The sequence below is a fragment of the Schistocerca gregaria genome, chromosome 1, assembly GCF_023897955.1.
Source record: "Schistocerca gregaria isolate iqSchGreg1 chromosome 1, iqSchGreg1.2, whole genome shotgun sequence".
Taxonomy (NCBI): Eukaryota; Metazoa; Arthropoda; class Insecta; order Orthoptera; family Acrididae; genus Schistocerca; species Schistocerca gregaria.
In genome coordinates, this window is record NC_064920.1 from 295,519,934 (window position 1) to 295,592,022 (window position 72,089).

A 72,089-nucleotide genomic window follows, 5' to 3' on the forward strand; every position below is an offset into this window, starting at 1 on the left:
CCTCTTTTACAGATAACGCTTCTCTTGAGTTCTCTCAATAAACCTAGGTCGACCGTTCACCTTCTTTAGAACTACAATTATGTGTTAATTCCGTTTTGAGTCGCTTTGCAACGTCACGACTAGATGTTTCATCAACGTGACTGTATCGAGTGGCACACCTCAAGCACTGTATTCGAACGTTGCAGGACTGTATTTTCTGATCATTTGCATGGACATGCATTTTCCACGTATGCAACAAACTGCCTTTCACCATAGAAAATACAAATTTTATTCAGATCATTCTGAGCCCTCCTGCCACTCAGAGACCGCAGTGTCCCATACACTAAAGCATCATCAGCGAACGGGCGCAGATTGTTGTTGTTGTTGTCTTGAGTCCTGAGACTGGTTTGATGCAGCTGTCCGTGCCACTCTATCCTGTGCAAGCTTCTTCATCTCCCAGTACTTACTGCAACCTACATCCTTCTGAATCTGCTTAGTGTATTCATCTCCTGGTCTCCTTCTACGATTTTTACCATCCACACTGCCTTCCAATGCTAAATTTGTGATCCCTTGATGCATCAGAACATGTCCTAACAACCGATCCCTTCTTCTAGTCAAGTTGTGCCACAAACTGCTCTTCTCCCCAATCCTATTCAATACCTCCTCATTAGTTACGTGATCTATCCACCTTATCTTCAGTATTCTTCTGTAGCACCACATTTCAAAAGCTTCTATTCTCTTCTGGTCTAAACTATTAATCGTCCATGTTTCACTTCCAAACATGGCTACACTCCATAAAGATACTTTCAGAAAAGATTTCCTGACACTTAAATCTGCCCTCGATGTTAACAAATTTCTCTTCTTCAGAAACGCTTTCCTTGCCATTGCCAGTCCACATTTTATATCCTCTCTACTTCGACCATCATCAGTTATTTTGCTCCTGAAATAGCAAAACTCGTTTACTACTTTAAGTGTCTCATTCCCTAATCTAATTCCCTCAGCTTCACCCGACTTAATTCGACTACATTAGATTATCCTTGTTTTGCTTTTGTTGATGTTCACCTTATACCCTCCTTTCAAGACACCGTCCATTCCGTTCAACTGCTCTTCCAAGTCCTTTGCTGTCTCTGACAGAATTACAATGTCATCGGCGAACCTCAACGTTTTTATTTCTTCTCCATGGATTTTAATACCTGCTCATCAAATCTGCTAGATCACCGTGGCTGGTGTCGCGGTTCTAGGCGCGCAGTCCGGAACCGTGCGACTGCTACGGTCGCAGTTTAGCCGGCCGCGGTGGTCTAGCGGTTCCAGGCGCGCAGTCCGGAACCGCGTGACTGCTACGGTCGCAGGTTCGAATCCTGCCTCGGGCATGGATGTGTGTGATGTCCTTAGGTTAGTTAGGTTTAAGTAGTTCTAAGTTCTAGGGGACTGACGACCACAGCTGTAAGTCCCATAGTGCTCAGAGCCATCACCGTGGCGAGAAACAAAACTGCCTATGTAAATGAGTTAATCCAGTTCGTTGCGCTGACTGACTGAAAGGGTTAAATATTAAATAGTTTTGTGGATCTGTTTGGAGCCCCCGACGAAGACCTATCGACCACCAGACCACGCAGGGTCGAGGTGCCGAAATGCAATGCAAAGTTGGTTTTCTGAAATGTTTAACTGAAAGCAGGAGTTAGTGCTCCTTCGTGATCATAAATGCTTCTTTTCAAATATAGAAAGACTACAAGAACCGAAACTGCGTTGTCGTGTTCTATCTTGGGATTTTATTTACTGCTTGTCTAGTTACCCGGGCAACCGTTGCCTTTGAGTCAACTTGGAGGTGCTCGAGAGGAAGCAGCATCGTATAAGAGTATGAATCTTTTATCTAGGTATAGATAACGTCACTAAGCGCAGCGGAATTAGTGAAATTTAATTAATTCAAATAAATTCAATTTTTGTGAAATTTCAAATCTTGTGGTTTTTTATGTCTTTTGACGTATTGTCGTCTTGTTTGGAGATTATCGGTTGAGTCTATTGAGAGCCAATTGGAGGCGGCATATTAATTACTAATGGTTTGAGTGTTCCATTACAATGGTCGGATTTGGGAATCTTTCTGAAAGAGTAGTGAAAAGTTTAACGCTGTGTCGTTGGCGAAACCGACGAAGGCGATCTTTATTGATAGTGTGGTAGCGCAGAGAATTAATCCAGGTCAGCCAATAAGCACCTGCAATTAAATCTGCCTAGCAGTAGCCGCGAAATTTGTCTCGAGCGCCGCACGTCGCCATAGTGTGCAGATTCTGGCCGCAGCAACTACTGGGACGTCTCCCGATGTCACTGCAGCACCGAGGCACTCACGGAAAGAATACATCGCCCCTTGTCCGTTTTGTACGAGGATCAGGTATGAAGCGTCTCTTTTGAGAGTAAGGGGCTGCAGGGGGCAGGTGTATAGTGTGGTGTTTCACGTCTGTGAGAGCGACAGTATGGAGTGACACGTGGCGCCGTCACATAGCGTGTACCTCTCAAATAGTATCACAATAACCTCCAAATTTAACATTCGACATACCGATCACCGTCAACAGTGACTCCATGAGACTCTACTATAAGCTTCGAAATTTAATTAAAGCATTGTCACAATGTATGGTGATCAGGAACTTAACCCCAACACTTCCCCTCCACTTGTCGCCCAAACGATGACAGTTGTGGTAAAAGCTTTTTCCACCATCAGGATTCAAGCTGGTTACCTAACAGCCTAACGGCTTTGCAAAGGACTGCGCTTCTGATCTGAGCTACGTATTTTTAGCCTCCAGGACTCCCTGCACCCCATTGTTGCGCTCATGAGTTTCACCTTCATTGACGTAGAATATTTAATACATGAGATTAAGAACTTGTCTTTTGAAATAAAGGTTCATCGCCCCATGGAACTATTATTACAGGTCTCTGCCGTTTAAAAGTAGAAAATTCTTCGACCATGAAAATAAAATAATTTACTTCACTATTGAGTACTGAAAGTAAGATTCTTCCCACAGTAGTTCCGATGCTAATTAACACATATGATCAAAATTGGTACCCTGCCCCACGGTTTATGTTTAAAATCTGATAGCAGGAGTATGTTATTCTGTCGTATATACGTAATGAATCAGTGTATGTCGTGGCCACCACAACATCTTGACAGCTAATTAATATAACTCGAGACGACACGTCGTTCCTGTTAACACAAAAAGCTTCCAACCAGAGCGAATGTATTTATTCAAATATCTAGCAGCTAGCTTTCCTCTTTACGCCGGACTGCTATGATCAAGTGACACACGGACAAACCCACAGTTCATCATACAAAATACAAAATACAATGGAACACAGAAATACAAAAAAACGAACAAAATATTGTATTGCTGCTACAGTGAAAATCCCTGTCAGTTAGTTGTAAGGTACGAAAAGCAGATGTGTGGGTGAGTTTTTAAAATACGTTTTCTTGAATGTTAATGGACGGAATAAGTGAACACAATACATTTGACGACGTGTTGAAGATCGTAAGTTTCACCAAATTAGAATCGTCTTTAAATTAGTTTAAGAATTAATTCAAGAAAACAGTTCCATAATTGATAGCGCTGTGTTGTAATTAAAAGTGATAGGACAGTTTTCATAAACTTTAATGTTAGTATCTCTGCTCTGTGTCAACAGAATGCAAATTTCTGATACCAATTGAAATCTATTGGGTTGTTTGGGTTGTAATTTTCTTGCGCGGCAATGTAACACAGAAGGCGGAAGATCGTTGGTAGCTGAATTCGGAGATGTGGCGTCTTTCCTACATAGTGTTGACTGCATCGTTATCACCCTGCTATCCTTGAATGTCACTGATATGAAGCAAAATGAGAATGGCGATTTCGTTGATTTAGGAAAATGAATTACCAAAAATCCACCTTAAAGTTTACAGAGGCCCGGCACGCAATTTGGTAGCAAAATAATACTAACGGTTTTTAACTGGGTATGGGACTGCATTTATCGAGTTAGTAATAGAGACATTGATGTTGCACTTTTCGAGAGAGGATAGTTCAATAATGCGTTTCAATTATCTGGCTGTCGGATTGTTATTCCTTTCAAAATGAAAAAGTGGTTTCTTAGGAAGAAATATATCACTATTCTGGCGCCTTCGCCATAGAGCGGGATGATTCGTAGGAAGATTGCGAGCTTGCCCCTCTCAATTTTAAACACAGCCCTTGCGAATCAAACAGCAGTTCATTGTATATAACACGCTCAGTCAAACTCCTCTCCAAGTAAATGAAACAGCGAAGTTCAAATTTTTCTAGTTTGTCTTGCAGAGGCCGTAAATTCATCTCGTTGGCTTCTTGGAAGATTTCATAATACACTGGCACACTTGTGACTCAATTGTTGCTAATTCTAGAAGTTTCTATGGCTCAACGGTATCCGTTTCTTCTTGGCGTCCACAGCGATGATCTTCTAAATGTTCGTACTTGTAGTTTCTTGTCAGATCCCTTAATGGGGTCGGTACGTTAAAAATTAGTAGACTAATGGAAAACGAATTCTATAGCAGGATAAGGAAGAGTAGGAAAAATAGTAGGTGAATATGGAATGGGGGTAAGGAATGAAAGAGGAAGCCTGCTGATAGATGGTTGCACAGAGCATAACTAAATCATAGCTAACACTTGGTTCAAGAATCGTAAAATAAGGTTGTATACATGAAAGAAGCCTGGAGACACTGGAAGGTTTCAGGTATTATGTAAAGGTAAGACAGATATTAAGGAATCAGGTTTTAAATTGTAAAACATTTCCAGGGACAGATGTAGACTCTGACTATAATACACTCCTGGAAATGGAAAAAAGAACACATTGACACCGGTGTGTCAGACCCACCATACTTGCTCCGGACACTGCGAGAGGGCTGTACAAGCAATGATCACACACACGGCACAGCGGACACACAAGGAACCGCGGTGTTGGCCGTCGAATGGCGCTAGCTGCGCAGCATTTGTGCACCGCCGCCGTCAGTGTCAGCCAGTTTGCCGTGGCATACGGAGCTCCATCGCAGTCTTTAACACTGGTAGCATGCCGCGACAGCGTGGACGTGAACCGTATGTGCAGTTGACGGACTTTGAGCGAGGGCGTATAGTGGGCATGCGGGAGGCTGGGTGGATGTACCGCCGAATTACTCAACACGTGGGGCGTGAGGTCTCCACAGTACATCTATGTTGTCGCCAGTGGTCGGCGGAAGGTGCACGTTCCCGTCGACCTGGGACCGGACTGCAGCGACGCACGGATGCACGCCAAGACCGTAGGATCCTACGCAGTGCCGTAGGGGACCGCACCGCCACTTCCCAGCAAATTAGTGACACTGTTGCTCCTGGGGTATCGGCGAGGACCATTCGCAACCGTCTCCATGAAGCTGGGCTACGGTCCCGCACACCGTTAGGCCGTCTTCCGCTCACGCCCCAACATCGTGCAGCCCGCCTCCAGTGGTGTCGCGACAGGCGTGAATGGAGGGACGAATGGAGACGTGTCGTCTTCAGCGATGAGAGTAGCTTCTGCCTTGGTGCCAATGATGGTCGTATGCTTGTTTGGCGCCGTGCAGGTGAGCGCCACAATCAGGACTGCATACGACCAAGGCACACAGGGCCAACACCCGGCATCATGGTGTGGGGAGCGATCTCCTACACTGGCCGTACACCTCTGGTAATCGTCGAGGGGACACTGAATAGTGCACTGTACATCCAAATAGTCATCGAACCCATCGTTCTACCATTCCTAGACCGGCAAGGGAACTTGCTGTTCCAACAGTACAATGCACGTCCGCATGTATCCCGTGCCACCCAACGTGCTCTAGAAGGTGTACGTCAACTACCCTGGCCAGCAAGATCTCCGGATCTGTCCCCCATTGAGCATGTTTGGGACTGTATGAAGCGTCGTCTCACGCGGTCTGCACGTCCAGCACGAACCCTGATCCAACTGAGGCGCCAGGTGGAAATGGCATGGCAAGCCGTTCCACAGGACTACATCCAGAATCTCTACGATCGTCTCGATGGGAGAATAGCAGCCTGCATTGCTGCGAAAGGTGGATATACACTGTACTAGTGCCGACATTGTGCATGCTGTGTTGCCTGTGTCTATGTGCCTGTGGTTCTGTCAGTGTGATCATGTGATGTATCTGACCCCAGAAATGTGTCAATAAAGTTTCCCGTTCCTGGGACAATGAATTCACTGTGTTCTTATTTCAATTTCCAGGAGTGTATGTTGGTTAAGACCTGTAGATGAAAACTAGATAAACTGCAAAAGGTGAGAGTTTAAGGATATGGGAGCTGGATAAACTGAAAGAACCAGAGGTTTTAGGGAGTTTCAGAGGGAGCATTAGGAAACGATTGACAAGAACGGGAGAAAGAAATGCAGTAGAAAGAGAATGGGTAACTCTGAGGGATGAAATGGTGAAGGTAGCAGAGGATCAAGTAGGTAAAAAGACGAGTGCTAATAGAAATCCTTGGGTAACAGAAAATATATTGAATTTACTTGATGAAAGGAGAGAATATAATAAATGCAGTAAATGAAGCAGGGGAAAAGAAACACAAACGTCTCAAAAATGAGATAGACAGGAAGTGCAAAATGGCTAAGCAAGGATGGCTAGAGGACAAATGTGAGGATGTAGAGGCATACATCATAAGATAAATACTGCCTACAGGAAAACTAAAGACACCTTTGGAAAAAAGAGAAGATCTTGTATGAATATCAAGAGCTCAGATGCGAAACCAATTCTAACCAAAGAAGGGAAAGCAGGAAGGTGGAAATAGTATGTAGAGGGTCTATACAAGGCGATGTACTCGAGGACAATATTATGGAAATGGAAGCGGCCGAAGATGAAAATGAAATGGGACATATGATACGGCGTGAAGAATTTGACAGAGCACTGAACAACCTAAGTCAAAACAATGCCCCTGGAGTAGACAACATTCGATTAGAACTACTAATAGCTTTTGGGTATCCACCCTGACAAAACTCCACCATCTGGTGAGCAAAACGTATGAGAAAGGCGAAGTAGCCTCAGACTTCAAGAAGAATATAATAATTCCAATCCCAAAGAAAGTAGGAGTTGATATGTATGAAAATTACCGAACTATCTGTTTAATAAGTCACAGCTGCAAAGTATTAACACGAATTCTTTACAGACGAATGTAAAAACTGGTAGAATCCAACCTCGGGAAGATCAGTTTGAATTCCGTAGAAATGTTGGAATATGTGAAGCTACACTGATCCTACGAATGATCATAGAAGATAGATTAAGGAAAGGAAAACCTACGTTTCTAGCATTTGTAGACTTAGAAAGCTTTCGACAACGTAGACTGTAGTACTCTCTTTCGGATTATGAAGGTGGCAGGGGTAAAATACTGGGAGCCATAGGCTATTTACAATTTGCACAGAAACCAGATGGCAGTAATAAGAATCGAGAGTCATGAAAGGGAAGCAGGGACTGAGACAGAGCTGTAGCCTATCCCCGATGCTATTCAATCTGCATATTGAGCAAGCAGTAAAAGGAACAAAATAAAAATCTGGAGTAGGAATTAATATCCATGGAGAAGAAACAAAAACATTGAGGTCGGAGACAGGAAAGGAGCTGTAAGAGTGTTGAACCGAGTGGACAGTTTCTTGAAAGAAAGGTATAAGATGAACATCAACCAAAGCAAAATGAGGATAATGGAATGTATTGAGATTGAATAAGGTTATGGTGAAGGAAAGAGATTAGGAAATGAGACACTTAAAGAAGTGAATGAGTTTTGCTATTTTGGGAGCAAATTAACTGATGATGGTCGAAGTAGAAAGGATATAAAATGTAGACTGGCAGTGGCAAGGAAAGTGTTTCTAACCAAAAGAAATTTGTTATCATCGAGTACAGATTTAAGTGTCAGTAAGTCTTTTCTGAAAGTATTTGTGTGGAGTGCAGCCATGTATGGAAGTGATACATGAACGATATATAGTTTAGACAAGAAGAGAATAGAAGCTTTCGAAAAGTGGTGCTACAGAAGAATGCTGAAGGTTAGATGAGTAGATCACGTAACTAATGAGGAGGTACTGAACAGAATTGGGAAGAAGAGGAATTTGGTACACAACTTTACTAGAAGGAAGGATCGGTTCTTTGGGCACGTTCTGAGACATAAAGGCAGCAACAATTTAGTATTGGAGTCCAATTACCTGACCAAGTTCGAAGTCCTTTAGTTCCGCGGAGCGCCCCAGTGTGATCTCTCACGATATTTAATCACTGATATGGATCTCCTGGTAGTAGTAATTAATATGAAAAAGTATGTTTTTGGGGGTGTTCGGATACTTTTAATCACGTACTATGTATACTGGTCAAATCCATCGTCGAGTGATACTGTGATATTGATAGTGGTATACATAGTCAAAGAATGTCCATGACAGATACAACATTTATATTAGCAAAACCAGAAACTGATATAGAAATATCGATACAGACACAAAGTAGGTCAAAACCAGGTGTTACAGACTTTGATACAGTTCATTCATTCACGGTTCGGTGACTACTACATGGCAATCTCGATCCTTCAGAACGGCTGCATTCAGTTTCTGCAGCGATACGTTGCCTGGCGCGCCAGGGTAGTGGTGCAGATATATGTCAAAGAGGGTCGGACGCAATCGCAACTACTGACGATTGGTAATAAGCTCGCGCGGGTTTATGCAGGGTGTCGCAGCTATCTTGTCCACCCAAAATATCCCTGTAACAATAACAGCTATTGGAAAACGACTTTCACCGGTATCAATATAGGGCTGGGGCGCATGAATGTAAATATGTGTTTTTTGACAAAAACTTATGTTTTTTTAAATGGACCTCCTATATTTTTTCTTCAGAAATCCATAGCATGACAAAGCACATACATAATGGCGTTGATTGGATCGCAATATTCCCATTACATCCCGAGATATTGAGACGCGAAGTTGACGCTTGAAACACCAGGCATGCGCTGCTAGCGCACGTCCTGAGGCTCAGGCGTGAACCCCATGCTGCCCGTAATCAAGATGTGATTGACATGCGTAATCACACTTCCATACTTGTCAAGAGGACCGAAACGAATAATACGGTCTGCTGCCATCCTGCATTAACATCGTACATTCCAGCAGGTATTTATCCCATAGGCTAGGGGTGATGCGGTTCTGTAACATATCTGTGTACCGCAACGTTAGTCACAAAGTTAACTTCGCTTATCGTTAATCCGTTACTAAAAAGGTAATGCCGTTCAACGTTAGAACTTTTCTTTATTGTAGATCTAGCGCAAGTGACAGTTAATCATTCACTCGTAATAGTAAAATTCATGTTGATGGTTTTAGTGAAACGAGCAAGTGGACTAAAAGCTTTACCGTTGTTTAGGTAAAAGTGTTTTGATTTGGGAAGTTCAGGTAGAACATAGAAGATGAATGTAAACATGTTTAACTAATTAGTTTTATTGTCACATAATTATCAATGTTATGTTTATCTAATGCGTTAAATGACAAATTGTTGCAAATAAATGTTTCTTAACATCACTGGGTAAAATGGCCCTTTGTATGAACTTCCACTGTGATACCAGTACTACATTCTAAACATAGCGTTCACATCTCATGCTCAAAGTGATGCCCATTGGCTTGCATACATAGGGTCACTCTGCAGATGAAGGATGCCCTACTTCGTGCTACTGTTTCCTCTTTGATGGCTGTACAAGCATCAATAATGCGTTGCTTCATGTCCTCTGGTGTTGTTGGTTCATGTTGGCAAACAGCATCCTTCACTGCTCCCCAAAGAAAATAATCCAGCGGTATAAGGTCCGGAGATCGGGCAGGCCACCTAACTGGGCCACCTCGTCCAATCCACCTACCAGGGAACGTACGGTTCAGAAGTCGTCGTGCTCGTAAGGCGTTATGTGCAGGGCATCCGTCATGACTGGTATCACATGACCATTCTCCGGTTCAGAGGTACGGTGTCCAAGAGAACAGGAAGATTGTGTCGTATAAATCTGGAGTATTGTCTGCCATTTTGGATGCCACACCAAACATTAACTTTCCACGGACGTTGATGCTCTACCTGACGGAGCCATTTTGGATTGTCTGCTGACCAATAATGCAAATTCTTCATATTGACAATTCCTTTGTTGGAGAATGATACTCGTCGGTAAAGAGAACATCTGCAAAAAATTTTGGATTAGAAGTTTTTGCTGAGCCCACCGACAAAATGTTACCCTATTGCGGAAGTCATTTCCGTGAAGACCCTGGTGTAAAAGAGCATGGTAAGGTTGAAATTTATGACGTTTAAGAATACGCTGTGCACTTCATTTCGACACAGCAACTTTACGTTCAATTTGACGTGTGCCGATTAGAGTATTCACAGCTATGGTAGCATCCACAGCAACTTCAACACGTTCATTTGTGCATGTTCTAGGACGATGTCGAGGTCTTGAATTTAAGCTTCCCATTTCACGTAGACGAGATGTGAAACGACCAAACATCTGGCGCGAAGGCGATGGCTGGTCAGGGAATCGTCTTCTGTACAGTCGTTCTGCCTGAAGAGCATTTCGTCCCCCTACAACATGGTACAGTACAGGTAGGGCAGAAACAGACATATTAACTTAATAATCATAATGTTCGCTAACAGTACTATCAACAAACAAGCAATCTCATAACGTACATTCTGCATAGATCAGCAGCATTTCTACCATATCTTCATGTTTGTACATTATACTATACAGTATAAGTTCCACAACACAAAGTTTATTCACAATGTGTATTAACTCCGTGCCGTCACTAGATTACTCTGATGCACGACTACACTGGCAAGCGGTGTACTGCACGCCAAAGCAACAACAAATGGGAAGCTCGGAGGGTAGTAGAGTACAGGAGATTGCATGGGTCGCAAATCATAAACAATGCGAAGTGGTATCTGTGGCAGTAGTGGGAACTACGTTGGACACTTGACTAGGTAGAGCCAGGCCTTGCGCGACACGCACAATGGGTCATATAACGCATTAGATAAACCTTATTTTGGGTGTGCAGGATAAATAAGACAACCTGACGGGTGTACACCGATCGGTACTGGTTCATAATGTGTACGTAGATACATAAAACGTGCAAGAAGGAAACCATTATGTGCTTATGAGAGTTGATGGCAGAAGACCGTATTATTCGTTTCGGACCTCTTGATAAGTATAGAGGTGTGATTACACATGTCAATCACATTAGATTTCTTGGATCAAACTCATCTAGGGGTTGAACCGCACGTGTCGCAGTAAACATCCTAAATTAGACCGCTTGTGACCCTTTGGTTACATTGTTTGGCTAATGGCAAGCTTGCAAAATACAAATTTAATATAACATATAATAACAGTAATAGTAATATCGGGAACTAAATTAACGACCCATAAATTATGTAGGCAATACAGTTGTGATTTCTTTACAATAATGTTTTTTCAGAAAGCAAACTAATAGTGAAAGTGGTCGTATTTAGAGTTACTGCCACACTCTAGCGCATATCCATCTACATCTTCATCTACATTTATACTCAGCAAGCCACCCAACGATGTGTGGCGGAGGGCACTTTACGTGCCACTGTCATTACCTCCCTTTTCTCTTCCAGTCGCGTATGGTTCGCGGGAAGAACGACTGTCTGAAAGCCTCCGTGCGCGCTCGAATCCCTCTAATTTTACATTCGTGACCTCTTCGGGAGGTATAAGTAGGGGGAAGCAATATATTCGATACCTCATCCAGAAACGCACCCTCTCGAAACCTGGCGAGCAACCTACACCGCGATGCAGAGCGCCTCTCTTGCAGAGTCTGCCACTTGAGTTTGCTAAACATCTCCGTAACGCTATCATGGTTACCAAATAACCCTGTGACGAAATGCGCCGCTCTTCTTTGGATCTTCTCTATCTCCTCCGTCAACGCGATCTGGTACGAATCCCACACTGATGAGCAATACTCAAGTATAGGTCGAACGACTGGTTTGTAAGCCACCTCCTTTGATGATTGACTACATTTTCTAAGGACTCTCCCAATGAATCTCAGCCTGGTACCCGCCTTACCAACAATTAATTTTATATGATAATTCCACTTCAAATCGTTCCGCACGCATACTCCCATATATTTAACAGAAGTAACTGCTACCAGTGTTTGTTCCGCTATCATATAATCATACAATAAAGGATCCTTCTTCCTATGTATTCGCAATACACTACATTTGTCTATGTTAAGGGTCAGTTGCCACTCCCTGCACCAAGTGCCTATCCGCTGCAGATCTTCCTGAGTTTCGCTATAATTTTCTAATGCTGCAACTTCTCTGTATACTACAGCATCTGACACAGTTCGATCATTCAAAAACTCATAACGAAACACAAGTCGGATACTCCACCACGTCATTTACACGAAGAGTTAGAATTCACACCAGGCGCGCGTCTGCTCACCGCTCAGAATATGTCCCACGTTACCACGGATGCGAAATTTTCTACATTGTTTCTTTTCTTAGCTGCCTAAAGACCGATTGTCCGCTTTCTGGTCTCAATCCGAACTGTACCCTTTGGTTTCTCCAGCGGAACTGTCCGGTTTCACATCTGCACCGGCATCATCCCTCTGCCCTCACCGGCCGCGTTTTGCGTGCGCCGAATCTCCTCGCTGAACTGACTAGTGCAGTTCTCTTTCCTGAAGCCGTTCATCTCATTGGCTACAGTTTATTCTACGTTATTTTACATCTTAACATATTTAAATAATGAAAGCGTGACCACTTTCACGTTCTAAATAAAGTAAGAATGATATCCATTACATAATAAAAGTTAAATCCTTTTACATAAAACCAATACAATTTCCGTCTTCACTTTGAGTGACACGTCCAGTAGCCTTGTACCAGTGTGCTTTCCCATAAATAAATAAAGAACAAAATCAACTATTATGTACTAAATTTTACAACAAATATTCTGTTACCTAACGATTCAATAAGGTGGCATGCTATCATCGTTCAGTGGGTTTTGTGTGCAGGAAATGATGATCTGATGCTTGACTGAAAACACTAATAACTGAAATTTACTATACCTTTTAAACAATTAAAGTTACAGAGTTGATATTTACAACGTTTGTCATTTTAATGATGCGCTCCTATACGAAATGTCGATCGTTAAGATTGACTAAAGCGTTGGGATGTTAGCATTCGAGTCTTTGTTACAAAACTTGTTAATTTCGCTTTAACTGTAAATCCTAAACTATTATAGATCTGAACACTATTCAAGTTTAATTTGGAGTACCATGAAAATTTATAAATGATGGTAGATTAAAATTACTGTGGCATCGTTGCCTGAAGTGCTACAGACTTAAATAGCTTCTATAATTATTTTCCCCTTCAGGCTCATCTTAGGTATATCATTATTAACACTGCTACCTCTCCCCTGCCACAAACGCCTTCTACTGGGTTTCCCTAGGACGTAGGTTCTCGTCTGTCTCACTCGCACACTACAACGCTTAGGCCTCAATAGACAATAGATGCCTTTATGTTTCGCCATCCCCTTTGTAGCACACGATCCTGGACGACAGTGTTCGTTTCACAATTCCTGTAGGTTGACTCTTTTGGCCATATATTTGAATGAAAGCGCAATGCTCGTTGACTTCAAAGAGCACGACTGAGAATTATCGAATGGTCATTGCTGCATGGGGACGGGCTGCATTACGTCTCTCCACCCTATACCAAACGCACTCGATTGGACGAAGCGACCAGCAAACTACGGGCAGATATCGACTGGGAATTATAGGTCAGATAGGGGTTGTTTTGGAAAGGCGTATGGACCTTGCGAGGTTGATTGAAGTAGTTTACTATAGATGAAGGGCACGTTCGGGTAAGTAAAAAATTGAGTACACTTGATTAGGAGAGAAACGGTTTTTTAAGAGATGATGAATTTGAAGAGAAAGAGGAATCTGATTAGTCGCTGAAAGAGAGAAGACAGGAAAAGAAACGAAAATGAATGCAGGGCTTTAGAGGAACACAGATCCAAGTTACACTGGTGAATCTGTAGTAGATGATGAAATGACCAGATACCAGTATTAGACTTGAAGTGATTTTGGTATCTTTGATCGTTTTGTAGGACTGTTCGTAGACTGGTTCACCACTACAGTTTTCTCTCCAACTGCTACATATTTATGATCGTAGTCCCTACTGGATGGTGGAGAAACAAATCTCTGATACACGGTATTTGTTCTTATTTGATTACATTTTCAAACGATCACGTAATGTTTTACACAGCAAATGGTGTTCGTAACATGGCGACTACTGAAGAGCTGTGTGAAACATAATTTTTTGGTTACTTTCTCTGTTCAATAGGAACTCCTTAGTCGCAAATGAAAATGTTAACTGCGTGTTTAAAACTGCGCCTTCAACTCTCATCCTTGATATTATTGTCTTACATGCTCCATACCTCTGTAAATCAGACATAAAACCATGGAAACTATAGGACTGTGTAAGATAGCGTATGTTTTCGTAGTTAATCTTACAGCAATAGGAAGACTGCAGAGGGAAATATTGTTATGTAGTTAGTGAAAACTAATACCGTGCATTACTGCCTGTATGGTTTCACATATCATCTAGTCTTATCCACTGAAGGTAATGGAATGAAAAAATTCTAAATATGTCTCATAGTGCACAGCATAATTCTAAATTCACGTAGTACTACTGTGGTATAAGGAAATCTTGCATCTGTGTCTGGACGATACTGACAACTAAGGAAATTATTTCGTTTCTGGCAACAACGGAAATGTTTTAACTGTCTCAGGGCAATTTAGACGGTTAAAAAATCATCTCCATTGGCCTGAAACGCTTGCAATATTTGCACTTTAGTCGAAAAATAGTTACCGCACGATACTAGCTGTATGAACGGCCTACACTGTTTTGGTACCTCTTGCGGCGTGTTACAATACAGGGACGCGAGGTTCTGAAAGCGTGTCAGGACCGCGTAAATGTACTTACGAATTAAAGTTCGAAACGTAAAAGTTATTTTTCATGCTGATAATTCAAAATGAACGATCATCCCTCGCGGTGACCATAGGTGCTTAATTTACTTACGATAAATGAAGGAAACATTTTAACCGCCGTGGGCTGTAAATTTTATTCCTTTAACGCAGTACTATATAAATTCCATTACTGATCAGTTTCGGCCTTAGGCTAAGTAATAAGAAAACATTTCAGTGTGTAACATTACACTTCCACGCTACAATCGTTGTTTAAATTGCGTACATGTTATTGGTGATGTGAGTTTCACATTGAAAAATATTTGTTTCGTGCGATGTGGTGACAAACACGTTCCTAGACAATTCTGCATGAATGGCTACCGACGAACTGTGGCCAATAAACAGGTGGACAACACAATTGCTGAGCACGCTGCCCAACACAATATACTTCATTTTAATGACTGCTACATAGTCAGTGCCATTTGGATCCTTCCTACTAAAGACCGATTTTCTGAACTGCACAGGTGAGCACGCTGCCTGCAATGTACCCTACCCTCCTGTAACATTCCTGGTCTCAACCTTCGTCAGTGACCCACCTATACCCTTCTTCATTCCACAAGTACGCTCACAGCCTTTATATTCGTTTTCTGCTTCCCACCCCCCTCTCCGCGCCTATACTCCCACAAACAGAACTGTACCGTCCCCCGCCCGTGGCCTGCTCTCACTACCCCTCCCTGCACCAACCTCCTCCTTACACTCCAACACCCACATCGCTTTTCCCGTCATGCACGGCCGCCTGCTCGCAGTCTGGCTTCGGCAGCCAGAGACAGTGGTCATGTGCGTGTGAGCTGGATTTCATGAATGTGGGCATGTCGTCTATTTCAGAAGAGCACCTGCTGATAGAAAGCGTATATGTTTAGTAGTATTTTTGGTGAGTCTGTGTGATACTCAACGTCTCCGCTATATAACGAGTGGGAGTCTATGCTCTTCGTAATACTGGAGTTGGCCATGACTTATAATCATTATGGGCATGGTTAAATTATCGTTATTGCTGCAATGTTTCTGTGTGTCCTACTAACACCTTTTCTTAAAAATAAGCTTTCACATGCCATTTCAGAGAATAGCCTCTGGATTTGTTGTCATTACACAAATTATAAAGTGACACATTCCTTGCCATTGGTGTGGTGGCTGTGTAGTCTGTGTACAGATAGCCCCACTGTAGGTACAACCACAATGGAGGAATATCTGTTGAGAAGCTAGACAAATGTGTGGTTCCTGTAGAGGGGCAGCTGCCTTTTCAGTAGTTGGAGTGGCTACAGTCTGGATGATGTTTTTTTCCTTTATTGAGTTTTGATTCCTCCCGAAGGCGGCCGGCTGGCAGCACCTTAATATGCCGCTCTTCACCCTGCAGAATTTGTTTCAAAAAAGATGAAGATAATAAAGAATAAAAACAGGTGTTTAATAGGAGACTTAAGTGGTAACATGGTGGAAAATTGTCGAAATTAAAGGGATGATAATGCTAATAAAATACATATGAAGCAGACAGGTAAAATAATAGACAATTAAAAACACGGCGACAGTCTGGTTTCTGTTCGCAAGCGGCATAAAATTCACACCCAGCGACAGCAAGATTCCTGTTTGCACACTTCAGAAAGACGAACAACACTGAAATTCACTTGAACACTGCACTAAAAAGTTGGCAAATATGACATAGCACATCCGAGGGCAGACAGGGGTAATTTGGACAGATGATGGGAAAGAAAAAGGGGGAAGGAGAGGAAAAACGAAAGGGAGGGGGGTGCTGGATGATTGACTGGTCTGGCCTTATAACATCAAACCCACAACTTTTCTCGAGCGTCAGCTGCTCTACTGTGGGTTAACTGATGATTGCATCCTCTGGGTATAATAGAAAGTGTCCCACTCAAACCTCCCTGATTTCAAGGACCCAAGAGAGAAAACGTACAGTAGATACGACAATGGAAGTTGCACCACATTGTAGAGTATCTCAAAAAATTTATATCCTTGCGTTAGAAGTGCCAAGTATTGTCGCCAGAGTGCAGCATGGACGCATGAAGTGAAAATGGCGACTCCACAGGAGCGCGAGCAGGCAGTAGTGTCATTTGTAGAAATAAAATCGCCGATTACTGTGCAAAACAACTATCATCATGTGTATTCATGTTATCCACCTGATGTGAAAAGAATTAAGAAATGGTATAGAAAGTTTCTGGCAACAGGAAGTGTTCTGAAACATTATGGTGGTGCATATTACGGAGCTTCAGAAGAGGCAGTGGAGGACAACAGACAAACGTTTCACAGAATCCCATGTAAGTCAATTCTTCAGGCATATAGGCAACTTGACGTACCTCGATCAACACTGCATCGTGTAGTTCACCAGTGGCTTCTTATGTGTGCTTACGAAATGCAACACCAGACGCCTAACGACAAACCACGCTGACAACAATTTGCTGCAGATGTGCCGCAGCGTATTGATAAGGATGTCAGCTTCGTGGAAAGATGAGGCAACCTTTCATCTATCAGGAAGGTTTACTAGGCATAATGTTCGGATTTGGGATTCGCAAAATCCGCACATTGTCACTGAACATGTTCGTGATAGCCCTAAACTAAATGTCTGGTGAAGACTAATGCACGACAGGATTGTTGGACCGTTCTTCTTTGCAGAACAAACGGTGACTGGGTGAGTGTATATGGACTTGTTGGAGCAGTTGGTCTACCCTCAGATACAAGACTTGCAAACCAACATAATTTTTCAACAAGATGTAGCTCTGCTACATTAGTCAACGGCTGTTTACAAGTTCCTGGATTGGGAATTCCCCAGTCGTTGGATCGGACGCTGAGGACCCATAGCCTCGCCACCATGTACACCCGACATTACGCCGCTTGATTTCTTCATGTGGGGATTCGTGCAGGACTGCTTGTAAGTGACCAAAGTGGACGATATTCATAAGTTGCTACATCGTATCACTAATGCGACTGCAAAAGTAGCAGAGGAAAAGTTATACAAAGAACTTGGCGAGAAATTGAATATAGACTCGATATTCCTCATGCTACTAATGATTCTCATATAGAGATGTACTGATAATATATAAGTAAATTCTTTGAGATGCCCTACAATGTGGTGCATTTTTTATTGTATCTACTGTGTTTTTTTTTTTCTCCTGCGTCTTTCAAATCACGGAGGTTCCAGTGGGACACCCTCTGTTCCAGATGTAAAATAGACCTCCATTCAGATCTTCAGGTGGGAACTTTATCAGGCAGGTACGTTAGAAAATTTAAAAAGGAAAATGGATAGGTTAAAGTCAGGTATAGTGGGAAGTAGTGAAGTTCGGTGGCATGAGGAAGAGGAATCTTGGTCTCGTGAACACAGGGATATAAATACAAAATTAAACAGGTGTAATGGTGGAGTGCCGGCCGGTGTGGCCCAGCGGTTCTAGGCGCTTCAGTCTGGAACCGCGTCACCGCTACGGTCGCAGGTTCGAATCCTGCCTCGGGCATGGATATGTGTTATGTCCTTAGGTTAGTTAGGTTTAAGTAGTTCTACGTTCTACGGGGACTGATGACCTCATATGTTGTCCCATAGTGCTCACAGGCATTTGAACCATTTTAATGGTGGAGTAGGTTTAACGGAGAACAAGAAAACAGGAACGCAAGTAAGCTACCATGAACAGTATAGTGAATGCATTATTGTACCCAAAATGTGTATTCTTACCACAATTAATTGGTTATGAAAAGTATATTAAAACTGAACTAACTGCAAAGCCAATACTCACAAGAGTAGTTCAAGTTTATATCCAGTTAGTTCGGCAGATGATAAAAGGAATGAAGAAATATATGATGGGATAGAAGACATATATCAGATATTTAAGGGGGACGAAAATTTAGTTGTGATGGGGGACTGGAATTAGATAATAGGCAACGGAAGACAAGGAAAGATAGTAAGTGAATGTGAAGTGGGAGAAGGAATGAAAGAGGAAGCTCCCTGCTAAAATTTTACACAGAGCATAATTTAATAGTCGCTAATATTTGGTTTAAGGACCCTGAAAGAAGGCTATATACATGTCAGAGACCTGGAGAAAACAAAATATTTCAGGTTGATTATAAAGTGGGAAGGCGGATTTCACAACCAGATTTTAAAATGCAGATGTGTATTCATTCCACAATTAATGGGTTATGAACTGTATATTAAAACTTAATTAACTGAAAAAGTGTAGAAAATTAAACAGATGGGACTTTATAAACTGAATGAGCCAGAGGATGTTGAGAGTTTCAAAGCGAGCATTAGAAACGATTTACAAGATAAAAGGAAAGGAAACCAGTAGAAGAGGCGTGAGTGGCTCTGAGAGTTGAAATAGTGAATGGAACAGAGGGTCAAATAGGTGTAAAGACGAAGCCTAATAGAAATACTTGGGAACACAAGATATATTGAATTTAATTGAGCTCAGATGGAAAACCAGTCCTAAAAAATGAAGAGAAAGCTGAGAGGTGGTAGGAGTACATAGAGTGTCTGTAGAAGGGAGATGATCTTGGGGACAGTATTATAGAAATGGAGGACATAGATGAAGAAGAGAAGGGAGATAAGATACTGAGATAAGTATTTGACAGAGCGCAGAAAGACTTAAGTCGAAAAAAGGACCCAGGAGTAGATGAAATTCGTTAGAACTACTGACAGGCGGCGGAGAGCGAGCCGTGACGAAACTCTTCTTTCTGGTGAGCAAGATGTCTGAAAAAGCCTAAATACCCTCAAACTTAAGAAAGAATATAATACTTCCATTTCCAAAGCAAGCACGTGCTCTCAGGTGTGAGTATTACCGAAATATTAGTTTAATAAGTCATAGATGGAAAAAGAATAACGCGAATTCTTTACAGAAGTGTGGAGAAACTAGTAGAAGCCAAACTCGGGGAAGCTCAGTATGCATTCTGAAGAAGTGTAAGAACACGCGAGGCAATACTGACCCTACGACTTCTCATATGCGATAGGATAAGGAAAGACATAACTAGGATTATAGAATCTGTAGGCTTAAAGAAAGCTTTTGACAATGTTGACCGAAATACTCTCTTTAAAATTCTGAGAGTAGCAGTGGTAAAATGCGGGAGCGAAAGGCTATCCAAGACTATCGGGGGGCATCAACTGGAAGCAGTGGTTGAGGAAGGAGTGAGCAAGGTAGCAGCCTATCACTGTTGACATTCAGTATGTACACAGAGCAAGCAATAAAGAAAACAAAAGTAACATACGGAGTGAAATTAAGGTCCAGGGTGAAGAGATAAAAACTTGGATGTTTCCCGACAACACTGTAATGCTTTCAGACCGCAAAGAACTTGGAAGAGCAGTTAAACGGGATGAACAGGGCCTTGAAAGGAGGATATAAGATGAACATCAAAAAAACAAAACGACGATAATGGAATTTGGTCGGATTAAATCAGGTGATGCTGAAGTGGCCGAAGTAGAGAGGATATAAAACGCAGACTGTCAACAGTCACAAAAGCGTTTCTGAAGAAGAAAAATTTGTTGACTTCCATTGTAGATTTAAGTGTCAGGAAATCTATTCTGAAAATATTTGTGTGCAGTGTAGCCGTCTGTGGAAGGGAGACATGGTCGATACACGGTTTAGACGAGAAGAGAACAGAGGCTTTTGAGATGTGGTGCTACAAAAGAATGTTGAAGATTTGATAGATACATCACGTAATTGGTTCAAATGGCTCCGAGCACTCTGGGACTAGGTCATCAGTCCCCTAGAACTTAGAACTACTTAAACCTAACTAACCGAAGGACATCACACACATACATGCCCGAGGCAGGATTCGAACCTGCGACCGTAGCGGTCGCGCTGTTCCAGACTGTAGCACCCAGAGCCGCTCGGCCACACCGGCCGGCAATAATTTCCGTAATTAGTACAATTAGAAATGTGATAGTCACATCACAAGAATCATGTAAGTAATTTAAAAAATCTCAAATGCGCAAGCGTAATATTATCCAGTAATATGCAATACCTGTTTACTGTACTTTTGGTGTTAGTTGCAGACATCGGGGGGCATCAACGGCCTGAAGCCGGAACTGGACCGTAAGGTAATTTACACGCTTAGTAAATTAAAAGTATAAACCTGACAGCTCACGATGGTTAAAATGATTCCATTTAGACGATAAACTGAGACTGTGGACTCTACATGAATAAATTATCATTTGGCAAAAGTAACAAGTACAGTCACGTTGGATGGCTGATAAGTGTAAGCTTCTGCTTTCTTCCTGTTGTAAAGGAACACTGTGCGTCTTCCGCAGGCCTCAAGCAGCCCGCCCATGTCTGCGGGTGCTGGGCGAATGGGGCGAGCGCTGATCGGCGTCGCTGCGGTTCCCGTTCCCGCCCCCGCCGCCGCCATGCCGGCCGCCGTCGCCGCCCCCGCGGTGACAGCCTCCTGCGTCGTCTACAACGGACGCCCGAGGCGGACCTGCTGCCTCCGCGGTGCGATGGCCGCCGCCGCCGCCGTCTAAGCAGCTTCCCTGTTCTCGGACCTTCCAAATGCGAAGAGCTACTGACGCAGTGCTGTAATGATGCGGTGGAGCCGGCTCTGGGCACTGAGTAATCTGTTTAGTACACTGACGAAAACAGAAGGTTGTGCTTTGAAGCATCAGTCCGATATTTACCAATCTTTGTGGAAATTTTCGTAAAAAAACTGGAAACTGTTACTCTTTTGGAAATTTTAGTTTATCATGATCAGTATGAGCTATGGCCCTACACGATCGTATACATCTGTATTAATAGCGGCATGGAAGCATACTGTCTCCGAATACCATCTTGAGCAATTTTTCGACGTACCTACTACTTACGCTTTGTCGCCTCATGAAGACAGTTAGAGGAGGCTGATATGAAAGAATATATCTTCCCATTGCATTACAGACATGCTCTGTGGTGAAAAATGAAGGATCCAGACAAATCAGCCAAGGGTGTGTACCCTACTCAAGGCACTCTGATCTGAACCACAATGTGCGGCCGTACATTATCCCACTGGAATGAGCAATTTGGTACTCTGCTCGAGAAGGATACCACAGCAGGGTTCCCACCACACTCGGCTTAACATTCATCCTCTCTTCAACACCTACCAATTCAACCCTGTTGTCAAATTCAATATCTTCCAACACCATGAGTCCAAGAGTTCGAGAGGCGTTGGTCGTGGGAACCGCTGTTTGCGAGGCGACCGCTGTTTTCTGATGTGGCCTTCTGAATCAGAATGGGGTCGTCCGTCGTCTGACGCCGTACCTGTCTGGACAAAGGCAGACGTCGGCACGACACCGACGTCGACGTCCATGGTTCCAACAGGAACATCGGTTGCGGTCTGCAACCTAGACGGTCCTGAAGCGAGCACTGGGGGCGACGCCGTGCTTGTGTCGTCTGCGCGTTGAGCTGCGGCGGGTGGCGTTGACGATGCTGCTGGCGCAATCGTGAGTGGCACGACGGGGTCCTGTGCAACCTTGGCGTAGGTGATGGGTAACGACGTGACCGTCGAAGCCTGGGTCTCTTCACGTAGCGGCGTCTGTATTAAACGGCGGTGTTAGCATTCGGAACATCCTGCGCACGTTCGTGGCTGTCCATCGTACATGACGATGGCCCTCACACCGCCAGTCAGCAGGCACGATGGGACACGTTTCTTCAGCTCAATTTTTATTTGCCGGACGCCATTTAGTACGGGGTAGGTGGTAAATGTTTGTCACTTCCCCGCGACATGGCCCAAGACGGTGCCATATGGTTGGAAAGCGGCAATGTCCACATCCTGAAGCACCTCGAACGGGGCTCAAACACCCGCAATGTCTGGAGACCGAATCCAGCATGGACGACTGTTCCAGCACCCATATGTCCATGAGAGTGTTTAAATTTTAGTCCGGTGGCATGACGGTGAATTATGTCAGTGCAAATTTCCTCCGTGGAAAAATGTATGCCTATTACGTCGTGGGGGTTCGACTTCGAAAGCTCTGGGTCGTGGATGTTCGGACTGAAACGTTACTTTGATCGTTGCGCGGCGGTACGAGTGCGCCATGGTGTACGTTAGTACTGGGCTCGACAGACACAAACACCGCGACACGGAAGTAAACACCACCGAGAGCGGAGCGGAGGACGGCGCGCGGAGCAGCTCCGCACGCTAACACGGCTGTGAGCCGACTGATCCATCTGAGCCACCGAGGGCACAGAGGATAGTGCGCCTGCAAGGACTTATCCTTGCACGCTCCCCGTGAGATCCACATTCCCATGTCTACACCACTACATTCGTAGTGAGCCTAACAGATGTTTGCCCATCATACTCATTACTCGTGGCAGATTAATCTACCAAGTCCCGTACGAGTTTGGGCATAGCGCTTTTAGATTCACAAGGCTCTGTCGATGTGGTATGATGTCAGCGGTAATCTAAGCATGGAAACTAGACATATCCACACAGCTGATTTTTATACCCAACGGCTCGTGCTGGGAAACGGACTGTAACTGCTATACAGATCAATTTCATTCATGGATTCGTCAGAGTCAGTAGAACAAAATTGCAGTCTTCTAGTGTGTCCTTTGGGGGAGGAGCCATTCTTTCTCGTCTTCTCACACCCTTGTTCGTCCCATTACCGCTCCTTCTGCAGCTCCTGCGCTGGAGCCAACTGTCCGTGCGACCCGCCGGTTCCATGGCCCATGCCCCTGATGCTGACCATTCGATCTTTCTCAAAGCCTTAAATCTGGCAATAATCTGTATGTTGACCTCCCATATGCGTACTCCTTCATGCATACCCAGTCTGAAAGTTTCCGGTAACGTTAAGCAAAACCAATAGGCAACATGTAGTTACAACATTTTTCATCCGAAAGAAGGCCCTTTCTCGGTAATGACACTGCTGAAAGCAATCTCGCACGCGGATGACATTTGAATGGTGATATCCAAAATGCGTCGAAGTGGCGTCGCGTCCGCATTTCCATTTCCGTTAGTGTATTGTGCCATACCCGCTATAAGCTTCCTCACGGGAAGTGAACGTGAAGCTATAAAGTGTGTTTGTTTGGTGCTGTGACAGTCAGTGCCCTTACAGGCATGTGCGATAAATTTCATCCAGAGTCCATTAGGAGTATAAGAACCCATAATTATACCGCCATGAACACGACGGTCAAATGTAATTGTGTGAATGAAGCATTGAATCTTTCAGTATGCTAGGGATTTTGCCCTCAGCTGACAGACGAAGAGTGACAGAATATCCAGAACCTCCAATGACAGCTGGAGACGGCGGAGGAATACGAGGGAAGATTGACAGAATGAATGAAGTCCCCTTATCTGTGATAATGTTTGGTGCTTGAGTAGATTGATGTGCTATATGTGGCTGTGTTGCTTCTGATGGTGGGAGCTCTAATTTCCTTATTATGACATTCTACAACAATGATGTGATTGTGAAAGGAAAACAAATTTTTCCAGTAATATGTTCCGTCGTAATTATAAATAATTTCTTTTGGACTGTATGAGACTTTGAGAAACACAAACACTTCACGAATTGCAGCTATAGCTCGCTCCTTTGACTATAATGTTATTCTTTTGAAAATGAGACCAAATATGTGTGATTTTTGTGATAAACGTAATTTGATACGTATTAGAAGGACCAACATAAACTGAAGCAACTAAGGAACCATTTAAATGTGTTGTACACTGTATATGTATGTATGTATGTATGTAAATGATGTCTCTAAAATAAAATCTTTCCTCTTTTTGTTAAAAAGCACGCGACTGAAACTTCTTGTGATATTATAATAAGAAAGAAATTAAGTTGTAATAAAATGAAATGCAGTACAAGTGTTACTAAAATACTAAAATGATGATGCACTTTTGATCTGAAGTATTACACGGAACAATTAGAGAAACATGTAGAAGTATATAATGCTCAAAAAGTCAGTTGCAGGGTATCATTCTTGCAAATATGTACAATAAGTATGTAGAAAACATAATTGCTCCCAAATTTAAGGTATGTACACGGCTTGGCCAGAAACGAAAGTGACAAAAGTGGTAGTTTGAAATGAAAAAGAGTTTATAAAATTTAGCACTTTTGGCGAGGCTCGGCAGAGGCATGAGCAATTTATGTTAGCGTAGCCGCCAGGTAGTGGTTGGTGCAGCGAAGAGAGTACAGAACGATAATCCGAAGGGCGGAGGGTCGAATCCATGTGTTGAAACCTTCTTCATTTTCAATATTTACATTACTTACACTGCAAATAAGCTGAAATAAAACTAAATGTATTGTATTTACTAATATTTTCATGAAAGGCATGAAAAAGGAAGAAACGAGAAGTTTGTAACTGCATATAAATTACCCAGAAAGTGTAATACTTACAGCGTCCACGAGGACGCTGCAAAAAGTTTCTAAGAAAGGACTGTAACAAAGCATACACAAGTTCGTATCTTGTTATTTTCATGGGACTTTGGCCTTCAGCTTTCGAGCAACTCTCGGCAGCTAATGCAAACCCTGCAATGTCTGATTTTATTTTCAGGTACAGAATTTGATCAAAAAGCTTCAGAACTACTCTTACCTCATCGAGACACAATAAGAAACCACATTCCGAGAAGACACAGTAAAAATACATTCCACAGTCCATCATCGGCTATCCTCCACAAAATTTGTTGAAATAATCTGTTTTGCGTGTTTTACTGTCAAATTGTTTAGATTTAGAGAACCTTTAATGTATGTAAAACGTGAGGTAGTCCGCAGAACGAGGTCTCGTACAGAAGTTGGTACCTTAAGATGGTACCACAAATAAAGACATTCGCTGTCAGATTCAGCAACGAATCGTTGACGCCGACGTATAGAGTCCCACAAGTTTTACCTTATGCTGCAGCAGCCGGAAAGTTATGTATGACTGAGGCTAGTGTCGCTCTCCCCATCCATGTGTAACCAACTGAGTCTCTATGTTATCAGGGAACACTTGTCATCATCGCTAAGGACGGTAGTATCGTCGCAGTACAGAACCAGCCCTATGCGTATTGAACAGTTCTTCAGAATTTTATACCACGTTAAAGACAATTGTGGTCTGACGCAAATTATCATTATATAACAAAAACAGAATGCTAATGTCGTAAGTATCAGTGGCAGAATCAAATACATCTCAGTAGTATGGACACTAGTTGACTTCAACGTTAAGAATTTACCATCCTTAAGTTTTAGTAAATTGCTAGTAATTTGGTGTGTTTTGTAGTATCTGCTCGATCTTCTCCTGAAGCAATCTGGTTGCCACATAACAGCACATGGAGGAAGTCTGTTTTTCTGTAGAAGCTACAAAAAGAAAAAATAATTGCAAAAATGCTGCGTTTACAGCATGTGGAAGATGACGTGAAAATTATTCCTTACCCAGTTTTTAAGATGAAAATCACTTCAACAATTGTTAATCATGTATCTAATTTTACATACCAAGTTGTCCTGTATGCCTTCGAATTCCCTACTGGAAGTTAAATTACGATTCCAAACATTCCTTCGCCTTTCCTTTTCATTTTTTTACAAAAAATGTTAATAAACACTACATACTGAGCATTACGTCGGTTTACTAAAAGTGAGAGTAACGTAAAAAACTGAAAATGACAACATTCGGTATATGGCCTCGATCACCAGACACTCAGATTGCCGTTCTCTACTACTTCCGCTGCACCAGCCGCTGTCTGGAAACTATGCTAACAGTAATGGCCCATTTGTTCGACCATGTATAGATTATGGCAGCGCTGCTTATGGATCAGCCCTTATTTACTGTCTCAAGATGTTAGACGCTGTCCACCATAAGGACTTTCGGATATCGACGGAGTCTGTGTGCAGAGGCTGGTAAATGTCCTCGGTTGTTCTGTTGTTTTTCCTGATTCTGTTTTCAAAGTGCGTCTTCCGGAAAAATTTACAAATTATGATACGGTATTATATGCCATTATGATGGCACTGGAGAGGATTCGCAGAGGTCATCGTACAAGGTTTCTTGTCTGTTCCAACTCGCCTAGTGCACTACAGGCATTTCACCAAACGTATTAGTAGACCTGTTGATTCAGCCCGTCCATGACTCCTTACAGTGGCTTCGACACAGTGGCAAGCAGGTGATCTCTTGCTGGATTCCTGACCACATCGGGATCAGGGAGATGACATGGCCGACAAAGCAGCCAAGGAAGCATTTGGCGATGGTGCTATCCATTAGTGTCCTATCCCATTTCACACCCCCATCTCATTTTCTGATACACGTATCTTGCGTCAGTGGGAGACTGAATCGTTGCAGGTGGCAGAAAACAAACTGCGGTCGTCCAAAACGACCATACTGGCATGGCCGACTGAATGTCTGTCTCACGGCTGGGAGGAAGTTATGCTTACGAGGCTGCGGATCGGATATATCCCCTTAACACGTAGCTTCCTCCTTCGGCGGGTAGATCCACCACTCCATGAGGTTTGTGGTGTGCCACTTTCAGTTCAGCATATTTTGTCAGCATGTGACCTATATACTGATATTATGGCAGCCCTCAGTCTCAATGGAGATCTACTCACCATTCTCGAGGATATTGATCCCAGTATTACAAGAATGAAGAAATTTTGTGAACTCTCAGGTCTCATCCCTAAGTTGGCAGGGAAGGGAGGCAGACTTTAATGCATTATTATCTGCTCCGATAGTGGGGACAGCCTTCGTCCATCAGACTGGCATTGGCACGGCGCTGATGACCATGATGTCGAGCTTCCCTCATCTTAAATCATCATCATCATCATAAAAATGGTTTATGTCTCTGTCGACCTGCACCAAAAATGCTATTTTGTTCTAAACGCCTGTCCTTCTGGAGATCTCACTTCCGTCACTTTCATTTCTGCCGAGGCGCTGCATATGCCATACGTCCAGGAGACATCGGTGATGATGAGTAGGCACAGTCACCTTGTTAGTCAATATCGGTAATGGCCGATGAAACAAAATTTAAATCCCAGAATGAAATTTTCATTCTGCAGAGTGAATATTTCATTCTGGAAACATCCCCCAGGCTGTGACTAAGCCATGTCTCCTCAATACCCTTTCTTCCAGTAGTGCTAGACCTGCAGGTTTCGCAGGAGAACTTCTGTGAAGTTTGGAAGGTAGGAGACGAGGTACTGGCGGAAATAAAATTGTGAGGGCGGGTCGTGAGTAGTGCTTGGGTAGCTCAGATGGTAGAGCACTTGCCCGCGAAAGACAAAGGTCCCAAGTTCAAGTCTCGGTCTGGCACACAGTTTTAAACTGCCAGGCAGTTTCAACATTTAAATTTATTCCTTTCTATGAATATGAATATGTTGTAATTGTTGCTGTGATTAATTAACTACGACCGAAATTCCTTTCTTTGCCGGCCGCTGTGTCCGAGCGGTTTACGGCACTTCAGTCCGGAACCGCACTGCTGCTACGGTCGCAGGTTCGAATCCTGCCTCGGGCATGGATGTGTGTGATGTCCTTAGGTTAGTTAGGTTTAAGTAGTTCTACGTCTAGGGGGCTGATAACCTCAGATGTCAAGTCCTATAGTGCTCAGAGCCACTTGAATCATTTATTTTGAAATTCTATCTGGTTCAGGAAACGTATCTTGTCTCTTTTACAAATAAATGTATTTCTTTACGTCGATGTCTCCGCTGACTGCATAGTGGCATTGTTTTATGCCCCACCGTTTTGGTCACCGTTGCCAACTACATTCATCAGCGTGCTGTGTGTACTGTCGGGTAAGTGCAACGATCATGTCACATCAAATATAATATCATACTTTTTTTAGGGTCAGGTTTTCGAAAGAAAGTCATTATGTTTTCTTTTTTATGGCAGAAGAGAGGAGGCAAGCAATAACATTCTTCATTGATAGAAGCTGCTAGTTCCATTCTAATTGGCATACCCGGTAAATGAACGAAAGCCAGTAGAGTTACGATTTAATTTTGCTCCCATAGTTCCCAGCAGTGGCCGAGATGTCAGTGTTTTACGTGCCTTAGACCACTATGTTTATTGCTGACCCTGCGACGTAGCCTAGCGAGTGCTGTGGGGTCAGGAGGCCAGCCTGCACTACCACAGTGGACCATGGGGCGGCCCTGCAGCCAGTGCTGCGATTCGTGTTGCAAAGGGCTTCCCATTCGCGCAGTCAGTCGCCTCTCCTATTTCCCCTTGAAGGTGTTTATCTGGCTCTAAGTCGTGAGTCGTGCCGTACTCATGTTCCGCTCACTTGCTCTGTTGACAGAGCCTTACACGCCTTTCGTGTTTTGTTAGGGGCGTTCCAATAGCGTGTCAGAAACGTACACTATTTGGCAATTTCAGTAGAATTCGTACTCTCCAGATGTGTGCAACTGGTTTTTTGTTTGCTGCTTCGTTTGAAGGCTTGATGTTCAGTCGGTTGAGAACTTGTCCCTGTCATTCGCTGACACCCTACTCGTACTTCAGGATGCTAATGTACTTTTGCTCCTCCTCCCAACCTCATTCCAATATGTTTTATAATGCCATAATGCTACATGTCTTCCTCTTCTCGTGGTCATTGGCACTGGAAGCGTATTATAGTTTGCACATCACGAGTATCAGTTCTCGTAACACATCAACAGCTACATGTACACAAATTTGAACTTTAAATGACATGATCAACGTCGTCGTTGTGGACTTGAATTCAAACCCAGCACCTATAGCCAGTTATAGCTAAGTAAGCTAAGCTATGTTTGTTCCTTATTGAAACCCGATCACTAGGCATAAAGAGACGTGGAGTACAGACGTTTGCACGAGTATCAGTTATCAATTCAGATCCTGAAAATAAATGACGAAAATGTTTGTACTGAACTGGCAGTCCTGTCATAACAGTTACCTTCCTGAGAACTACCCCCAGCGACGTTTAAGATGGTGTCATTCACTAGGAACATGGTATGCTCATGTTTAAAATTGAAATGCCATTATGTAAAGCTTGTGACAGAGATGCGAACCCAGCACCTAATCGGAATGTTAACGAAGTACGTAAAATCAGAAATGAAATATCAAATGTTTTCACCAATAGCAAGATGTAGGAACCTTAAATATAGATAGAATTGTTCTTGGCCGACTGGGATTCGAATCCAGCATCTAGCGCCGTCGTTTTCTAGCCAGGAACAGACGATAAATAGCTATTGTTGGTTCACCAGTCGCGAGATGTGGGCATGTTTAGCTAGACATTAGGTGACGAAAAGTTCTGTGCTGAATGCAATTCAAACCCCGCACACGTGGTGATGACGACACTTTAACTACCAAATTCTTTTCCAATGATAGCTAGGAGTGGCATGTTTGTACTTTCAATGATGTGATGGAAAATACTCTGCTGGCTAGAAGTTGAATCCACAACATATCGTCGTTGGTGATTACACCGAACACAACGTCAAACCAAAATCCGTTTTCACCAGTAGGATGGAGAGGAATGTTTTAACTTGAAAATATGTAAGGAAACGTTTGATATTGTAATGTTGTGTTAAAAATCTCATCATGTGGCTGTGAGTTGAAACGGACACATTACAGCTGACAACGCACGAAGAGACGTTGAAAATGCAACTATTTTTCACCAGTAGTTTGGAGTGCACATGCTAGGGCTTGAAATGAGATAATGAATATTTTGCTATCATCAGGATTCGAAACCAGATAGGTGCCTTTCGAGGAGGCCTAGAAGAGTTTGCAATCTTGCGGAACACAGTGAAATCGAATTCGAATCCCAGTCCAGCACCACAATTTTCAACCTCTCAATTTCAAATAAAGTGAGAGCCTTATGAAATTACATTGTCATTGGTTCATTAAATTAAATACCTTTTCTAGTTTACGACGGCTTGCTGGTGGCAAAGTCTCGGTTTTCCGGGGTTTCCCCATCCGTCACAGCTCAAACGAATGCCGCTCTGCCCCAGTCAGCAGCGAAGGGATGTTATCTTTACTGCGGATATTGAACTACGAAGCTTTCTGGCGTTCTGCACTTGGCGTTACTAGGGGTGAAGGAGAGTTACTTGTGTGTGGTAGAAATCTACGCCGGACGTGAGATGTGAAACTACACGTTTTACACATCAATACAAGATTAATCCATCAGACCACAGAACCTCCTGCCAAGCACATAATTATGAATTGCAGAGTATTCATGTAGATGTAGATGCAGATGTCAAGGGACGGGTAACAGGAAGGAGGCCGGGATCTGGGAATGAATAGAAGTGCAGAAGTGCAAAATATAAGCGTGAAATTCTTGCAAATTATTGCTTACTTAGATTTGTGCCACAGTTCGTTTTATCTTAGGACCGAGAGATAAAAATGGTTCAAATGGCTCTGAGCACTATGGGACTTAACTTCTAAGGTCATCAGTCCCCTAGAACTTAGAACTACTTAAACCTAACTAACCTAAGAACATCACACACATCCATGCCCGAGGCAGGATTCGAAACTGCGACCATAGCGGTCCCGCGGTTCCAGACTTTGGCGCCTAGAACCGCTCGGCCACCCCTGCCGTCACCGAGAGATAAAGAAGGACTGTTTTTAGAACGAAGAATGGGTTATAGGGAAGGGGAGATCAAATAATATGGTTTCATAGGTGTTGAGAGGAATGATAGAGAGTAAAGACACCAGCAATTAAAAGAGAAAATGTAGCGTCAATGGAAACCGCTAGATTTGTTTATAAAGTTTTGGGGGAATGGAATAGAAGGGCACTTGCGGCGATAGAGACATACATACAGAGAGACACACACACACACACACACAGAGAGAGAGAGAGAGAGAGAGAGAGAGAGAGAGAGAGAGAGAGAGAGAATAGATATTAACAACGAGTAAATATGAAATCGTTTGCGTATTGTGTGGAGGACGTAGGTTATATTCATGGATGGAGGGGAAGAGGGAGATTTATTTGAAGTAACAAAAAGTACTGTGACAGAGTCCATTTACCGGCCGCGGTGGCCGAGCGGTTCTATTCACTCAGTCCGGAACCGCGCGACTGCTACGGCCGCAGGTTCGAATCCTGCCTCGGGTATTGATGTGTGTGATGTCCTTAGGTTAGTTAGGTTTAAGTAGTTCTAAGTTCTAGGGGACTGATGACCACAGCTGTTAAGTCCCATAGTGATCAGAGCCTTTTGAACCAAGAGTCCACTTACGCTGATTAGTTTGTAAGTATCTAGACAGGGTATAAATCAAAATAGAATATTTAACAAATTTTATATTCAAAAGAAACCCAATGTAATTAAAAAGGCAACTCAAAGGAAAACAACCCATAATGTATCTGTTCTGTTGCCACGCGATCTTACATTAGCTCTCAGCGAGGAAGAATGACGAAAAAGAAGACATAACAAAACATTTTAAGGACTCTAACATTTTATCCAGAATCCTTCTTTATTCTGTACGTCTTTCATGCGTCTTGGCATAGAATACATGAGCCGTGGGACGTAACAGCCACTTCCCCCCAGGCGTCCAGGACGCAGTCCCAAAGAGCGTCCGCAGTAGTTGGTTGGTTTCGTGGCCAGTTCTATGTTAATGTTCTGGCGACCTCAGCCCACATGTTTTCCATGGGGTTCATGTCAGCCGCCCGTGGCTGCCAGTCCATGACGTTGACGCCAATCGTGGACAGCCGCTGCTGAACAAATGCAGACTTGAGAATGGGAGAATGGTCCTCTTGCAATGTGACGTCCCCTTCTGCGTACACCATTTGCACTGCCGGAAGCATCCCATTTTCCAATACGTGGTCATACTGCACGCTGTCCATAGTTCCTTCTATCCTGTGAAGAATTCCCGCCCCTCTCGCAGAAATCCAACCCCAGCAGGTAACAGATACCCGGCCACTTCTTCTCGCCGTGGTTACATATTCGCGTCGATGGCGAGTCCCTTATGGCCTGTAAACGATTCGTGGGCCGTCGTTACAGGTGGAAAACACCTTCTCTTCAGTGAAAATGACATTGTCGCACGACGCCCTAAGATGGAGGTCCGCAAATGCTAGCCGGTATAAAACGTTGTCTTCTCTGATCTGAGCTCTTGTTTCACGGCGGGTCGTCATGCATGAAGTCCAGCGTCCCTCAGACTTCGGCGAATCGTGTCACTGGAGCTCAAGTTGGTCTCCCGCAGCAACTGCTTCGTGTTCAGAAAGGGATTTTTTCTGCTCCTAGACACTAGGTCCCTGTTTTCCTGCCGTAAGCTCACTCTCATCCTGCCTGAGCAAGGAGCACTGTCGGTGGTGCCTCTTTCAAGGCACATGCTCCACCATCTCATTGCAGTGGTATGTGGTACGCCATACCGTCTGCCAGCTTCTCTGATGGACCATCTCCTTCTCCCAGTGAGCCATTACGGCAGTCAGCCTGATGTGCATTTCTGCTTGCCGCTCTTATACTGATGCTAGGAGAGGAGGTAAACACATTTACCTCAAACGGAGCGGCAGAGGCAGAGGCATGCAGCGCAGCCGTGCTGGCTCGTCCCGGGCTGTTGGCCCACCAACGCCACCGCCAGCTCGCTCACTTGCCAGCCTGGCTGGCCCGTAGCTCGCGAGCCGCGGCTAGTACAGACCCGGGCCGCAAGGCCACGATCATCCCTTGAAGCATCAAAAGTTACACCTAACCTTCTCAAGTCTGTAGTATAAACTAACTCACCTACAGCTATTTTTCCATAACATTTGCAGGCACACCTAGAGCTGACGATTTATTCAAATATTTGACGAACAGTACCTTCAAAAATACATTCATTTTAAACATAGATACCACAAAATATTTCACCTAGCTGGCAATAGCATGACGCAGGAAACTATTCTTTCTTGTAAGCGCTCTGCATTAGATATAGTCTTAAGAAAACGGGTATTCAACCACGACAACTAAGCGGAATGTAGAAGTAAACAAGTTTGGTGGCAGCTGCTCCAAATAATAGTATATACGTAGTATATAATACACGTTTTGTGCACTTATAACAAGTACTCAGTGTCTCTGAAACAATATGTGCTGCACGACGGAAATTACTTTCTGCTGAGGCACTTCATTCACATGTCAATGATATACGACTACTAGAGAACATTGCTCTTTACGGCAGTCAGTCAACTTGTAAATTAACACCATGATATTGCAGATATTATGCAACACGTTACAAGGGATGAGAAACGCCTTAAGGTTTGCAACTAAACATGCTACTCCTAGCTACTACTGAATATGAATTTGATTATTAAGGTGTCTTCATAACACTGTGTACGGCGTTCGACTGTCAGTCAGCATAGAAGTCTTCGTCGCCTTATTTCTAGTTAAACGTGTGCACATCTCGCTAATGGTGGACCAACATTGCACATTTCTCGTCTTTTCCTGGTTAGACAACGACGGCGGTAGGCGCCGGGTTCGAATCCGGAGCAGGCAATACAACTTCAGTCGTCATTTAAGGTTCCAACCTCACTACTGGTGACAAACTGTTATACGTACATTCTGATTTTACGTACTTATTCGACAAACCGATTAGGTGTTGGGTTCGCGTCCTTGTCACCAGCATTACATGATGGCACTTCAATTTTAAACATGTGCATCCTTTGCTCCTTGATAATGCAACAATATACAACTTCTTTCGAGGTTAATTACCAAGAAGGTAATTGTCATATCAGGGTTCCTGGTTTCGTACAGACATTATCGTAATTTACGTTCAGGTTGAGAATTGATAACTGATACTGGTGCAAACGTCAATATTTGACGTCTCTTTCTGCCTAGTGGTCGAGTCTCGATAAGGCACATAGCTTTGCTTGGATAACAATGGCTTTACATTCTGGGTTTGCATCCGGATCCAGAACGAAGACGTTGGTCATGTCATTTAAAGTACAACTTTGTCTACAAGTAACTGTTGATGAGTAATGTGAACAATGATATTACTTGTGATTCGCTGTTAATGTTGCGATTCCCGTAGAGTGCTTTCCGCCGTTAATCACGTTTTCTTTTAACTGCTTAGTATTACATAAAGGTATGCGAAACCACTCCCCGTTGAACGTTGAACGACGTTCAGCATTTAGACAGCAAGGAACTTGTTTCCAATTGCCATATAACTTTATAAATCCATATGCTGTCTCAAATATTTAATTGTGCCTAAGGCTTACTGAACGATTTATGTGGCAGAATTAGTTGTCCCATAACGTTTGAATTCAGGCGTGACCCAGTTTTTTTTGCTGTCGAGTGTACCTGTGAGGCTAGACGCTATTTAGGGCACTACAAATAATCTGTTAAATAGGACGTGTACAAGGTGAAGTGAAGTTCGCACACTCAGGCATCGCAGCGCGACTCTTCGCTTGCAACATCAAGAAAAGTCTCACAAAATTTCGTCCAGTGAGCATATCCGCAGAAAAAGGATGTTAAAGCGTGACTATCTGGCAGCACTGGAACCAAATGTCTACTACGTATCTCTGTGAGCACCTGTCAGTTGTACTGTGCAGTTAGTGCAGTGGATAAAGTTTTGGGTTAGCATGCAGGAGGTCATTGGTTTGATTGTGGTTTAGGGAGCATTTTTTATTTCCTAATTTCATTCTGTATCCTAAATTTATAACATTCTTCAATGCCGAACTTAACAGATACGTGGTTAGACAAATAAGAAATAGACAGTTGAAGGAAATGACCTGTCATTGGACAGAATAACTACAAAATCAATATCAATTTCGAGATGCTTAAGATAATAACACTGTACAATAACACAGCATCTTCTTGTAATTTATACTACATGTGATATGAGCACTCAGATATCGGACATTAGCAACCAGTGACAGTCATGATGTCCATATTAATGATCGCATGACCTTCACAACAGAATACGTTGTCCTCAGAACAACAGATGCTCAAAGTGATCTCCCTGCACGTCCAAACATTGCGCAACCCGCTGGATATTACAGTTCTGGACCCTTCACAGCAACGATGCGTCCACAGTAACAAGAGCAGCATGAAAACGGGCCACCAATTCTTCCACATTCGTCGGTGGAGCAGAGTACACGTGCTCCTGCAGGTGTCCCCGCAGGAGGAAATCCAGCGGATTTAGGACAGGTGAACGCGGTGGCCATACAACTGGACCTCCACGTCCGGGCCATTTTCCTGGAAACATTAATTCTCTCCCGAAGATGAAGTGGAACGGCTTCCAGTGCGTCAGACATATAGTTTTATAGGATTGCATGATAACTTCGTGCAGGCAACCTGTCAGGCAACAAGTAATGGCCCAAACATCTGTCGCCCAATATCCAGGCCCAGACGTTGATGCCAAAGCGGACTTAATATCCATGATCGCAGGTGATTTGGAGGTTAACCTTACACCAGTGGTGCCCATTGTGCAGACTTATGACACACTCATGAATGAACGCTGCTTCATCCAACCATATTATGGTGTTCACAAGGTCATTCTTGGCTCCCTATTGTTGGAATCATTCACAGAATGGTATCCGCTGATAGCGATTGCAGGGTGCAAGTGTTGAGTGAAAGCATAATGATGCGGGTGCAGCCCATGCTCGTGCACCACGTTAACGGCGTGTGTTGCGAGACATGCAGCTGCCTTGCTATGCGTGTACTTCGCTGAGGTTCTTGGTGTATGACCTCCAGAATAGCTTCCTCAGTAGCTGGAGTACGTTAAGTCTGTGGATGACTTGTGTCATTCTTATATGGATTGCAATGACGAGGATATCTAACAGCATATTCACGAGCAGCAACACCAGCCTGGTTATCTGATGCACCAAGAAGCATATCCACATATTCATCGTTTGGGCATGCCATACATCTGCCACACTGATTTAGAGGTTTACAACCAGAAATTTCTATACATATGTACGTGTACACTGAAGTCTGTCGAGTGCCCGTTACTCCGCTCGCAACTAGTCCCTGTTTGGCGGACAGTGCACGCAGTATAAACACTTCGTCAGTCCTACGCGCTGTCACACCTAACACGCATTACAGCTTTGACAAATAATGCTCTGCATGTTTCATCCTTACGCTGTTTCCTTAACGATAACAGACGTGATGTTTCCACAATCCCGTCGATAAAATAATAATAATAATAATAATAATAATAATAATAATAATGCATTGAGATACAAACTAAACAGCATGCGGTTACCAGACTCAGTGTTGAACGGCATAATTAGTGGGACCATAAGGATAACACATACAAATAGTAACCGAGTTTTGGCATCATTCACAAAGCATGTTCCCAGTCCTACTGGTAACGTAAGGCACTAACGAGATGTATTGGACCTGAATGAGGCAAGAAAAAAAGTTGGTACTAATCTATGGGACCATTGGAAGAGAGTACACAGAAAAAAGGGTTTCGCATCTAGTAGATGGGATGGTGCGAATAAATTCACGCCCACGACGTGGAAAGGTCTTCTTTCAAAGCTGACCAATTATCCATTTTTACGATTGGGTATGAAAGTGCAAATGTTTTCTAGAGGACCCGATGCAATCGCTGTTGACGATTAAGATGCTACATACCATACCACCTCGACTACATTTACCAAATAAAAAACACATACCTCAACTGAGGATCGAAACATCGACCTCCTGCATGCTAACCCAAAACTCTATCCACTGCACCAAGTGTACAGTGGATTAACATCTGCTGTCTGAAATAGTTACCATACATGTGATTACAGTGTTGTCAAATTGCCACTCTGAAACATCCTTTTTCTGCGGAAGTGCCGCACGAAATTTTGTGACAGACATATTTTTATCGCTGGAATGTGAGGAATCGCGCTCCGAAACCTGAGTGCTTGAATTTGGCATCACCCTGTAAATCAGCAGTACCTAAAGATCATTTCGACAGTACTTCGTCTGGTATTGAATATTCAGCCCAGGACGTACGGAGCCCTACGTTGCACAGAAATATGACAGACCTGTACAATGAGATTATTTAGGAGATTCGTCTTTACCATATTCCGTCAGTGTGAATGGTCAGACAGAGAACAAATAGAGAGCATGAGGCGAACAATGTTTAATGGGTACCAGCAATATATAGCAAATACATGAACGACTCTAGAGCCTGAGATAAAGGTAGGACACTTTTTTCTCATTCACACATAATCGCTAGCATCATGATTGCAAAATGGATCTCACTGCATGCAACAGATTCTACTGATTGAACTACTAACATGAAGACTGCAAATGGAAAACATTATAAGCGCAGTTCGTCCGGAGAATTAAAAAATACTGTATTTCTGTACATAACTAATTAGTTAAAGAAAGCTGACTGGTCCTAAGAGCTAGTAAGCAAGTTTTTATAAATTCATTTTCGGAAAGAAGAAAACAGCAAACATCCTCCTGGAGGAGAGCTTCTGTAAATTTTGGAGGGTAGGAGACGAGATACTGGCAGAAGCAAAGTTGTAAGTACCGGCGTGAGTCGTGCTTCGGTAGCTCAGTTGGTGGAGCACCTGTCCGCGAAAGGCAAAGGTCCCAAGTTCGAGTATCGCTCAGGCACACAGTTTTAATCTGCCAGGAAGTTTTATCACACACATCCATGCGAAAGGCAGGATTCTAACTTGCGACTGTAGCGGTCGCGCGGTTCCAGACTGAGGCGCCTAGAACCTCTCGGCTACCCGGCCGGCTTTCTCTTTTCGAAAACTAATGTAACCAACAACACATATAGTATAAACGTGGGCAGCCATCTGAAAATGAATGAAGATGAACTAGTCGGTTACAAACTGGTGACGCCTATGTTTGTGTAAATAAACATCATTATTAACAAAGGGTCGTAGCTGTCGGCTTCTTCGCAAGTATCTACATTTTGCACACAGCCATGTTATCGAAGAAACATTAAGAAATAAGCTTTTGTTCCAAGTTACGACGTTTTATTTGTAATGGTAAAAATACAGACTTACAGCATTATATATTTAACTAATAAAACTGCAGTCAACGAAAACCACTTTTAGGATATTTTAAATATCGGAACTTCAGAGGGTAGTGGAGCTTACCACAAAGATCATGCGGCTTCCACTAAGATCACCAGATACTGGGTATGGTGTACAAACTACGTACAGTAACTGCAGGTAACAGCTAAATCTACTGCATACTTTGATTCAAAATAAACTCAGGACACACAATCCATGCACCTCACATAGCACGCACGTAAGTTATCAATTTCTGTTAGAATTAGAGGTTACACCTTCCTGAGCCATGCCTAATGCATACCATGCATGCATACTAGCAATAAACAAAGAACGTCTTCAAATCTAAGCCCCCTCCAGGCAGCCAGTAAGTACTTACATTGAAATTTGACTCAGGAGAACGATAATGAGGTCACCACACACAGGGTGCCAAAACGTTGTGAAATAGAACTGGTATGCGAATCACTAAATAATGTCGTCCACTGCGGGACACCAGTTTGGTAGTAAAAATAAAGTGACAAATAAGGTCCCAGTGAAAGCAAATTAAAATAGTTTAAGTCATGGAAACACTTTCATTTATTATTGTATTATGAAAACAAATACATACGGTTCAGTCACAGTCATATGACTACCGCAGATGTTCGACAGCAAAGTATAATAACCACTCACACATGGCGAGTGTCAGCACGAGCAATGGAGGGCACGTAGAACGTAGGGTATGTCATGGGATGCCAGAACAGTGCAGCCGTCGTGTTTTGCGGATATGAGGTGATTTATACACTCCTGGAAATGGAAAAAAGAACACATTGACACCGGTGTGTCAGACCCACCATACTTGCTCCGGACACTGCGAGAGGGCTGCCAGTTTGCCGTGGCATACGGAGCTCCATCGCAGTCTTTAACCCTGGTAGCATGCCGCGACAGCGTGGACGTGAACCGTATGTGCAGTTGACGGACTTTGAGCGAGGGCGTATAGTGGGCATGCGGGAGGCCGGGTGGACGTACCGCCGAATTGCTCAACACGTGGGGCGTGAGGTCTCCACAGTATATCGATGTTGTCGCCAGTGGTCGGCGGAAGGTGCACGTGCCCGTCGACCTGGGACCGGACCGCAGCGACGCACGGATGCACGCCAAGACCGTAGGATCCTACGCAGTGCCGTAGGGGACCACACCGCCACTTCCCAGCAAATTAGGGACACTGTTGCTCCTGGGGTATCAGCGAGGACCATTCGCAACCGTCTCCATGAAGCTGGGCTACGGTCCCGCACACCGTTAGGCCGTCTACCGCTCACGCCCCAACATCGTGCAGCCCGCCTCCAGTGGTATCGCGACAAGCGTGAATGGAGGGACGAATGGAGACGTGTCGTCTTCAGCGATGAGAGTCGCTTCTGCCTTGGTGCCAATGGTGGTCGTATGCGTGTTTGGCGCCATGCAGGTGAGCGCCACAATCAGGACTGCATACGACCGAGGCACACAGGGCCAACACACGGCATCATGGTGTGGGGAGCGCTCTCCTACACTGGCCGTACACCTCTGGTGATCGTCGAGGGGACACTGAATAGTGCACGGTACATCCAAACCGTCAGCGAACCCATCGTTCTACCATTCCTATACCGGCAAGGGAACTTGCTGTTCCAACAGGACAATGCACGTCCGCATGTATCCCGTGCCACCCAACGTGCTCTAGAAGGTGTAAGTCAACTACCCTGGCCAGCAAGATCTCCGGATCTGTCCCCCATTGAGCATGTTTGGGACTGGATCAAGCGTCGTCTCACGCGGTCTGCACGTCCAGCACGAACGCTGGTCCAACTGAGGCGCCAGGTGGAAATGGCATGGCAAGCCGTTCCACAGGACTACATCCAGCATCTCTACGATCGCCTCCATGGGAGAATAGCAGCCTGCATTGCTGAGAAAGGTGGATATACACTGTACTAGTGCCGACATTGTGCATGCTCTGTTGCCTGTGTCTATGTGTCTGTGGTTCTGTCAGTGTGATCATGTGATGTATCTGACCCCAGGAATGTGTCAATAAAGTTTCCCCTTCCTGGGACAATGAATTCACGGTGTTCTTATTTCAATTTCCAGGAGTGTATGATGTCCAATAGGGTATGATCATTAAGTCTCGAGCTGAGTGGAAAAATTTCCGAAACGGCTGAGCGCGTACCACGGTGGTTACAGTAAGCTGTCCAAGGCAACATGGTGCTGTGGATAGTGTTGTTGCAAGATGAGACTTATATGATAGAATTGAACGACGGCTCAGAGATGTGTGCAGGCGAATAGACATGTAACTGCTGAATCAGGGGGCTGTCAACAGTGACTCCACAACGACCGTTCAGCTAACGCCGCTGGGTGTGTGCCACTACAACAGACACGACAGGTGGCACTTTCAAGTGAATCGCTCTTATTCTCCAGCAGACACATGGCGTGTAAGGCGTGGAACTTCAGAAAAAAAACGTGCTAAAAGGAGGGAATGTTATTGTCTGGAGAATGGTTCGCGTGCGCGTTGAAAAAGATAGTTATTCAGGATGGTGACATGTGGTCACATTAATGTGCCTTGATAGAGTACGTCTCAGAACCAATTTCACTAGGTATAGATAAAACTCTGTAAATGGGCAATTAGAAGTTGGAATGAAATGCCTCATCTAGTTACTGAATGGTCAAATTTTCGTGAAGGCGTCTGCGGAAGACGCTAGATCGGAACGTCACACCGATTACTTCCTGTCATTTGGGTGGATGTAGGTTGACAGCCAGAAACTACTGTGGATTTGCGGCTTTCCTGAGGGGGTTATAACGCGATCCTTCTTCCACGCTGACTGTTTAATCCCAGGAATGTCATGCTCCAATGCTAATTTTTTGTGATCTCTCAAAGGCTTTTGATTGAGTGAATTATAGAATACTTCTAGATAAGCTCACGTACTGTGGTATGAATGGGACAGTGCTCAAATGGCTTAAATCGTACCTAACTGTAAGAGTGCAGAAAGTTGAAATAAGCAGTTCACATAATATGCAAACAACTGGTGATTTTTCAAACTGGGGAGCATGGTTCGGTCTTGGGTGCTCTGCTGTTCTTAATATACATTAATGACTTGCCATTCTATATTCACTAAGATGCAAAGCTGGTACTTTTTGCGCATGATACAAGTATAGCTATAACATCCAATAGAAAAGAATTAACTGGTGAAATTGTAAACGATGTTTTTCAGGAAGTCATTAAGTGGTACTCTGCAAATGGGCTCTCTTTAAACTTTGACAAAACACAGTACGTAGAGTTCCATACAGTAAATGGAATGACACCATAAATAAATATAGACTTAGATCAGAAATCGGTAGCTACGGTAGAATATTCAAAATTTCTAGGTGTATGCATTGATTAGGGGTTGAACTGGAAAAAACGCACTGAAGATCTGCTGAAAAGTTTGAGTTCAGCTACTTACGCTATTAGGATCATTACAAATTTTGGCGATATACATCTCAGTAAACTACCTTACTACACCTATTTTCATTCTCTGCCTTCATATGGTGTCATATTCTGGGGTAACTCATCATTGAGTAAAAGAGTGTTCATTGCACGAAAGCGTGTAATCAGAATAATTGCTGGAGCTCATCCAAGATCATCCTGCAGACACTTATTTAAAGAGCTAGGGTTCAGCACCGTAGCCTCGCAATATATACATATATTCACATATGAAATTTGTTATTAACAACGCGAACGAATTCAAAAGTAATAGTGCACATGGCTACAAAACTAGGAGAAAGGATGATCTTCAATACTCAACGTTAAATTTAACTTTGGCTCAGAAGATGGTAAATTATGCAGCCACAAAAGTTGTGAAATCTTTGGTGACTGAACTTGAGGCGTAATAATACCTGCGATATTTTTTTTACATCTCTCGATTTATATCATTATTTGCGGTCAAACGATCTAACACTATTCGGTACTATCCGCAAAAGCAAACGTGAACTGCCTGTCGATTTTGCTACACCTAATGAAAGTGATGTATTTTCTACTTTATTTGCTTTTCAACCGGATGTGATGACAGTCTCTTTGTTATTAACGGAAACAAAGTTGTCACGTCCTTAGCTCTCTTCATGACTAACCAACTGTGTCATCATCATAAGTAAAGAAGCCTGAATTTATAATGACATACAATGCTACAAAGGGCTACGTTAACACCATGAATCAGAAGACGCGATGCAACAGTGTGAAGAGAAAAACAAGAAACTAGCGTTGGTCATTTTCTTCAACATGATCAATGTAAGTATAATGAATGCACATTTGGATGATGCTAGCTACCAGCTGAATAAAAATGAGCGTCGAAGTTTCATCATCAATTTGTGAAAGCAAGCAGCAAAGGTAAAGAAATCAATGAATTTATTAGCAGCTCCGGATCCAGGAATAGCAGTCAAACAACCAACTAATAAAAGGAGAAGGTGTGCATTCTGCATAGAAAAGAAAGATAGAAAAAGTAAAATTATATGTTGTAGGTGCACAAAACCTGTATTCTCGGAACATTCTGCTGTCTTCTGTGGACCCTGTGTAAATTTGCAATAAGAATAACAGTATAAAAAAGTCATTCTTAAATGTAAGCTTTAAATAAACAGAATTATTTTAAAAGTATTTATGCCTCAAGAGTCGTTCACATCGTTAATAGTCAAAACAGAGTCAATTTATGCCAATTTAAATAACACGACCCTGACAGGCCCTACTCGTAGGCAACACTATATACACTACTGACCGTTAAAATTGCTACACCACGAAGATGACGTGCTACAGACACGAAATATAACCGACAGGAAGAAGATGCTGTGATATGCAAAAGATTAGCATTTCAGGTCATTCACACAAAGTTGGCGCCGGTGGCGACACCAACAACGCCCTGACATGAGTAAAGTTTCCAACCGATTTCTCATACACAAAGAGCAGTTGACCGGCGTTGCCTGGTGAAACGTTGTTGTGATGCCTCGTGTGACAAGGAGAAATGCGCACCACCACGTTTCCGACTTTGACAAAGGTCGGATTGTAGCCTATAGCTATTGCGGTTCATTGTAACGCGACATTGCTGCTCGCATTGGTCGATATCCAATGACTGTTAGCAGAATATGGAATCTGTGGGAACGCCGTGCTGGATCCCAACAGCCTCGTATCATTATCAGTCGAGATTACAGGCACCTTATGTGCACGGCTGTAACAGATCTTGCAGCCACGTCTAGCTCCCTGAGTCAACAGATGGCGGCGTTTGCAAGACAACAACTATCTGCACGAACAGTTCGACGACATTTGCAGCAGCATGGACTATCAGCTCGGAGACCATGTCTACGGTTAACCTTCACGCTGCATCACAAATGGTTCAAATGGCTCTGAGCACTATGCAACTTAACTTCTGAGGTCATCAGTCGCCTGGAGCTTAGAACTAATGAAACCTAACTAACCTAATGTCATCACACACATCCATGCTCAAGGCAGGACTCGAACCTGCGACCGTAGCGGTCGCTCGGCTCCAGACTGTAGCGCCTAGAACCGCATGGCCACTCCGGCCGGCCGCTGCATCACAGACAGGAGCGCCTGAAATGGTGTACTCAACGACGAAACTGGGTACACGAATGGAAAAACGTATTTTTTTGTCGGATGAATCCAGGTTCTGTTTACAGCATCATGATGGTCGCATCCGTGTTTGGCGACGTCGCGGTGAATTCATATTGGAAGCGTGTGTTCGTCATCGCAATACTGGCGTATCACCGTGCGTGATGGTATGGGGTGCCATTGGTTACGCGTCTCGGTCATCTCTTGTTCGCATTGACAGCACTTTGAACAGTGGATGCTACATTTCAGATGCGTTACAACCCGGGGCTCTACCCTCAATTGGATTCCTGCGAAACCCTACATTTCAGCTGGATAATGTACGACAGCATGTTGCAAGTCCCATACGGGCCTTTCTGGATACAGACAATGTTCGACTGTTGCCCTGGCTAGCACATTCTCCAGATCTCTCACTAATTGAAAACAGCTGGTCAATGGCGGCCGAGCAACTGGCTTGTAACAATACGCCAGTCACCACTCTTGGTGAACTGTGGTATCGTGGTGGAGCTGGATGGGCATCTGTACCTGTACACGTCGTACAAGCTATGTTTGACTCAACGCCCAGGCGCATCAAGGCCGACATTACGACCAGAGGTGGTTCTGGGTACCGATTTCTCAGGATCTATGCACCCAAATTGCGTGAAAATGTAATCACATGTCAGTTCTAATATAATATATTTGTCCAATGAATACCCGTTTATCATCTGCATTTCTTCTTGGTGTAACAATTTTAATGGCCAGTATTGTAGATGTTTTGGTAAGCTAAGGGTTAATTGAATTTTCGTATGTAGTAATTGATATTAATGAGCAAAATTTGCTATCTCACGATCGACGCTATGTAACCGTGCCTCCCAGGTGACAGTACCTAACCTTGGATCTTGCTCAGCTGACTGTTAACTCAGGAACTCGCACTTCATTGTTACACTTGGCTTCTTGCTGATCCCGGTGCTGTATTGTCTTTCCAGCGAGCTGCGCATCGCTGAACACTACTTGAAGTGGCATTTTTGCATTCCTTATTTGTCAAGAAAGTAACCACTCAACAGCAAACACACGTCTTTGTAACAGAAATGACTGTGCTTAGCCCAACTCCCCAGTACCTGCAATCTGACAGCAATACTCTTGCTGTTCATCACATTAGAAATAAGGAAACCGTAAACAGTTTTTAAAAGAAGTAGAGTCTGCAGGTAAGCCATCGCCGCCTGTTTTAAGCATTCCCTTTGTCCTAATGCATGTTGATGCTTACTGATTTTCTTCTTCACACTCCTCTATAATATATGATAGGAAGCCCTACTAAAATACTATTGCGAATATCCAATGTATCTAGTACCATATTTTTGGTAACTTACACATTATATGAAATACAATGCCTTATTGACATGTGTTATATAAGAACATTTACTGAGTGGTCTATCACAGCCCTTCAGAATGCAGCAAAGTGTCTTAGACGAGCGACATGAGCAGGCAGGTAATATCTGCGAAAAACTTCTGGTCCGATCCAAACGAATTTCAGAGCCCAGTGAAACCGTCCTATGGACTCGACTCTCAACGAATTATATATTATTTCCAGGAGTTATCCTTTAAAACATTTGTGCACTTACATTCAAGGGATAACAATGACCTTTGTCTGCCCACAGTCAGCATTAGGTTGTTGAGGAAATTGAGGGATGATCGAACTGCTATTAACTGTAGTGGCGTGGGCACAAGACGGCCCGATGACGAAGTCCAATCTTTTGTCGACGCCCGCATCCTCAGCAGTTAAGGTATGCCGGAAGATACATCCATCAGTGAGGCTAAACTGGCTTTTCGAGCCAGTTAGACGGTGTTTTAGGACAATGGGCATGACCTCAGTTCCAACAAGACCTGGCTTATTTTGCGTAAGAGCATGCCGTCCTGCTGGGCTTGACATAATGACGTAGCTGGGTTTTGAAAAGGACTCTGCCGTGTGCTGGCTGCCGCAGCAAGGCTACCACAGTTCATCCGAGCGCAGGAGGCCGGCTTCTGGATAGAGGGGCCAGCTGACGCCCTCCGAGTCATCGAGGCTTGGAGTACCTGCCAGTGAGCGTCATTTGTCTTAGCTGGACGGAATACAGGGACCAACCAGCGGTACAACAACATAAAGCCGCTGCTCCTGATACCGCATTACCGAGGTACGCCGATTTTGGAACACCTTAGCAATACAGCAGCAACAGCCGTCCTTGCGACATCAGTTCTCGTCACCGTGACTCAAGATCGATACTTCCTCACGCCAGCAGAACATAGATCACATGGTTCGAAGCTAGGACGCTGTACCTGATTCCAAGCACGCACCTGCAAGTGCTATAGCTTGTTGGAGTAATAAGTAACATATATTGTTACGTGTGGTTGAGCCCCTACGATAAAGAGGATGGACCGGTTCTAGGCGCTACAGTCTGGAAGCGGGCGACCGCTACGGTCGCAGGTTCGAATCCTGCCTCGGGCATGGATGTCCTTAGGTTAGTTAGGTTTAAGTAGTTCTAAGTTCTAGGGGACTGATGACCTCAGAAGTTAAGTCTCATAGTGATCAGGGCCATTTCAACAATTTTTGATGGAATTGATTTACAGAGGTCGTTTTAACATAATGATAACTTAGTTATTGATAATATCTTCAAGTGGGTTTGTACAGGTACAGATGTGAGTTGATGTGCACAATCAGATGTAATGATCGGATTCATAAGTGGAATACTTTTATACTAACGACAGCAATAAGTTATGAATAAGAGACTGAGATTAAATAACATCTAAACGAATTTAGCATTATAATTGGAACAAGAGAGACATGAGAACATAAGCCGGTAACACGGAGCTTCAGAAGCTTATTGAGTCTAAACGATCAAACAATTTCCATGAATACTGTAACTGTTAATAACAATTACTTTCGTTTTAGAGTTTCATGGTCTTTTTCACGTTTGAATAAATTGCCATAAAAATGCATATTTGTACACAAAACATCAATGCACATCCGCGTGTGTAACGCATTGGAAAATATTACTGAACCAATCCAGAACAGTTCAGAATTACAAACAGTAAACAAACCTGCCATATTCTTTCAATAATATTTGATACTCATCGTGATCTTGAGGAAAATAACAGCCCCTTTTAATCATGACACATGCATGACACGTGTAGCAAACCTACTGTCCAACCGAGAACATAAAACTGGTATGAGATCTCTCTCCTACAAACACAATACTCGGTGGCCAGTCGCCTCGACATCACTAACATTAAAACAGTCCAGCGAAGCGTTTTTTGTGGGACGTAAAAAATGCCGATTCTGGCAATCACAAAATTACGAGACCTGTAAAATATGTCAAGCTGATTGGCATAGCCAGCTGCATACACATCGTGTACAGAGAAAAATTCTTCGCACAAATATGCTACGACTAACAGGTTCCGGAGCCTCCAGCAGACTCACAGTACTTCCGTACATGCGGGCGACCTCACATCTGTAAATACAGCCCTTGTCTCGCAGCCAGGCTTCTGCAGGCGGCAGGACAGCATTGTGTACACTCATCACTCTTCCCACTGTTCCCGTCTCTCGGAACTCTGAGCCGGAAGGCACCTCCTTCCTCGAACAGCGTGTGTGTGACAAGGTATCCAGCGACCATCGACAGAAAACAGTGACAAGCCAGAAATCTTTGGCACAACAAACATTCCGTCTACTTTGCTGCCGCCGCTTTGACCTCCAACGGTCACCTACAGCCATTCTCAACCCATATAACCGACAGTGTCCTAATGGGACAGCCTTCGTCATCCCTAGCACCGAAAGGAAAGCTCCTCCGAAAGTGTAACAGTCATTGCACTGCCAATCGGCTACATGTAGCTGCTCAACTTGGTCACATGTAACACTCAGAAAGATACGTTACACAGTCTACCTTGAGTTTAGTGACAACATCTGCAGTGGCAAAGCTGCCACGGCCTTTGACAATGCAAATAAGAGCAGCAATTATTTACTGTAACCGCTATTGGGGTCAAGGGTTTCCATTTATCCTGGATATGAGTCCGTCTCCTTCCTCCCCCCTTTCTGTGAAGAATAAATCGGAAATTTATGCTTCAGTAAGTTGTGGAGGTGCAGGCAAGTGTAAGTAGAACATGGTTGTGTATACGGTAGTGACACGTAAGTAATACATCAATAGTTGAACATAATGCGAAGGTCAATCAAATAATTTAAATCCTATATTAAAGTCTAATCACGCAGTAGCTGTTTCTTTTTATGTTTCCACTTTATGGTGACCGGTTTCTTAACCAGGAAATATTTTTTCAGGTTATATAAAACCAATACCTCATGTGCCACGGCTTCCAAGGTGCAAGTGGACATAAAAACACGTCACTGCCTCGGTAAAACCTTGGATGAAACGAGAGATGGACATCCGTTCAGAGCTATACAGCATCAGCTCCAAAACACTGTCAAAATACGAGTCCGGACAGTACATGGCAATCCACATAAGACAGGGTAAAACCATCGTCAAAAGCCGCGAGGGAAACAGAGAATTAAGGGACGCACAATCCTTGGGAGTCGTCAACGTACTAAAATAAGATAGCTAAAATATATTTGCAGGTGGCAAATAGAATTGCACGCTACGCACTCATGAGTGAAGCACCTTTACAGGCGCTTGTGTGACTACAATGAGAAATGAACGTAAAATTCCCACAGTAGTAGCAGCTGGTGGAATGCGCGGAATTAATTAATGTGGAGTAAACAGTTCCCATCCATTCTCCTGTGTGATTTCTGTGCAGTTGTCACGTGTTATTCCAACTGGTGGTGTGCTTCCACTGCCATTCATATTTAATGGAATTTTCAGAGAGAATTGATAAAAGGTGCTCGCTTTGCTTGGTGTATAACGCCAGGTTTGCAATAAGAGGTGAACGTTACTTAAATTATCATTGTTTTGTGAAACTGATAATAGACATAAAATGCGCTGTCTGAGAACATCTGAGAATCCATCATGAAATGTTAGTATATGCGCCGTGGACTGTTCTTTGATCTATGTATTTGCAGTCGTGTCATCTGTTCTGTGTCTTTCCGAAGTACTTTACAGTCAAGCAAATCAACGCGTATTCTGCACAATTCATAATCCAGGCAGAAAATGATGCCGTTTCTACAGTAGTGAAGAACTGTTAACGCTAAATAAACACAGAATAAGTGAATCTATCTCCTGCAACTTACACAGAATTTTTCAGTACGGACTATTTTGAACTTTTATTTTATTCAAAATGTTCAAATGTGTGTGAAATCTTATGGGACATAGCTGCTAAGGTCGTCAGTCCCCTAGCTTACACACTACCTAACCTAATTTATCCTAAGGACAAACACACACACCCATGCCCAAGGGAGGACTCGAATCTCCGCCGGGACCAGCCTTACAGTCCATCACTGCAGCGCCCTAGACCGCTCGGTTAATCCCGCGCGGCCCTTTTATTTTGTTACATGGTATTTCATTCTCTAAACCTCTGAAATGGCGGAAACTCGTAATGAGAGGTCAAATAAGTCACACATGGCCTGTGATATGTGTTACAAGCAGAAGACACATTAGTTCAATAACTGCGGTGGGTATTGATGCAAAGTAGAAGCTTCTGTAGACAGGAAAGGTACTGAAAAAATCCCCCACAGTAAGAGAAAGAAATTAGCCCTTATAACCTAAAATTACCTTCAAAAAGATCACTGCCTGACAAAAATACGGAACATCCAGAAGGGGAGGTGGAAGCGAAACGAGACTTCCCGGACTGAGAAGTTATGTGATGTTGTTTGACGCATTATAAAATAGAAATAATTTTACAGAATTGCGAAATGTTATTCCATTTATAAAAAAAAAAGTTCAGATGGCTCTGAGCACTTTGGGACTCAACTTCTGAGGTCATTAGTCCCCTAGAACTTGGAAATAGTTAAACCTAACTAACCTAAGGGCATCACACACATCCATGCCATAGGCATGGCCTACCTGCGACCGTAGCGGTCTCGCGGTTCCAGACTGCAGCGCCTAGAACCGCACGGCCACTGCGGCCGGCTATTCCATTTATCGGTTGTTGTTGTTGTTGTTGTTGTTGTTGTTGTGGTCTTCAGTCCGGAGACTGGTTTGATGCAGCTCTCCATGCTACTCTATCCTGTGCCAGTTTCTTCATCTCCCAGTACTTACTGCCGCCTACATTCTTCTGAATCTGCTTAGTGTATTCATCTCTACTAAATTGGTGATCCCTTGATGCCTCAGGACATGTCCTACCAACCGATCCCTTCTTCTTGTCAAGTTGTGCCACAAACTCCTCTTCTCCCCAATTCTATTCAATACCTCATCATTAGTTATGTGATCTACCACCTAATCTTCAGCATTCTTCTGTAGCACCACATTTCTAAAGCTTCTATTCTCTTCTTGTCCAAACTGTTTATTGTCTATGTTTCACTGCCATACATGACTACACACAATACAAATACTTTCAGAAACGACTTCCTGACACTTATTTTTCAGTGTAACTTTGAAACACCACTCCACCCCTGGCCTGGATGCATGTCCTGATTCAGTTGCGAAGCGTGCCATAAAATGTTGTAATCTCTCCTGATGAGATCTGGCCCACAACCGTAGTATCTGGTTCTTGGTATGCTGGTACTGGCACTGGACGTCCGAACTGGTCCCACATACATTCTATCGGGGGCAGATCCGAGGATCTTGGTGGCCATGGGAGTACTTCAACAACGCGCTGAAAGCTCATGCAGACGAGTGCCACATAGGGACGAGCATTGCCGTGTTGAAAAATGGTACCTAAATATTGTCTCATGAGAGGTGACACAAGAGGGAGCAGCATGTCTGTGATATATTATACTGTGCCATCACAATTTCTTAAATCACTACTAGCCCTCACTTACTCCCCCCCCCCCTTCCACCTTAGTAGGGGCCTGCCATCTTGGCAGTAGAAGAGGTGGCGACTGGGGGGACCTGGGCTGAGTTTGACACTACTTCCACATACTAGTGGTCCCTATTTCCTTTAATGTAGGTATCTCTTGGCCTATTCTTCTTTCGAAGTCATCAGTATCTGGTTTCGAGGCCCAATGAAATCTTTCTTTTCTGACCTCAATTCATATCTTCAAAGCTGCTGGCTTGTGGTATAGGGTGTTGTTATACAAAGAGCTGATGGATGAAAACCCCGAAGAAAAAGTCCTGTTGCATTGCACGATTAGTGGTGCAAGAGCACCATGGGCTAGGAGATGCCATAACTCGAAAACAAAAGCTGCTGCGGCAGGTTGGGTTCCTAAGCTATGGTGAAAGAAGCTGGCCAGAGGAAGGAAAATCTTGGAAACAAACCCACCGACAGCGAAGCCAGCGACCTACTGGAGTTGTAATTTCATTGATCAGAGGACCAGTACTGTGCCTCAGAAAGGTAGGGCTACAAATATGACAACCAACGATTGGAACAGGTGTAAGACATGAAAAAATAAAAGATATTCGAAGAAGTGGAACAGGAAAAAGAAGAGAGAAAAAAAGGCAAAGGGCACGAGGAAAATGACCACTGTCTACTCATTTATACTGGAGTTTAGAAGACACAAGAGCTAAAGCAAGACTAGGGATACTTAGCCACAAGAAATACAAAGATCTTTTTGAGGAACGCTAATACATCTGAGAGAATAATTTTAGTAAAACTGAAACTGGCTCATCACAAATTAAACATTATCTCCCCGTACAGCTCAGAGGATTGTAAACATAGAACACAACGAAAGCATTTACAAAAAATTATCAGTGTGATACCTTCAGACGAACTTCCAGTGTCATGGCGGTTCTAATGCTCGTATTGGAAGTAATGTCATCCCTACAGTTCACCAACGATTTGATGAAGACTTTGTAAACGATAACGGTGGGGTTGTGATCAGCATATGCTCCACCAACCAACTGAGAATAAATGATATTTCCTTTTACCACAAAGAGCAGTGTAATTACACTTTTCAGAATACCACAGGTCTAAAATCTACAATAGATTACGTTCTTAGAAACAGGAACGTCCTCCTTCTGATGGATGTCAGGGGTTTAAACTCTGACAACGTAGGGAGTGATCCCTATCTACTCGTGGCAAGAGTGGCTATGAGCACTATGGGACCTAACTTCTCAGGTCACCAGTCCCCTAGAACTTAGAACTACCTTAAACCTAACTAACCTAAGGACATCCATGCCCGAGGCAGGATTCGAACCGGCGACCGTAGCAGTCGCGCGGTTCCGTAACGTAGAAGTCGCGCGGTTCCGGACTGAAGCGCCTAGAACCGCTCGGCCACAAAGGCCGGAAAGGCAAGAATCAGATTGCGTCCAGGAGGGAACAAGACTACAGAAAAACCAATAGTATAAGAACAAAAATGTAATGCAGAGTCGTTATGGAATGAATATACAAACATTTTATATCAGAAACGATTAACAGAGAAAATAAAAGAAAAATATATTAATGCAGGTGATAAGATAGATCATACTTGGGAGAAAATCAAAGGAAGTACTGAAACATCAGTAGGTACACGAATTATAAATCAAGTGAGGAAACAAATAGGACATTATGGTTTCACAAAGACGTTACAACAACAAAAAATATATGTAAAGAAAGAGAAGTGCCTATGAGAAGCACAAATTTGGAGAATGAAACAACAAGCAGAGGAAAGAATTAAATGACATTTTGAAAGTAAACGATATAAATGAAGAATCATGTGTTGAATACTTAACAAAGTAGTATAAACACACAAAATCACATTATACAACTAAAAAATAATGTAACTGTCCCACATGCAGAGGTAGAAGAAGCTATATGCCTGTTAAAAAAAATTGGAAGTTTCCAGGGGATGATAGGATTCCCAATAAACTAGTGAAGTATGATGCATATCCACTAAGTGAACAACTAACCAGTTGCACGAAGTGGCAACGCGGTTCGAGGCGCCATGTCACGGATTGCGCGGCCCCTCCTGCCGGGGGTTTCAGTCCTCTGCCGGGCTTGGGTGTGTGTTTTGTTCTTAGCATAAGTTAGCTTAAGTAGTGTGAAGTCTGGGGACCGATCAGCTCATCAGTTTGGTTCCTTAAAAATTCACCCCCAGGTGAACAACTAACGGAGTTGATTAACAATGTTGTTACAGGTAATAAAATTCCAGATGAGCTTGTATGACGATTCTCATGTACAAGAAAGGAGATACGAAAGACCCAACCAATCAGATGCAAAGTGGAGATGGATGGAAAATTACAGTAACGACATTTTAAATATTTTGGTATCGAACTATCAGTGTAAATGTCGAAAAGGAAGTTAGATAACAAATAGCAAAAGCAAACAGGGTGTTTAAATGATACTACTTAGAGAAACAAGCATATAAGAAGAGGCGCATAGACAAAAATATATCAAACAATAGTGAGACCATTCAGAATGCTCAAATCGAAGACAACTGGAAACATCAAAAGCAAAAAGACTTTTGGAAACTGTCGAAATGTTAATTCTGCGATCGAATGCAGCGAAGGGACTGAGAGGTAGAGAGAAAAGTAAAGCATGAGGAAAGGATGTAAAGTGGACTTTAATACTGAGTGAGTAAATAAGACAAAGTATGCATGGAACAAACACATAGACAACACTAATGAACGACATTTTTTGAAAATCGTAAGAAATAAATCACCTGCTCGTAAAACAAATGGTGCAATCTAGATATAAGGTTCAGCGAGATTCTCACGGTAGACTGGAGGGGTACTGAATGAAACAGGCTTTAGCATAGGAAGAAAGGACGGAAAAGAAGAAGATGAAGACTAAGAGCTCTACACAACGACGCCAGGAGTAACACCGCTACGTGTCTTCAGCACACAGGAAGAGAAGAACCTCTTTCCAGGGGCCGCTATAAACGCCGGCGATCGTTAACTGGAACAGTGCTGAACCACGGTTCATGGCTGAACACAGTGAGACACTAGTCACCCGCAGCCCATGTTTCCCAGTGACGGCACGACTGGAAACGCAGCCGTTATGTTGTGTCATTATTGCATGGATTGCATGGATTGGTATTCCACAATCCGACTGCAGCAAACATTGCGCGACAAAACAGAATCGTGAAAGGAGTACTATTTGTTCTTAGCTGGCAGGAGCAGATGTAAAGGTGTTACGATTTGCTTGGCACAGAATTCGGCCATCTTTTGTTGTAATGCTCTGACATGGTCGACCGGTACAGTGATGACGAGTATGCCTGCTCACACTTTGCCTTGCAGTCAAAAACTGGGCCCCGTCACATCCGAATGCCCCACCAATATCGATACTGCACGATTCAACGAGCCAGTCAAATGGATACCAACAATGAAGCCGTTTTTAAACACTGTCAGACACCGATAAGGCTGCCTCACGCCGGTACACGACATTCTCTGTCTTTTACAGTGATCACTCAACATCTGGAGCAGTTCACGCTCCTACATACCCTTAAGAGGCCTGGTGAGAACACTAGACTCCAACAACACATCACTCGTGGGAATGTTCTACCTATCAGAGAGAGATGCAACTCTAATCATTTACATAGAAGCCAACATACCCACGAGTGCGAAACTGATTAATATCCGATACCTAGAAAGCTCAAAAGCTAAAATAAGAACTTCGTAATAACTCGGTAAAGTAGTACTTAATTCCACTCATGATACATGCCAGAATTTGACGAGCTAGCGGGTCTCCATATATTGAAAGCGTTACGGATATCCAATGTATGGTATCATCTATGGGCTTATGTAAAATTAATCAGCACCGGTCCCTCACTTACCAAAAAAGAATTGAAAGACGTACTGATAACAACCCCAGGGACCGATGTTGCTCAGTCTAGTACGACGGAAGCTATATTCTGATGTCTTAATTCATGTCCTGTCATCGTGCCTTTCTTGTCAGTGTCTTCCATATATTCCTTTCCTCGCCAATTCGACAAAGAACCTCTTCAGTCCTTACCTCAATAGTACATCTAATTTTCAACATTCGTCTGTTGCACCAAATCTCAAATGCATCTATTCTCTTCTGTTCCGGTTTTCCTATAGTCCATGTTTCACTACTATACAATGCTGTAATCCAACCATACATTTACACAAATGTCTTCATTAAGTTAGGTCTATATTTGTTACTAGCAGACTTCTACTTTCCAGGAATGCCTCTTTAGCCTGTGCTGACCTGATTCTTATATCCTCCTTGCCCCGTCCATTAAAGTTTTTTTTTGTGCTAGGTTAGCAGAATTACTTAACTTCATCTAATTACTGATCGCCAACTTTGATGTTAAGTTTCTTGCTGTTCTCATTTCCACTATTTTTCATTTCCTTCGTCTTTCTTAGAATTATTCACAATCCATAATATGTACTCATTACACTGTTCATTTTCTGCAACAGATCCTGTAATTCTCCTTTTCTTTCACTGAGAATGGTCTTTGATATCCTTTCACTTTGAATTTTAATCCGACTCTTGATCCTTTGTTCTATTTCCTTCATAGCTTGTTCGATGCATAGATGGAATAGTAGGAGTTATAACTACACCCCTGCCTCATTCCGTTTGTAATCCCAACACTTCATACTTCTTGTTAAACTCTTATTATCTTCAAGTGTGAAGTTATTCACATGAAGTACTACAAGAAATAAGCTAAATTTCGATTAGGCGATAATTCACACAAATCTGAAGACTGTATATTCTACTAAATACTTAGGGATTACAATTACAAATAACCTAAATTGGAACGATCAAACAGATAATATTGTGGGTAGAGCAAACCAAAGACTGCGATTCATTGACAGAACACTTAGAAGGAGCAACAGGTCTACTAAAGAGACTCTTTACACCACGCTTGTCAGCCCGATTCTGGAGTATTGCTGTGTGGTGTGGGATCTGCATCAGGTGGGACTGACGGACGACATCGAAAAAGTACAAAGAAGGGCAGCTCGTTTTTTATTACCGTGATATAGGGGAGATAGTGTCACAGACATGATACGCAAATTGGAGTGGCAATCATTTAAACAAAGGCGTTTTTCGTTGCGATGGGATCTTCTCATGAAATTTCAATCACCAGTTTTCTCCCCCGATTGTGAAAACATTGTGTTGGCACCCACGCACAGGGGAGAAATTATCATCAAGATAAAATAAGAGAAATCAGGGCTCACACAGAAAAGTATAAGTGGTCTTTTTTCCCACGTGCCGTTCGAGAGGGGAACGGTACAGAGACAGCTTGAAGGTGGTTCGTTGAAACCTCTGCCAGGCACTTTATAGTGAATAGCAGAGTAATCACGTAGATGTAGATGTACCTCTTTGGTCTTGTACATATTGTATATCACAGGCCTTTCCTTACAGCTTGCCCTTATCTTCCTCAGAATTTCGAAAATGTTGCACCATTTCAAATTATCAAAAGCTTTTTTTAAAATTGGCAAATCATATGAATGTGTCCTGAACTTTCTTTAGTCTTACTTTATTATCAAACGTAACGTGAGAACTGCCTCTCTAGTGCCATTCCCTTTCCTAAAGCCAAACTAATCGCCATCTAAAAATCCATTGTTCCATATATCATTCTTGTCAGCAGCTTACATGCATGAGTTGTTAAGCTGATTATGCGATAATCGTTGCACTTAAAGGCTCTATCAGTCGTCGTAAATGAGTGGATGATGTTTTTCAGCATGTCTGATGGCATACTGCTAATCTCATACCAACATGAGTATTTGTTTTGTTACCAATTCCTTGAATAATTTTAAAAAATTCTCTGGATTGTTATATATTCTTTCAAAATGAATTAACCTTCAGTCCTCCAAACGTCATTTAATTCTGAAACCAATACTTGATCTCCTATCTCTTTTATATCGACTCCAGTTTCTTCTCCTATAAGGTCATCAGGAAAGTCTCTCCCCTTACAGAGTCCTTGAATGTACTCATTTCACACATTCTCCCTCCCCTCTAAATTTAAAAGTGGAATTCCAAGTGCATTAATACCCTTACTTTCAATTTCACTTTTGAATTTTCTGTGTGTTGTATCAGTCGTTCCGATAACCATTTAATTTTCTATTTCTTCACGTTTCTGCAGCAATCTTTTCGCTGCAGCTTCCCTGCACTTCCTGTCTATTTCGTTTGTAAGTGACTCGTATTTCAGTATTCCTGAATTTCTCTGAACATTCTTGTATAACCTTCTTTCATCGATCGTCTACTGTATATCTTGTGTTACCCATGGCTTCGTCGCCGTTTCTCTTTCCAACTTCTGTGATTACCCTATTTAGATATCTCGGTTCCTCATCAACTGAACTGCTTACTGAGCTGTTCGTTGTTGCATCTTGTATAGCCTCAGAAAACTACGAGTGTGAAATCAACACCCCAAGAGGATTTGTATCAGCTCCCAATTATGAAAATACAATTACTCCACAAAATACCGAAACACTCTCTTAATAAAATTAAACATAAGCAAAATTGATAATAGATCAAATATGAAAATAGCACATTAGCATTACAAATTTTGAATTTTCATAACACAGGTCTGACAGATCAAGGGTGGTTAAGCTCAAGCTACAAAACTCTAAACTTAATGTCTTACAGTGCCAAACAACAAGTGCTGGTCAAGCTCCATCTTTAATTATGATTTTACTAAACACCAAGTTTGGTGTGAAAATTTAACATGCCCTTAACGCAGCTAACAGTTAATACCACCATTTTAATGAACAAACAGTGCACTGCCAAGCATGTTGGAATAAAGCGTGTGTAAAGAACAGTCAATACAAAATATCAACATCTTATAAAAGATTTAATAGATGATCATTTAAGGCCTAAGGATCGGGCACCAAAGCGTTTGGCACAAAACTTATTTGTGCTCTGCTATTCAACAATACAATAAGCGACTCACTGAATCCGCTCTCATGTAAATATGAACAAGTAGGACACATGAGTACATCCCTAAAACTCGTCAATGGACAGCTGTTAGCGTACAAAGGATAAGTTGTTCGTTTAAGTACCTGTAATTACAAGAACGCTCCTCAGCTGCGAAACTCTCTACTCCAAACACGCTTCACAAGTTAAAAGCGCAGCTTATTTCACCATAGATAAAGTACAGAAATATCGATCACATTCCAACACCCTTAGAATTTGAATCACTTTGACCATGGCACGAACCATGAGGAAATATAGATATTCTCTTGTTATTCGGATGGTTTCATCGTACCAATTCACTCAGACTGCTTGGTGGCCTCCAGTCCCACCATTGTGATCCTAACAGCACTCCCTCGCCACATGCCAAATTGCCGGCGATGTTGACCTGTCACTCGTGAGTAATCAAGATCACCACCTACTTCTAACGCCTGTCGCAACGATGGACTCAGTCAACCTGGTACATGAACTGTGAAAAAACTGGAACACAAACGAATGAAAGCATTTGAGGATAAGGGGTTCTGCACCACATTTTATATCAAATTGATATGCCAATTAATTAAATGGATTAATTAAATAACCTCATCACTCCCCCTTAACCTATTCTTATGCTAATTGATTGATGACCCCTCGGAGGTTGAGTGATGACTGCCTGGGTATAATCAGTCCTTCTGAGAAACACCCATCAGCCCCCCTCCTCATCCTTTGTCCCTCTGGGAAAAGGAACACTTCTTTTAACACCCCCTCCACAGTTCCACTTTTCCGCCTCCTGAGAAGTCCCCCAGCCCTCCCCACCCCATCCTCATGTTTCCCCCTCCCTATCCATCTCTGGATATTGGCGTGAAAGAAGAGTCAGCCTCTGCTGATCTACTGGTGTAAAGGATCTCATGACATGAAATTCAAATCACTGTCAATTGGCATAATGATGTATTATTCAATTCAGTTTGCATGTCCTTTATTTAATAAGTTTGTGCGAGACAAGGCTTCTCCTCTTCTCTCCCCCAATTGTGGGAAAAAGACTGGAGATGAAAATGCTGTCTTTAGTTTTGTGCAGGAAATGTTTTCACTTGATGAGATGTTGGTGACGGACAAAGATGAGTCTAATTTGTGTATTATGTGTAAGCATACAGCTGAGGATTACACCCATAGCCTTCTCCATGAGGAATGAAAGGAGATGTTAAAGGTCAAGTATAGGAGGAATACTTTTCAGCAAATAATGATAAGGCAGTGAGGCGGGTTGAGGATGCATTTCGCATCTCAGAGACTATTGCTGTACTGAAACGGCTGGTCAGTCCATAGTGCTTAGTATTCCACTATCAGTGAACCAGAGGTGTTCGTCTAGCCGTTGGGGCTACCAGCACCAGCTGGAAGAGGTTTAAAATTAGCAGGATCCTAGAATTCCTTCCTCATACACTTGTGAAATCATTGCAGGTCATCAATTTTAGAAAAAATCACGTACCACTCGAAACCGCACTGACTATTGCCCTATAGCCCTCGTTCTTCAAATACATACAGATAATGGTTCAACCATGCCTCTACAAGTGACAGAAAATATTACCGCCTAATATTCTGCCAAATGGTGAGGAGGTGGCTGATACATCCTTTAAATAGAGTACTTTATCTAGCATCCTTCCAATCCAACAAATAAAAATGGTGGGAATGTCTTAGCATTCTTGGAAATAGTCCATCAAATTGATTGATTGACTGTTAATCTGTAGGGGAAAATTTATATATATATAACAGATGCTCACACAAGCACCCTCCTCCGCTCACTGCCCATCCTCCACACCTCTGCACCGTGTACACTGTGATACCACAGAGAAACTTCTGTTGGGGTGGCACAGTCCGCTGCCATTCTGACTATGGGATCGCACACTGTGCAGAGAACACTGCCAGTGTTCGCACAGGCTGCCTGCAGGAACTGTACAAGCCAATTAGACCTATGAAGAGCTACTAATGGGTGCATGATCAATTAAAAAACATATACCATTCGAAATCGAACCATCCAACAGCCCTAGTACAGCAAAATCACAGGTATTACGATTCAATACTCACTATCACAAATCTTAAACGAAGGGAGAGGCGACACTGCTCTAATTTTACATCTAAATGGTCGTGAAAATCAACCACACACTAACAATGGATTATAAGGTAATACATGCATCAGGATCACATATATTGCAAGTAATTTAAGTACTGCCACAAACAGATCGTAGCACTAAATATATTCACGGTCTCCTATGCACTGACATTTGAAAACACCAACACTCTCCTCCACGCACTGTCTGTAGCCCACACACTACACGGAGTAATCACCGAATATCTGCTTCTGTCGCCACTCAACTGGCATCCTGGGTAGTTCGACATACAGGTGCCTAGACGGCGCGGCGAGCGTCACCCCCCATTCAGCCGACATATATGGGATGGCAGCTCCCTTTTATTTCCCAGTCCAGTGACAGCAGACCAGAAGTCCATGTCCTCTGATATTCGATACCCGTGACAGCACCTCCACTCTCTCTCAAGTGGTTAACTCCTGTCGTAACACTTGCACCTGACCTGGAGACCAAGTGCTCTCCCAAACCTGCCTTCTCTCCCCAATTTCCTTTCCGTTCCCCTACTTGTGAACCGGTGCGACAAAGACTCAGTCTGTGCTGAGCTGCTGGTGAGTAAGAATCTAAAACATTTATTTAATTTATTTATTTTTGAGAGTGTCATCCAGGGATTGTTCAACAACTGTTGAACCAGATGTTGATCAATCACCATAAACAACCCCCGCTTTCCACTGCTCCAGCCTCCCACTTCATTTTCGGACCACACGTGTGTGAGTATATGTCCACCTTAATGTGTGCCCTGCCTGTCCTATAGCCGCCCCCACTTTCCCAATGACCAATCTGGCACATTTGGCAGCTCTTGGACACTTATATGCTCGCAGAACAAAGACATACGATGTTGGGGGTTCATTTCCGGTTCGTTATTGACGATAACGATCTATTGGAGCCTCACACAATACCAGCTGGTCTTTCTGCCGCATCCCCCCAGACGGCTCACAATGGTGTATGGCCCTCAACTGAAATACTTCACACAAGGCACTCGAAACTGATGGGAATGCAGCATTCCACCCTTATCCCTCTGCACTGCTCTATGAGTAGGTGAGACTTTATTTTTCGAGGGTATTATCCTACAGCGGCCTCCTCCTGCACCTGAAACACATTCACCCAACAAGTTTCTCTCTGACATACTATGATGACAAAATTTAAGGTGATAAAACAACTACATTGTACACCAAAGAAACGAGCGACTAACCCACATCTTAATAACAATCAATTATCAAAAAACATAAGAAACCAGTCATGGTACCACAATAACAAATACAACCGACTTCTTTCAGTTTAACGAATAAACTTGTATAGTTTCAGAGCGATTCCTGCGTTCAAAATTAGTAAGTCTTGTATACAAACTGTAATGCATGGCGGGTTTACATTCATTTCACAAGCATCAAATATCGATATAGAACAGTGTATTTCACGGATGTCACAATGAAACACAGTCGATTTTAAATTCGATAGCGAGTCACAATGCACATTTCTCTCTCTCCTTATTATTTTGTAACATACCACACACGAAAACTATGAACTATATCAGCAGCATTCTGTACCCTATATATACGCAGCCCTTTGTTGAATGTTTTGGCTAAGGGTTCTGAGCACACTTGTAGATGGTCTCTCTCTCTCTCTCTCTATGCATTTTGTAGCTGTTGCTCTGTCTCTGGACAACCCTCCCCCCAATATTGTCTCTGAATTAGTTTGCAACTGTGCAACTGATCAGGAGTAGGTGTCCACTATATTCACCACATTCCATGGCTCGTGATGGAACAGCATGAGCTGAGTCCCACGTAACAAATGCACGTCGATATTTTGCTTTGAGAGAGAGCACAACACGTATTCCAATCTTGCAGGACTGGGCGACGCAGGTGATGTTGGCGGGCTTCTATTACAATACTATAACTGCCGTTCTGCAAAGACTGCCACATAGTCACCTTATTCACGGCACCAATCCAAGTACACACAATCTTTCTAGATGTGTGAATTCTGAGGTGAGGGCTCTTTATTGCTGTAAAGTAATATGAGCCTGCAACACTTGAGAATGTTATGGTGCCATAACAGATGCTTAAGAAGAAGAGGACGAAGCAGTAGAAGAAGAAGTAATATATGGCTTATGCATTATCAAGCTTCAAGAGGAAGGAGTTTGAAACGTTTAATGTAATTCACTTGTACTCTCAATTCTGAAGTTCTAGTGTGTAGGAAGAGATAAATGATGATAGACCTGAATTTCATGGGGAACAATGGGAATATTTTACAAGCCTTAATATTATAAAGCACAAGCAAACTAACGGCGACTAAAATTGCTACACTAAGAAGAAATACAGATGATAAACGCGTATTCAATAGACAATATATTATACTAGAACTGACATGTGGGTGCATAATCCTGAGGAATCAGTACCCAAAACAACCACCTCTGGCCATAATAACGGCCTTGATACGCCTGGATGGCGTGTACAGGTACAGCTGCCCATGCAACTTCAACACGATAGCGCAGTTCTTCAAGAGTATTGACTGGCGTATTGTGACGAGCCAGTTGCATGGCCACCATTGACCAGACGTTTTCAGTTGGTGAGAGATTTGGAGAATGTGCTGGCCACGACAGCAGTAGAACATTTCCTGTATCCAGAAAGGCCCATGCTGGACCTGGAACATGCGGTCGTGCATTATCTTGTTGAAATGTGGAGTTTCGCAGTGATCGAATGAAGGGTAGAGCCACGGGTCGTAACACATCTGAAAGGTAACATCCTCTATTCAAAGTGCCGTCAATACGATCAAGAGGTGACCGAGACGTGTAACCAATGGCACCCCATACCATCACGCCAGGTGATACGCCAGTATGGCGATGACGAATACACGCTTCCAATGTGCGTTCACCGCGATGTCGCCAAACACGAATGCGGCTATCATGATGCTGTAAACAGAACCTGGATTCATCCGAAAAAATGACGTTTCGCCATTCGCGCACCCAGTTTCGTCGTTGAGTACACCATCGCAGGCGCTCCAGTCTGTGATGCAGCGTCAAGGGTAACCGCAGCCATGGTCTCCCAGCTGATAGTCGACGCTGCTGCAAACGACGTCGAACTGTTCGAGCAGATGGTTGTCGTCTTGCAAACGTCCCCATCTGTTGACTCAGGGATCTAGACGTGGCTGCACGATCCGTTACAGCCATGCAGATAAGATGCCAGTCATCTCGACTGCTAGTGATCCGTGGCCCTTGTGATCAGGCACGGCATTCCGTATTACCCTCCTTAACCCACAGATTCCATATTCTGCTAACAGTCATTGGACCTTGACCAACGCAAGCAGCAATGTCGCGATAAGATAAACCGCAATCGCGATAGGCTACCTTTATCAAAGTCGGAAACATGCTGGTACATATTTCTCTTCCTTACAAAGGGCGTCACAACAACGTTTCACCAGGTCAACTGCTGTTTGTGTATGAGAAATCGGTTGGAAACTTTCCTCATGTCAGCACGTTGTAGATGTCGCCACCTGCGCCAACCTTGTGTGAATGCTCTGAAAAGCTAATTATTTGCATATCAGAGCATCTTCTTCCTGTCGCTTAAATTTCGCATCTGTAGCGCTTCATCTTCGTGGAGTAACAGTTGTAATGGCCAGTAGTGTAGCATGTACCATCAGCTATTAGTTGCAACAGTGGTGAAAATGAATGATTTCCATCCCCAGTGTTTCATGAAAATACGCTCATTTTTGATCTATTTTCTTTTCCAGAATTTCATTTTTCTTGCAAATTTTACCAGGTTTTCTGCAATTTCATCTCATTACCTGAATCTCAAAGGCCGACAACACATAACGGAATGTGAAACAAGAAGGTATTCTGCAGGCCGTAAGCCCCCAGCGTACAGGTAATATGCACAATCAGTTGTCAGTCAAATGGTTCAAATGGCTCTGAGCACTATGGGACTCAACTGCTGTGGTCATTAGTCCCCTAGAACTTAGAACTACTTAAACCTAACTAACCTAAGGACATCACACACATCCATGCCCGAGGCAGGATTCGAACCTGCGACCGTAGCAGTTGTCAGTCACACCATTGGAGGTATGTAAAATATTCTCAGTTTCCTTGCTGCGACAAATCGGGATAAGATCTCAAGCTTAGATGAGAGACACCATCGTCAGCATAATACGCCACTCTGCAGCCTGCAGAAAAGTTAAAAACAGAATTAAGAGATACCGTAACAATAAAAACACACCACAAAGTGGTAAAAATTGAAACATGGCGAAAAAGTTGCGAATAAAATATAAAAACTATCGGTCAGTATTGCCGATTAAAACACATAGTAAATAAGCAGGCCCAATTCAAAAACCTGGCGACAGTCTGGTTTCTGTTCGTAACCGTTAAAAACACACCTAGCGACAGTATGGTAGTTGTTCCCAACACTTAAAAAGGGGATGTACAACACTGAATACAGCAGTATAGAGTACGATGGCATATGTGGGGGGGGGGGGGGGGGAGGACCCGGAAAGATATGGCGGAATAAAGGGGGGAGGTGAGGAAACGTGAAAAAAGGAGGAAGTTGATGGAGGGAGAGGACACAGAAAAGGGGGGACAGGGTGAACGCCAGGAGGAGTGGGGAAGGCAGTGGAGGGGAAAGAAAAATGACTCGGGGAAGAGAAAGCAATCAAAGATAAGGTAGGTGGGGAAAAACAGATGGGAAGGGGCAGAGCGAGCCTGGCAAAAGGACAGAGGGAGGGAGGGGATCAGAATTGATAGGAGGGATAAATAGAGGGAGAGAGGACATCATTCGGGAGGAGGAGTTGATGGATGCCACCTTGGGAACGGAGATGAAGAGTGTAGAGATGGAGGGTAGTGGGGACACAACGGTTAAGTTGCTGCAGCGAGCGGCGGTTGGAGATGTCAACCAGGGGATGGAGGGGATCAAGTCGGTGGGAGGTGTGGAGGACTCGGATGTGTTCGAGGAAAAGGAACAGATGGAAGAGTCTTCACTGCTACTGTGGTAGCCTTATATAAGGCCTTGGATGGCTTCTGATTGGCCAGTTTGTCATCGGTCTGCGATTACATACTGCTGTCCCAGATGGTGCCAGTGTCTGCCCTGATGGCGCCATCACTTCTGTGGGAACATAAACACGGCAAGGAATGTCTCTGCTGGTTCTGGGTATCGAACACTCGTTTAGAAGCACCTATCAGATAATATCCGCTATCACACTTAAAAGTTCTTGTCGCTCATTCTTATTTCAACTGCCTCCTTAATAACAGAATCCCAGTATGTGGAGTCATGGGACAAAATTTTTGTTTCATCAAACAGTATTTTGTGCTTGTTACTGAGGCTGAGCTCCGCAATTGCCCATTTCTCTAGTTATCTATTTCTCATATGTCGTTGGTACTCTGCAAAACCTTTATAATTGCTTCCACATTCACTGCGGATATTATAAATTCCAGGGACTCTGAGGCCGAGACTGTTCTTAACAGGAAGCATCATCTCACCTGCCCAGGACCCTTTCTATTTTTCTTGATATAGCGCCAAAAGAAGGAAGAACCGAAAACATCCTCTGAGTGTGCAGCATATTCCCGTTTCCTTTTCTTGGAGAACTCTGCCTTTATATCTCGCTCACAATAGCCATTATTTCGGATCACGTACTTCAGATGGTTAATTTCGGACTTCAAGTGGTCCTCGTCAGAAACAGTTTCTGCTCTATAATGTGTTCAAAACGGCTCTTTCCTGAACACTATGATGGAAACTCTGTGCATTAAGATATAAAACGGTATGAGTCAGCTTGCGGTTCACAGAGCGCCCGAGACGCCCGTCAGTCTGTCGTTGTACTAAAAGTCTAAGAATGGCAATCTTCCATCCTTCTCCATCTCGACAGTGAACCGGATGTTTGGATGTATGATGCACATATGTCCCATGAATTGTTAGAGAGTTACTGCACCGTGTGGCCAGACTATAAATATACCGTCAAGATAACAATAAAATAAGGATGAACAGAGGGGAGCCGAATTTAATGCAGGTTCCTCAAAATTCACCAAAAAAGTCAGCCAATGACTGAGACAACAAAGAGCGCATCGCCAGACCGTTCGTCATTTCATAAAATTTACTACCGTACAAGAAGTAGATAGTCGTCATTACATGCCGGAACAATTTTATAATTTCAAGAGGCAAAAGATCCACCAGCATTTTCAAAGTGTTGTTCACAGGAACTTTTGTGAGCAGCGATACCGCATCCAGGCACACTAAAATGACATTTGGACCAACTCTAATCTGATTATCTCAATAAACATCGAGGAGTTTTTGATGTGATGTTCACAACGGCCGACTATAGGAGTCATCCTGTTCTCCTACCTACAAGCTGCAAGCTGGCCAAATACTTAACAAAGTTGATGATTCCTACAGCCATTTCACTAGATTTTCTATAATTTAAACGAATTTTACTTAATAACGAGTCTTGCAAACCACTTTTTTCCACTACTTGTCACATCAACAAAATGTCTTTTCACATCGATCTTATGATGCTCTCAATGATATCGCAGCATGGTACTCAATTTCTGCATCATTGCTATGCCAACCCTCCATTACCAACATGTGAATGATGATGATTGAAATAATGTAATTAGCAATATCCCTCATGCAAACTGCTAAACCTCGAGACGTTCTGCATAGGTGTGGTCCTAAAGATATGTGTATACTGGAAAGACAGAACTTATCTTAAACGTGCTGGTGTTCGCAAACATGTAGCTGCGAGTTCAGGAGGCTTCTTGGAAAGATCCAGTGCTTAAATGTCATTGAGGATGATCAGTAATGCCAGCCTCATTGAGTATCCTGCTCCCAAAATCTTTGTACACAATCAAAATTACTACAAAAATCTGTGTCTTTCAGGGTCCATCCTTTACTGTGGCTTACAAAGGTTATGGGAGGGGGGGGGGGGAGGTTTTGGTATGACAGAAGTCATGGTGTGATGTTAGGCAACACTGATCATGGATATGGGTATGTGGCAGTTACATCTTTATAATGCACCCTCCTTCCTTTATTAAGAAATATATGTATATCATATGTCCACCCTCCTCCCCTAGAATATGCAGTTGTATTGATTTCAGTACTCCAACACATTTTCAGTTTCCATTACTGTTTACTGTTAGTGATAATAGTCCTTCCCACTCATACCCTCATCATAGCCAGATTTCCCCATAAGCGATGCTTAAACCCATATATAAACCCTGCTCACATTTTTGCCTGTTGTTTCTACAGTTATAGTTGTCTTTGTAATTTACACCAGTCCTCGATTAATGTCTTCGAAGTCGTGTAGCACCAGTTTCCTTCTTTACACATGTAGCACATTAACTGTGCTTGGAGGAGTAATTTGCTTTATAGGGAACGATTTAAATCTGTTCTATACCTTGGTTTCTCACCTTAATACTTCTGGGAGAAACATTGTTTTCAAGAACCAACTCTAATTCGTTAATATCTGTATTCGATTGTAGGGCGGAGAGGGCTGTCCAGGGTTGGGGTAAATACATTTAGACTGCTTTAGTACAGATCCTGTTTTACTATAGCGCATCTGTCTTTGCTGGAGTCAGAGTTTCGAATCCTGACGTTATTTAGAGATGAATAATTAAAACCGAATGCAGACAGAGCATAATTTATAAACTTTTCTCGAGCTTGAGCGTCTAGAAAGTATACATTGTAGCTAAACGGTGCCAAACCGCATCAGAATATGTATCGAAATACACGCAAATTGCAATAAACTACAACATTCATCATCACAACTCTAATTTCCCCCTCCACTACAAGGCCCCCATACTGACTTGGCATTTCTCCAGTACAGGTGTCAAAACTTTACATAGGTCTTCAATACGTCTATGGAAACGACTTAGATTACAGACACATACATGCAACACGATAGGTACAGTCCCAAGCAGTTATTTTGTGTACTGACGCATTTACACTAGACTTCATGTATAAATACAGATAGCCAGTAGTAACATGTAACATAGTTTTACTGATTTAATGGCGTTTTTCGATTCTTTCGATATTCATTCATATGCATGTACCCTTTTTTGCTTACTAGATGGGACTTGCTATTTCTGTTTACACCATCCAATTCTGATACATAGCCCCCAGCACAGTCATGGTACCTACAAACTATCGCAAAAAGACACAAACAAGTGGATTACTGTCGTGAGGTATGGTGCTGACTTTATTCAGTTGAACACACCCTAAAACAGAGCATAGTTAGGCTGTTCTGTGTATTGGATCACTAAACTGGGACCCCCCACGCCCTAACTAACGCTGACACCTGATCCGTCTGTGGTCTCCGAAACTCAGCATTGACAACCACAGAATGATCGATTTACAAAGAGCTCTGTTCATCAACTGAGTCCTCAGTTTTATAACTGCAGCTATCCTAAGTCAGTGACTAGGGCTTGTGAGGTTCTGCGTATCCTGTATAGACACTTGTTATTGTGTGTGGAAGAGACAGAGTCCTGTTCATGACGTTAATGCAGCATAATTTGCAATTTCACATGTCAAACGCTGATCTATATATTTATCTATTTTCTCATAACATGTCGTTGTTTCCTACATTTTCCGTTGCTGACGGTCATTTTTAACGACTGATTCGAGCATAGCGTAATTTTTGGAGTGTAAGCGGACGTTAAAAAATGATCAAATGTATGTGAAATCTTATGGGACTTAACTGCTAAGGTCATCAGTCCCTAAGCTTACAGACTACTTAACTACTTAACTCGGGTAATCCCTCGCGGCTAAGTGGACGTTAAGACTGGGGACTATACACTTCCGGAAAGTTACATAGGGCTCGTGTTACAAATAATCTACGTTTCTTTTCTTTGATGTAGAAGGTAGCAGTGTTATCATCTCGATGTTTCTCAGCGTGGGGAGTGGGATGCGGAACTTGCAGGATGAGTACACGTCCAGCGTTGGAAATATATTTGCTGCATTGAAGTATTAACAATGTTGCATCCCACATGACTAATATATCAGAAAACCACACTGCTTAAACATTATAACATGTTTAAGTACGGAACCATGTGGTCCTAGGACTGTGTGTTTAAGATCTATCATCATTTCTCTCTTTCCAGAATCTACCTGGTAAGGGCTTCAAACACTAGAACTGAGAACTGACAGCAGATTAGACGTAAGGAGTCATAAATCAACCGCTGGGTATCATAAATCAATCAGCATATCAATAGGTTAAGATGGAGGAGGAGGGGTGGGAGTGGTTTAAATGATCGGTTTAATTTATCAGCATATTAATTTGATATAAAAACTGTCTCAGAACACCACTGTCAAACACTAGAACTGAGAACTGACAGCAGATTAGACGTAAGGAGTCATAAATCAACCGCTGGGTGTCATAAATCAATCAGCATATCAATAGGTTAAGATGGAGGAGGAGGGGTGGGGGTGGTTTAAATGATCGGTTTAATTTATCAGCATATTAATTTGATATAAAAACTGTCGCAGAACCCCATTGACATGTAACTTCTTTTGACATGTGGCGCTACAGAAGGATGTTGAATATTATGTCGATTAATGATGTAAGGAATGATGAAGCTCTATAAAGAATCGTCGAAAAAAGGATCATACGGAATACACTGACAAGAAGAAACCTCAAGATGATAGGACAACCGCTAAGACATCAGGGAATAGCTTCCATGGCACTAGAGGTAGCTATAGAGGGTAAGAACTGTAAGGAAAGACAGGGATTGGAACACACTCAGTAAATAATTTAGGACGTTGGTTGCAAGTGCTGCTCTGGGACGAATAGTTTGGCACGGAAGAGATTTTCGTGGCGGGCCGTGTCAAACCACTCAGAAGATTAAAACTTCCCGGCAGATTAAAACTGATTGCCGGACCGAGACTCGAACCCGGGACCTTTGCCTTTCGCTGGCAAGTGCTCTACCATCTGAGTTACCCAAGCACGACTCATGACCCTTCCGCACAGCTTCAATTGTACCAGTAACTAGTCTCCTACCTACTGCCAGAGCTCGAGTCTCGGTCTGGAACACAGTTTTAATCTGCCAGGAAATTTCCCATCAGCGCACACATCGCTGCAGAGGCCAAATCTTACTCCAGTCATTCGAGTGATGACAAATAAATCATATAATTAAACGACTAATGAACACTGAGTAGGGATTGCAGGTAAACCCAACAATGATTGCAGTAACGAGGAGCATCAGAATTGAGATTATTGATAAATTTGGAATCAACGGTCGGAACCACGAAGAAGGAACTTTCCTACCTTTGAATCAAAATAACACGTAAGATCAGGGAAAATATGAAAAAAAATTTACACAGTTCAATAGGGCATTACTTGACAAAACAGGTCTGTTAGTATGAAACATAGGTGTTTACCTGAGGCAGAAATTTGTGAGAACGTACGTTTTATGCTAGTGAGTAGTGGACTATGAGCAAACCGAAAAGAAGACAAAAGGAGCGTTCGAGATATGGTGCTACAAAACAATATTTGAAAGTTAGGTGGATTGATACCATAAGAAAGAAAGTGGTTCTCTGCAGAATCGCTGAGGAAAACAACAAATGGGGCCACTGTCAAGAAGAAGGGACAGGATACAGAATCGTTAAGGAAAGAAACATAAGATGACGCTGAAAAGAGGACAGTATGATAGCCGGCCGGAGTGGCCGAGCGGTTCTAGGCGCTTCAGTATGGAACCGCGTGACCGCTACGGTCTCAGGTTCGAATCCTGCCTCGAGCATGGATGTGTGTGATGTCCTTAGGTAAGTTAGGTTTAAGTAGTTCTAAGTTCTGGGGGACTGATGACCTCAGAAGTTAAGTCCCATAGTGCTCAGAGCCATTTGAACCATTTTGACAGGTTGATAGTTATGGTAATAGATGGACATTCAGAGGGCAAATACACTCCTGGAAATTGAAATAAGGACACTGTGAATTCATTGTCCCAGGAAGGGGAAACTTTATTGACACATTCCTGGGGTCAGATACATCACATGATCACACTGACAGAACCACAGGCACATAGACACAGGCAACAGAGCATGCACAATGTCGGCACTAGTACAGTGTATATCCACCTTTCGCAGCAATGCAGGCTGCTATTCTCCCATGGAGACGATCGTAGAGATGCTGGATGTAGTCCTGAGGAACGGCTTGCCATGCCATTTCCACCTGGCGCCTCAGTTGGACCAGCGTTCGTGCTGGACGTGCAGACCGCGTGAGACGACGCTTCATCCAGTCTCAAACATGCTCAATGGGGGACAGATCCGGAGATCTTGCTGGCCAGGGTAGTTGACTTACACCTTCTAGAGCACGTTGGGTGGCACGGGATACATGCGGACGTGCATTGTCCTGTTGGAACAGCAAGTTCCCTTGCCGGTCTAGGAATGGTAGAACGATGGGTTCGATGACGGTTTGGATGTACCGTGCACTATTCAGTGTCCCCTCGACGATCACCACAGGTGTACGGCCAGTGTAAGAGATCGCTCCCCACACCATGATGCCGGGTGTTGGCCCTGTGTGCCTCGGTCGTAAGTAGTCCTGATTGTGGCGCTCACCTGCACGGCGCCAAACACGCATACGACCATCATTGGCACCAAGGCAGAAGCGACTCTCATCGCTGAAGACGACACGTCTCCATTCGTCCCTCCATTCACGCCTGTCGCGACACCACTGGAGGCGGGCTGCACGATGTTGGGGCGTGAGCGGAAGACGGCCTAACGGTGTGCGGGACCGTAGCCCAGCTTCATGGAGACGGTTGCGAATGGTCCTCGCCGATACCCCAGGAGCAACAGTGTCCCTAATTTGCTGGGAAGTGGCGGTGCGGTCCCCTACGGCACTGCGTAGGATCCTACGGTCTTGGCGTGCATCCGTGCGTCGCTGCGGTCCGGTCCCAGGTCGACGGGCAC